General features: G+C 46.6%; 2 protein-coding genes across 5 annotated transcripts; one reads left to right on the forward strand and one right to left on the reverse strand.

The window, feature by feature from the left end:
• Nucleotides 1-1,173: 1,173 nt before the first annotated feature.
• LOC135921772 (dermonecrotic toxin SPH-like) lies at nucleotides 1,174-45,169 on the reverse strand. 4 transcript variants are annotated; one of them, XM_065456078.1, is made up of 8 exons: nucleotides 45,034-45,169; nucleotides 43,811-43,875; nucleotides 39,374-39,475; nucleotides 28,723-28,954; nucleotides 20,634-20,765; nucleotides 18,100-18,219; nucleotides 3,520-3,757; nucleotides 1,174-1,452 (listed from the first exon to the last, which is right to left on the reverse strand). In XM_065456078.1, exons 3-8 carry the CDS (start codon nucleotides 39,434-39,436, stop codon nucleotides 1,260-1,262), a joined length of 978 nt encoding a protein of 325 aa, XP_065312150.1. In that variant the 5' UTR covers nucleotides 39,437-39,475; nucleotides 43,811-43,875; nucleotides 45,034-45,169; the 3' UTR covers nucleotides 1,174-1,259. The 4 variants fall into 4 exon arrangements, with proteins under 4 accessions (XP_065312150.1, XP_065312159.1, XP_070379694.1 ...); XM_065456087.1 differs by lacking the exon at nucleotides 43,811-43,875; XM_070523593.1 differs by lacking the exons at nucleotides 39,374-39,475; nucleotides 43,811-43,875; nucleotides 45,034-45,169 and adding an exon at nucleotides 39,352-39,373.
• On the forward strand, nucleotides 29,479-34,275 carry LOC135921765 (uncharacterized). Its single transcript, XM_065456069.2, has one exon. The coding sequence runs from the start codon at nucleotides 29,494-29,496 to the stop codon at nucleotides 30,682-30,684; it is 1,191 nt and encodes a 396-aa protein (XP_065312141.1). The 5' UTR covers nucleotides 29,479-29,493; the 3' UTR covers nucleotides 30,685-34,275.
• Nucleotides 45,170-72,089: the final 26,920 nt, after the last annotated feature.

The raw sequence follows: 72,089 nt of genomic DNA on the forward strand, positions 1-72,089 counted from the left end.
TTTAAATATCAATTATAATATAAATGATATAATAATAATAATAATAATAATAATAATAATAAACGCTGACAAGTAAACACTTCCACCACCGACGAACCCCAGCGCTTTCTTACAAATAAAAAAAGAATTCCCGGCCGATTACGATACTCCCTAGTGCGAATTTTGGGCGCAACTGTTTAGGTGTTTTGAATTCCTGATATTTTTTGGCATAGAGCTCGATTCTGAACGACAGGATCCTCTCGGCGGTGGCGCTGAGCCTCTGCTCGGGGAGCTTTTTGAGCAGCGGCGGCGGCCGAAGCATTTCAACCGGTTGCATCGCTCATTGTTCAGAAAGGACGCGTGAAAATGGGAACGCGGGGTTCGCGCGGGGCGCGTTCCCTAGTGTCGGCGGCGCAGGTGAAGTATCGTACGCACAGTGGGTCAGAAGCTCACGCCACCACTTTGTTTCCATTACTCTAGTTTCCATGTAAGGTGTCGGTGGACGCGCTCGTCGCATGCCTGGCCACTGCCGTGAAACACGTCTCGTGCGGCACACTGCTTTCCTCCTCACCCTTTCGCCACACTTTCCGCCTGCGATTTTCTTCTCATGCTACCCCTGGTCCCTCCTCCTCCTGCGCTTTCCTTGCTCTCGCCGTCTTTCATCCCCAGCTGCTCTCCGCGTTCACTCTTTCATCCTTCGCTCATCTCGCTCACTCGGTTACACCGAAGACGACAACGCTCAACGCAGGAACGGGCACCCAGGAGCTGCGCGCCAAAAGTCTTCATTCTGTGGGGTCCCAACTTGGTTGCTTAATTTTACTGGTCGCTTCATCTTAGTGGTTGGTACGCGTGCTCTGGCTTGAAAACCTTGTGGGCTTACATGCGATGAACACTTGTCGAGGCACGGCAGGCACGCCTGGACAATATGGCTGCACGCTCAGTTGTTTTCTATGCAGACAATGCCACGCAGGCAATCCGCCGGCATCACTGCTTGGGACACCCATTCGCTCTGCAGTAATGAAAAATTACGGTCACTGACCAAGTCAGAAGCGAAAAGTTTGTCGTTTCAGCAGGTTCCTTGTTCTCAATGCATCATACGTAAGCTTCGAAACGTTAAACTTTTCATTTTCGACTTGGTCAGTGAGCGTAATTTTTCATTAATCTAACATGCTAACTGAGCAGACGAGCTTTCATCGGAATCATGACTAAACTTTTATTCTATTGGCATCCTGGCTGTTTAAGTTAAGCATGTATGGCAGCCCCATCGATTTAGTCGTGACTCAGAACGAATGAGAACGACTCAGAACGTCCATTGAAATGAAGGGCTTGCTTTCGCAGTTGTGGTGACATCCGAAAGTAGTCCACGGGTTGTCAGAGGCGTTGGCTAGTCGCATCGTGCTTCGAAATTCTGCCTCCTTGAGAATATATGCCAAGTGGTCCGGTCTGTTTGTGATTATACCGTCCACGTGGTTCCTGCGGCATTCATGAATGAAAGAAAAAGAAAATTATGCAGATCCCACGCGCTGTGGCAATGGATGTAAGCGAAGCTTTCTTTGCGGTTTGCTTAAATTGGCGATTACGTTTATGACGTACTTTGAAGTTATTAAGCGCATGGTGCAGTACGAGAGAGCTGGCGTGATGGTAAACGTTACCTTCCGCGCGCCACTTGTGCTTTTCCACGCAATACACCGAACAAGCAGCGAGACGTGTTTGCTAGAGGCATTGTTGTGCGCCACTGTACACAGTCTGAGGGAAGGTTAGCACTGTCTATGCCTTATTGACACCCATCATGCGCCTCTTCCTTTCCTCTTTTTTACGCTCTTCCCCTTCCCCCAGCGCAGAGTAGCTGGCTAGAGAGATTACCTTAGGCCGACCTTTCTCCATTTGGTATCTTTAAACCTTCACTCTCTCCTTCTCTCTCTCTCTCGCACCATGCATCGCTTCGAAGCAGCAATATTAAACAGTGATTGAATTAGTGGGCTTTGCGAGCCAAGAACGCAATTTGACTATGAGCCGTGCCGTATTGAGTGACTACAATTAAGACCACTTGTCGTTTTTAGCGTGCACATAAATGAAATTACAGGAGTCCTTTAAATTTGCATTTCGCCTTCATCGAAATGCGGCCACCGCGGTCGGTATCGACCTCGAGCAACGCCGAAGCCACTGAGCTATTGCGAAGTTTACAGAAGTGTTGATTTTGCTGACTGTCGTCGTGACGCTGCGGAGCTTTATTCTCGGTTTGAGACTACGTGCCGTGTATCAACTGTCCGCTGGTCTAAACTGCACAATGTTTTCTTTTCTTTTATTCTTCCAGAAACAGCAGAAACGTACTGTGCCATGCTTTGAATTGAAATTTATGCAGTTTGACCACAACAGTTATCTTCAACAACCACAAAGGAGGCATGGTCACTGACGTTGTTTTGCCGCTTTCCAGTGCTACCCGTGCCATGTAGACGAGCTGCCACTAGCGTGAGGGAGCGGTTCACTCGCTTCGTGACGGCGGTGGCGAATGAATGCGTATAAGGGTGCTGGTTCTACCAATTCTGCGACTCTCCTCGCTACCTCATCTCTGAACTTGCGCGTTAGTTGCTCGAACAAGCGGGACGTCTGTATAGTGAGCTCCTGAACGGCACTTAGCAATGAGGTGAAGGTGGTTTGCGTCATGGATCCGGGACCTCATTGAAAGAGGTTCGACGTTAAGCTAACGTATTTCTTTCGCATTTAGCGCTAAATCGCCGCAGAACTTTTTGATGCGAAGGCGGCGAATGCTTCATCGAGCGAACAAGCCAGCGAACGTAATCAGTAGCGCCGAACCGGTACCTAGAGTGCCACTGGCTGCGACGCCACGTCACTAGCGCGCCTGGACGGAGCCGAGCGGGCGAAAGGGGACACCTCCTGCGGCGATAGCGCACCACGTGTTGCGTGAGGGGAGAGGGCATCGCCTAGACGCCACGCCACCCCGTTCCATCGGCGCTGAGCCGTGCTCCCGCATGGGTTGCAGAAAATAGCGCTAGCCTTTTCTCCTTCCCCTCAAGAACCACTCCTCTCGCAAACCGGCGCGCGGTGTCCGAGCCAGCACCGCGGGCTGTGCTGCTTGCTGGCTCGGTCAGCACGTACCGCTCTGGCACATTCGCAGCGCGAAGCTTGAAGGACCGCTCAGCGGCGTTCGATGAGATATTAGTGCTTTGGCATTCACAACAAGTGCTTAGGAGTCCTAGGACTTTTGTTCAGTGTTGCCTCTCACTTTTTTATCACACACCAGCACAGACGAGTAGCCGGTAAATCTCACAGGTGCTGCATCTTCTTAGATTCATTTAATTAAAAATTACGCAAGGCGGTTGTCTTCTGTAAAAATTTAACGGTATGACGAGGGAACCTACTAATTTTCGCTTTACGCCGGCAGATTCAGTTCTCGCTGCTCTCAAGAGTTTTCGGCGCAGGCCGGACTCGCGCACCGACACACGATGATGATGATATGATGATGATGAGTTTAAGAGAACCCCTAAACTGCTCGATCAACACACAAAGAGTTATTCGCACCTGAGGGACAGTCGGAGCTGCTGCGGAATATCGATGGTCCACTGGTAAGCTTTCTCGACAAAGCCGTGTGGTTGTCCCTTGTTGCGGTTTGCGACGACGCTGTTCATCCTGCCGGCAGGTCGAAGGTAAGAGACACAGTTGCTGGCACCGTCTCCTTGCCACCGGTGACCTCGTATGCCGAGGTGCCGGTACATCGCCTCAATAGTATTGAGGTCCTCGTTGTTGCTGACGTCGAATCCTGCGTAGTTTTGGGCAACAGCATGGTTCTATCATTTTGGACAAAAGTTTCGCACGCGCTTAGCTCGAGTCGTGCTGGTGGAGAAAAAGAAACACGACATTCAGCTTCCTGCTCGCCGGATGTCTTTTCCAAAAGAGGCGGGTCTTTGCTGCTCAGTGCAGCGACGTCGTAATTTGAAGCCAAATGATGGCCAATGAGAAAGTGAGAGAATAATGGAAGGGTAGTAAATTAACGAGAGAAGAATACTGGTTTGGGCTAGTTGGTTAAGATTCATGGTCATGTTACATGATCGTTCATGTTGTACGTACGCCACATTTATATATGTATATAAACAGCTTGACTTCCTATCATTAAAACCAGTTGAAAGTTTTCACTTGTGTCTGTCATCCCCCATTCTACGTTCGCAGATAAGCGGTGCGCAGATAACATTGAGCCAGCGAAAATAAAGGTGAGCAGGGTAGTCATATTTAGCCCAAATAAAGAAGTTTGCAGTTGCGCCCGATAAGCGAAGCACAGATTGCGATAGCAAATTACTAGATAGCTCTACGAAGTAAGGATAGTAGCTTTATCAGCCGTATCAACTTGTAAACACTCGCTTACTAAATTAACCATGACAGAATGTGTAAGCGTGACTCAACGAAGACATATAGAAAGAAACAGACACACAGAGACAGCGCTGTCTTTGTGTGTCTGCTTCCTTCTATGTCTTCGTTGAGTCGCGTTTACACATACTATCATGGATTCGCACCAACTAGCCCGTCATTGTGTCCAGCTAAATTAACTATCACGGTAAACATGAACACATCTCGCTCGATGAGCGCGGAAAGTCGCTGTGAAAACTCTAGAGTAGGGAATCGTGGCAGCAGCCACGAGCCAACTGAGCCCCGAGCATCTGTCGCTTCAACGTGGACGAAATGCCGAAAGCACTGTGCATACGAAGCTACCGGCACACTACGCACACTCTGCAAACATCACAGTACGCTTTGAAGATGAGGACCGCGTGGCTGCGCACTTTGGTCGCGTCGCAGATCGCTTTCAAGGCACACGAACGCCGTCAATGCGTACCTACGGCGTCCGTCAAAGGCGTCTACTACGGCGTCCACGATTCGCGTGGCCAACGCCGTAGTAGACGCCGCGGTTGTCTCCACTCTGTATGGAGTGGCGGGCGCGGAGGACATCGAGGCACTCTAGCAGCCGCCGGAGAAGAACGCCCCTCCTCCCTCGCCTGACTTCCCTGCCTCGCGCGCCATAGGAGAGGGCACGCATCCGGGCCGCGCTCAATCGCTCGCGCACGCAAGATTGAACCGTGTTCGCCGGCTCGCGGTCACACACTTTCACTCATACGGAACCTCATGGCGACGGCATAAATGCGTTTGGAGTGTCCATATAATTGGTATCGCAATAAAAATTTTCACGGGCTAAAGAAATCAAAGACGCGGGCAGAGAAAAAAACAATCCGCCTTCCTTCTACCATGTGAAAGTGGATGTACATACAGCGAACCTATTGCCAGCAAGCATGACCAAAGTTGGACAAAGTTTAGACAAGCACCACCACCACCACAAGTAACGCACGCCACGCGAGCACGCACGTGTGCGGAAGTGCAGAATACAAGCTCGTTCCTCTAGAGAGGCCTTCCGCCAAGCGCAAGTTCCTCGTCGAACTAATTCACTTTTTCAAAGTTAATTGCATCAGAGAATTCGTAAAGTACGGCTAACACACATGCTGCAGACATGATAGCTCCAGATTGTAATTCCAATATATGGGTGAACATATTAGCGTGAAGTCCAGCGGTGGCGTAGAGGTAGAACACCTGCCTCGCGTGCAAGTAAATGGGATATAATAGGGCTCAGTGAAGTTAGGAGGCCAAAAGAAGCATATACAGTGCTAAAAAGCGGGCACGTCCTGTGTTACCGGGGTTTAGCGGAAAGAAGGGAACTAGGAGTCAGATTCCTGATTAAAGAGAATATAGCTGGTAACACACAGGAATTCTATAGCATTAACGAGAGGGTGGCAGGTCTTGTTGTGAACCTAATAAGAGGTACAAAATGAAGGTTGTACAGGTCTACGGCCCGACATCCAGTCATGATGACCAGGAAGTCGAAAGCTTCTATGAAGACGTGGAATCGGCGATAGGTATAGTAAAAACTAAATACACCATTCTAGTGGGCGACTTCAATGCCAAGGTAGGCAAGAAGCAGGCTGGAGACAAGGCAGTGGGGGAATATGGCATAGGCACTAGGAATAGCAGGGGAGAGTTATTAGTAGAGTTTGCGGGACAGAATAATATGCGGATAATGAATACCTTCTTCCGCAAGCGGGACAGCCGAACGGCGAGACTAGAAATGAAATAGACTTCATACTCTGCGCTAACCCTGGCATCATACAAGATGTGGACGTGGTCGGCAAGGTGCGTTGCAGTGAGCACAGGATGCTAAGAACTCGAACTAGCCAAGACCTGAGGAGGGAACGAAAGAAACTGGTACATAAGAAGCGAATGAATGAGTTAGCTGTAAGAGGGAAAACAGAGGAATTCCAGATCAAGCTACAGAACAGGTATTCCGCTTTAACTCAGGAAGAGGACCTTAGTGTTGAAGCAAGGAACGACAATCTTGTGGGCATCATTAAGGAGTGTGCAATGGAAGTCGGTGGTAACTCCGTTAGGCAGGATACCAGTAAACTATCGCAGGAGACGAAAGATCTGATCAAGAAACGCCAATGTATGAAAGCCTCTAACCCTACAGCTAGAATAGAAATGGCAGAACTTTAGAAGTTAATCAAGAAGCGTGAGACAGCTGACATATGGAAGTATAATATGCATAGAATTAAACATGCTCTCAAGAACGGAGGAAGCCTAAAAATAGTGAAGAAGAAACTAGGAATTGGCAAGAATCAGATGTATGCGTTAAGAAACAAAGCCGGCAATATCATTACTAATATGGGTGAGATAGTTCAAGTGGCTTAGGAGTTCTATAGAGATTTATACAGTACCAGTGGCGCCAACGACGATAATGGAAGAGAAAATAGTCTAGAGGAATTCGAAATCCCGCAGGTGACGCAGGAAGAAGAAAGGAAAGCCTTGGGAGATATGCAATGGGGGAAGGCAGCTGGGGAGGGTCAGGTAACAGCAAATTTGTTGAAGGATGGTGGGCAGATTGTTCTAGAGAAACTGGCCACCCTGTATACGCAATGCCTCATGACCTCGAGCGTACCGGAATCTTGGAAGAACGCTAACATAATCCTAATCCATAAGAAAGGGGACGCCAATGAATTGAAAAATTATAGATCGATCAGCTTACTGTCCGTTGCCTACAAACTATTTACTAAGGTAATCGCAAATAGAATGAGGAACACCTTAGACTTCTGTCAAGCAAAGGACCGGGCAGGATTCCGTAAAGGCTACTCAATTATAGACCATATTCACACTATCAATGAGGTGATAGAGAAATGTGCGGAATATAACCAACCCTTACATACAGCTTTCATTGATTACGAGAAAGCGTTTGAGTCTGTCGAAACCTCAGCAGTCATGGAGGGATTGCGGAATCAGGGTGTAGACGAGCCGCATGTAAATATACTGAAAGATATCTATAGCGGTTCCACAACCGCCGTAGTCCTCCTTAAAAAAAGCAACAAGATCCCAATAAAGAAAGGCGTCAGGCCCGGAGATACGATCTCTCGAATGCTATTCACAGCCTGTTTACAGGATGTATTCAGAGACCCGGATTGGGAAGAATTGGGGATAAAAGTTAATGGAGAATACCTTGGTAACTTGCGATCAACTGATGATATTGTCTTGCTTAGTAACTCACGAGACCGATTGCAATGCATGCTCACTGACCTGGAGAGGCAAAGCAGAAGAGTGGGTCTAAAAATTAATCTGCAGAAAACTAAAGTACTGTTTAACAGTCTCGGAAAAGAACAGCTATTTGCAATACGTAGCGAGGCACTGGAAGTCGTAAGGGAATACATCTACTTAGGGCAGTTAGTGATGGCGGATCCGGATCATGAGACGGAAATAATCAGAAGGATAATAATTGGCTGGGGTGCGTTTGGCAGGCATTCTCAGATCATGAACAGCAGGTTGCCATTATCCCTCAAGAGAAAAGTATATAATAGCTGTGTCTTACCAGTACTCACCTACAGGGCAGAAACCTGGAGGCTTACGAAAAGGGTTCTACTCAAATTGAGGACGACGCAACGAGCTATGGAAAGAAGAATGATAGGTGTAACATTAAGGGATAAGAAAAGAGCAGATTGGGTGAGGGAACAAACACGAGTTAATGACATCTTAGTTGAAATCAAGAAAAAGAAATGGGCATGGACAGGACATATAATGAGGAGGGAAGATAACCGATGGTCATTAAGGGTTACGGAGTGGATTCCAAGGGAAGGGAAGCGTAGCAGGCGGCGGCAGAAAGTTAGGTGGGCGGATGAGATTAAGTAAGTTTGCAGGGACGGCATGGCCACAATTAGTAGATGACCGGGGTTGTTGGAGAAGTATGGGAGAGGCCTTTGCCCTGCAGTGGGCGTAGCCAGGCTGATGATGATTAGCGTGGTAGCGTTATGGGCCCCGTGTCGCAAAAGACCTGGCATGTGCGTCCCGCGTCCAGCGTCGACCGTCGTTCCGGCTACAATAATTTCGGACCACGCATACCCAACCACGCAGGCCCTCCTACAGCGTAAGGTAGTTACTGAACTAATTGAATTTCTCACGGTAAAATGCGTGTCGCAAAACTTGTAAAGTACGAATTTACAGTCGGACGCTATCATGTCTGCAGGTTGTGTGCACCACCTACAGACATGATAGCGTCCGACTTTAATTTCAATGTACGAGAAAACATAATTCTGTTTCGCGGAAACTCAAAACATAAGCCCCCTTTTCCAACGTTTCTGCCATTCATAAAGCGGCCATGGCCTCCGCGCGCAGATCTCAAAGGCCACGAGGCGGCGCGCCCGGTTCCTGCAACACCTCCAGAAGCCACTCGCCTCCTCCGCATCACTGCCCACACAAGAGGCCGCGTTTCTACCAGAAAGCTCCCCTTCGTGCATAGCGTTTGCCACCAGCGTTTCACATGATTGCGATTTCAACAATGCTACTGGTGCGCCGTGCAGGGTGGGGGAACGCCGCCGTAGGCGTCTCACATCGGCCGCACCACGCATCAGCTCCGTCACCTTTTGACAGGACCCGTGGAACTTCGGATGTGACCCTCCTGAATTTGATACTACTGGATATTCAACATCACGAGGAACCTGTCGAGAACCGTCTCGTACAGGTGAGCCAATATTTGGGCATTTTATGACAATTTGTTACTTTCGCCACGCCACGGATAGCTAACCCTCAAGAGGGTTAGCTTTGACTTCGTCGGCGCCGGGGTTTGCCCGGGACTTACCGGCCGATGGCGACCACCATGACGGCTGGATACGACCCTACCACCATGGCCTGGGCAGAAATCGAGACTCATGGCCAAGACGAGGACCTGCCACCTACAGAAGATGAGTGTCTTTCCGTGACGGTGAATCTCCGCCGGGGACGCCAGGGGAGGAAGACGGCTACAAAGGGCAACGCCGCAGCTGCGTCGCCCCCGTAAAACACGGCTGCTAGGAATCCCAGCCACCCCGGCAAGCCCGGCAATGTTCGCGTTGCGCTGCCACTGAACAAGAAGACGGCAACCATGGGGAAGTGGGAGCGGCAGTGGCCCACTATGTGGGTGGGGCGGCAGGAGCTGCTCTCAACGTCTGGCCGGTCTGGGACCAAAATCTCATCGTCTGTGGAACACAAGTGGTGCAAGCAGCGGACAAGATTGCCAAGGATTTTGACTTGAAAGTGGGTGAGCGCTCCTTCCCCTTTCGGGGTCCTGTGAAACTAAATGGTGAAGTGTGCCGAGGTACGGTCAGTGTACGGGCTGACGAGACCTCCACATCCCTAAAGGCTAAGCTTGAATGGCGAGAGGGCGATATTGCCTTCATACGGAAACTTGGTGCATCCAATGTGGCGGTGGTGACCTTCGTGGACCGGCGGTTACCGCGTTACATACACTACAACTGCGAGTGTACCCCGGTCAGGGAGTACAAAAAGACGATCCCCGCCTGCTACATATGTGGCATGATGGAGCACCGCGTGGACAACTGTCCCCACCCAGTCGTAGGACGGTGTGGCTACTGCGGCCAACACGTTGGAACTTCGAACCAAGGCCTGGCTGAACACGAGTGCACCCCGACATGCATGATCTGCGGCAGGGCTCACCTCACTGGCTCCAGAGATTGTGTAGGCAAATATCGGAAGCTACAGCGACCGGGACAACCTACCCAGCAACAAAGGGGTCAACCACTGAAGACGGGCAAGCAGGGACACGTCACCCAGCAGGACCACGTAACCCCGACCAACAAGAAGACGGGCAAGTCCGGGCAAGCCAACAGAAACCAACCTTCTCAGAGCCAACATGTAAAGTCCAGGACCGGTGCCAAGCCGCCAGCCTTCAAGGCCAAGGATTTTCCACCGCTTGGCAACAACCCTACTGCAAACCAGGTGAGCAACTGGGCGGGGGTTGCCTGTACTTCCTCTCAACCCTCCTCCACCCCCATGGTACTGGAGCTGAGAAAAGAATAAGAAATTCTCAGAAGTCAGAACGTGCAGCTGGCTGCTAAACTCAATGCACTGGAAAAGGCTAGGGCAGAGCCGCTTGTTCCAGGAACAATGGATGAGTGGGACGACTCGGCATCTGTGTGCTCGAGCTTTGCTCCGATGTCATGCTCCCCTGTAATCGCTAACTTGGAAAGCCGCATAACGGCGCTTGAGCAAACCATGGCCGAACAAATGGCCCAGCTTCCCGGTCTGATTGCGGAGACCATTCAAGCGCGGTTGCAACAAATTGCACCCACTATAACTCAACAGGTGACGGTACAAGTAACGCAAAACATCAAGGCCTGGATCCGGGCCAGTCCAAAATTGTTTAGGCGCGCAGGCCCTGTCAAGGAGGTGAGCCGCCCATCAAAAATATTTCGCTCTATCGATGACGATGAAAATGATGATTCCCCCCTAGCAGCCTTGCAAAGTGCCGGAGCAGTTGCGGCAGTGGGCGGGTTAGACCAACCAACCTCGAGTCAGCAACATGGCTCAGGGGACTAATCGGTCACCTCGACAACCAAAACGGGAACCTCTATCGTTAATACAGTGGAATTGTAGAGGATTCCATGATCGGCATAAAAGAGCACACTTCAGCCTCTACCTCGAAACTCTTGAATTCTTAGCAGCCATTATAGGTTTGCAAGAACCTGGCGCATCTGTCAAAATGTCGGGCTACAACACATTCCAGAAAAACCCATCCACCTGTATTCTTGTACGCAAATCGTACACGGCACAGGAAGTGGATCTAGACATTAATCTGGCCTACTCGAACACAATGGCCACCGTGCTTCCCCTGCGGCGCTTTGACTCATCAGTGCATATTCTTAATATCTATTGTCCGCCCAAACTCAAACACGTTAATTTCTCTGACATATTTAGTCGGGCGCTGAAGATAGCGGGTCGCGACCCATTGTTGATTGTGGGCGATTTCAATGCTCCCAGTCAACTATGGGGTTACAGGAAGGAGGAAGCACGTGGGCGTAAGCTAGCGGAGCTTATCTCAACGCTAGGCATCCCTCTGAAAACCGACCCGGCACACCCTACGCGTATGGGGAATTCCGTCACCAGGGACACGTGCCCTGACCTGACGCTTTCCAAACACGTGCAAAACACTGAATGGCACAGCATGGAGGACACTCCCGGCAGTGACCATTGTATCATTAATACATTATTAGATGTACGACCTCTAAAGCGGCCACTTATTCACACCCGACTTCCAAACTGGCAGGCATTCCGTAAGTCCTTACCAGCCACCGATTTCTTTGAACATGGATATCAAGCATGGGCACTAACACTCACCTCAACCCTCAAACAACACAAGAAGCACATCCAGACAACGGAGGACTGCCCAGCTGTGGATAACCATCTACTCCACCTCTGGGAAGCCCGCCGCAGTCTTACCAAACGCTGGCATGGACAGAAACACAACCGTACCCCCAGAAGACGAATTGTAGAGCTCACCCAAAAGGCCACGGAATATGCTTCTCACCTGGCTGACACTTACTGGGTGGACCGGTGTGACACAGCAGCTTCACAAATGTCTGGTGAAAGCACATGGAGACTTTTCCGCTATCTGATTGACCCCTCACAATCAAGAGGAGAAACACAAAGACATTTACAACGTGCACTCCACAACTTCAAAGGCACCACAACACACCTGGCCGAGGCATTACGGGACAAGTATTTGTGCCGGGAACAGGACCCCAAAGGCACGGAATATGTTTATGCAGGCAAGGATAATCCGAAGTTGGACCAACCGTTCCAACTCTACGACCTCAAGGCGGCTCTGACCAAGATGCGCAGGGGCACGGTGCCAGGTAGGGACAAGGTCACAGTTACACTGCTGGCCAACTTCCCTGACCAGGCATATGAAGCCCTGCTCGAACATATTAACGCAATTTGGAAAGGGGAAAAACCAGTTCCCTTAGATTGGAAGACAGCGCTGGTTACATTCATTCCTAAATCAGGCAAGGCAATCAACACAGACAACTTAAGACCTATCTCGCTCGCATCGTGTGTGGGCAAACTGACGGAAACGATGGTGCGCGATAGACTCACAGAATATTTGGAACACCGTAACACCTTCTCGGACATGATGTCCGGCTTTCGCCCCCACAAGTCAGCGCAGGACATCCTGCTCCAACTTAACAGAGATGTAAAACAGCCTATCGAGCACCCTCATAATGACAAGGTTATCTTAGCCTTGGACTTGAAGGGTGCTTTCGATAACGTTAAACACAGCATCATACTGGGTCACCTCAGTGAGACACACTGCGGCCGCAACACTTTCAATTACATAAAGGATTTCTTGACAGATCGGGCTGCACTGATCCGTATTCAAGACACCGAACATGGACCCTATCAAATGGGCACGCGGGGCACGCCACAAGGCGCGGTGTTGTCGCCATTGCTCTGCAATTTAGCTATGCTATACCTTCCGGCACAGTTGAATAATATTGAAGGCATACGGTATGCGCTGTATGCTGATGATATCACGATCTGGGCCACCGAAGGCAACTGGAGGAGAGCCTGCAAGCAGCAGCACGGGTAGTGGATCGCTACATGGAGCACTGCGGCCTCCAATGTGCACCAGCAAAGTCCGAATTTGTTCACTTTAGGGCTTTCCCTAAGGATAATACAAACATCCACTTATCCCTCGGCAGTGGCCCCATCCACGAGCCTAAGGAGATTAGAATTCTGGGACTATTCGTACACCATCGGCGAAAGGTCGACACAAGACTTGAAAAGCTCCGGAAGATTGGAGACCAGGTGGGTCGAATCGTCCGCCGGGTCTCCAATAAGAGAAAAAGGTTACGAAGCAAGGACGTGGTGCCGCTCGCTCATGCTTTCGTAACTATCCGTATCCTGTATTCAGTCCCTACCTCCACTTGCGGAAGCGCGATGAAGACCGGGTAGAGGTTATCCTCCGCAAAATGAAGAAAATGGCGTTTGATCTCCCGGTATCCACTTCCAACGGACGACTTCTCGATCTTGGAATGGTCAACACCTTCCAGGAGCTCAAAGAAGCTCATCTAACAAATCAATACACAAGGTTAGCCCAAGCACAATCGGGCCGACTACCTCTGGCTCGACTACACATCCAACACGACTTCTACATAGAAGAAAGAGTCAGCGTGCCAGAACTATGGAGACGCGTCATCCGAGTTCGACCTCTTCCAACCAAGACGGATAGAGAAGACCGTACTGGACTCCGCCAAGCTAGGGCGGAAGCTTTGGAGCGTCACTATGGCAACAAACATGGAGTTTACTATGTAGATGCCGCTAGGCCAAGCCACTGGGGATGGTATACAGCAGCAGTCATACATCAGGGAACACAGGTGGATGGGCTCACTTTTCGTGCACCAGGTACAACAGAAGCAGAAGAGGTAGCCATCGCCCTAGCTGCCTCTGACTCTAATTCTAAATATATCATTACGGATTCGCGTGTGGCGTGCCGTAATTACGAGGCTGGTTGGGTCACCCTATTGGCCGAGCGAATAGTGAGAAACTGCAGCAAGGATGTCGATTAAACCCCCCGCTGTATAGTTTGGACTCCTGGCCATCAGGGCCTTCAAGGGAATAAAGCTGCTGATGCCGCAGCCCGAGCACTCACTTACCGGGCGTCCCCTTTGGCCCCTGAGATCGTGGAACAAGAAGGCGGAATTTTCTCGACTTTCAAAAACATTTCCACATTATAAGGATAGCCATCGCCGGTACCCAGCCCCAGCTAAAGGACTGCGGAAAGCGAACGAACGCGTTCTACTTCGCTTATATACCAACACAATGCTGTGCCCGGCAGTAATGAAACGTTTTGATCCTGCGATCACTGGCAAATGCCAACACTGTGGCGAGGTGGCTGACCCTTATCACATGATGTGGGCCTGCCAGCAAAATTCGGCTCTCACCCCCCTCCCCCTACCTTACCCGAGAGGACTGGGAGGCGGCCCTGCTTGGTTGCTCAGACCTTCAGGCCCAAAAGGCCTTGGTCAAGAGGGCCAGGCTGGCGGCTTCGACCAATGGGGTCCCGGACTAGGGACTCCACCTAGTATGTAGGGCTCCTGCGTGAGTCCACACCTCTCTTTCATAATAAATGCTTTCCACCACCATCGCGCAAGGTTGCTTTCTGCCAGGTTTTGTGGCACACGCTGCATAATTCTTTTATTGTAATGAATAAAACGTTTACATTGTAATATTATTGACTTTTCTTGACTAGGAGCAAATAATATGCACGTTTAGTAATTTGAAAACGTAATATTCGAAAACAAGTTAAGACCCTGTTTACTCAAGCCAGGGATTTAAAACTATCGTAGAAAATTCATTACCATAGACTAAGCTTTTGCTCTGTCAAATTTAATAAGTGAGGGAAAATAACCTTTCAAGATGCATAGGAAAATTCTCGCTTGAAAACCAACAAGAAACTGCAACTGAACGACACCGCTTTCAGCACAACGTTGAAACTTCGAGTACTTTGCTGTCTTGTCATTTGCTCTTGCCGAGGTTGAAATTCCTGAAGCTGCTCTGTACGCGCGATTTTTGTGGGCTATTCAACAAAAGAAAATTGTGGAGACCCCAAAAGGCCATGTCGTCTCGTGGCAACTCGCAAAAGGCGTACGAAGCAAACGTGAAAATTCACTTCATTTGCTGCGTAGCGTGGCACCGAACGCGTAGAAATGGGAGAATGGAACCTGCGGTACAAGCTTTTTATTCTCCCTTCGCCTACGTACCGAATTCGGTAATCCACGTCTCCGCGCATTGCACTTGTTGAGCGAGACGCCATTTCCCAAAACAAACCGGCGAATAGCTTTCCTCGCAATTTCGACGGAAAATTGCAGCGATCACTGCGACGGTGCGACTGTGCGACTAACCGGTTGGTCGCAGCCGAAAATTGGGGGGTTGGCACTGCGACTGCAATTTTCATCGAAAACGACGGAAATCGCACTTCCGTGCGACGAAAATCGCATCATGTGAAACAGGCGTAAGCGTCTTCCAACTTTATTCCGTTACGCGGAAACTCAAAGACAAAGCCCTTTACCAGCTGCCGTGAGGTCTGTCCGAGCGGCCGCTGCCCTTAGATAGAGGTATGGTTTTTGGAATATGTTTGCCATAATGTCCATTACGGTTGCAGCACACGCTTTGCGACAGATGCAGCGGGCAAAGCGCCCACGCATCGAGGAAATATACACTGTGTGCACACGTAACGAGCGTGCACACGCATGTGTGCTGAAGTGCAGCATACATCTTCATTCTTCTAGGCCCTCCGCCAAGCGCAAGTGCATTATTGGATTTAAGGACAGAACTAACTGAATTTCTCAAAGTATATCGTGTTAGAAAATTTGTAAAGTACGATTCAAAAGCGGCAGGCATGATAGCTTCGGATTATAATTCGAACGTATACGAGAATAATGGCATCGTCACGTGAGGGTGTCGTCTGGTGCCGTAATCCCATAACATCATCACGTCGAACTTTACGTCACGCGATGACGTCTTCGTCAAGAGATCAAGTCACCTGATGATGCCATGCGACGCCTCTCCGAGAAGCAGCACTAGCAGCACGCTATGCGCTGCCCGCTTCTATCACTGTCTCCGGGATCGGCCCACATGTTTGTGTGCGAGAACCGCGCACGCGGACACAAAAAATACCGACAAACTAGAGGCCAACAGCTTCGTTGTAGAAAATCTGAGCACATCTAAGCGTTTCTTATGAGTTATGAATACGAAAGCAATAATGTACAATTGAACGTCGCTGAGCGGTCTTCTAGTTATGAACCCCTTGCATGCAAGTGAGCGCGCTGATGCGTTTGGCGCGTTTTGATTTGACCTTACCGTGACGAATTTACACTACATTTCACAAGCTGGTTGCAGCACTGTGAAAGTTAATGTATTCTTAGCCAATAGGAAGACCGAATGTCCCTCGAGATGTGCTCCTCTGCACCGTCTCCTCTGCTCAGCGTCTGTTTGCCATCCTGATACACGCTCCAAAATTGGTGGCCTGACGCCAAAAATGTTCTGACGCCGTAACCGTGAGCTGCGTTTATGTGCATGCGACAGGTGGGCTTCGCTTTGCCTGTGCGCTTTCCCTGCAGCCTCTTGCCTTGCAGCCTCTTTAGCAAGTAGTATGGACGAATGCCCTAACTAATGTTACCCTGCGCCACAGCATCTGCTCGGCGTTTACTTGGCGTTTGCTATGTGTCATCATCACATACCTTGCTAAAGCGATATAGGAAAATAATGATGCAGTGAACAATTAGGCTTTTATAGCGTTCTGTATTGCCAACGTATCATCAATGCTAATGCTGTGGCGCCACCTGTTAACTAGAAATCAAACCAGTTATACAGCTTGGTGCCGTGTCTGTAGTCCTAGCAGAGTGAAAACAAAACAGCCGATCTCAATAATTATGACAAATCATACCTAATGATATGACCTCAACTTGAGATGAGGCTTAAGGATGATGTATTTTGCCACTTGTTTCTTGCTGACAGGGCGGAGAGCCAGTTAGAAGCGCGAATTCGGATCGAAGCCAGTGGTAGTCGCTATATTTGGTCACGGTTAGTATGGCTATTACGGTTACCGCCGTTAACTGCTACAGTAATTTTCGGTATACGAGGTGCATGCGTAAAGGTCCTAGCATGTCACGTACTGCTGTACCGTATCATGTAGCGAGCAAAAAAAACAGTGCCCTTCCACTCTGTCAAGAAGGATGACCAGTGAAGCTGTGTATGTGGGCCCTTTAATGGCGAACTCCACGTCCGCCGCGGGTCGGCCCGGCATTGCACTATATTCGGGATCGGCCTACGTATGGGGACATGCACCGATCAACTGCGAATGAACAACGGGAACTCCATACCGGAGCCAACGTTTCTACTAGGGAACTTCCCTTCGTCAGGCAGATGACGTCCTTTTGTCCAAAAGCTGACAAAGACAATTTTTCTTGAAAAAGACAAATGGTGATTAGCCCGAGCGCACTGCACAGGAAACCCACATCGGTTCTTATGGCTTTTTTTTTTGTAGCTTCGCCTTTCCTAGACGGATGACAATTTTACAATTCATAAAAATTTCTCCACATTGCGGATTTTCGCAGAACTGATTTGTGCTTTCAGTTCCTTCTGCGCTTCAAATGTTCGAGTAATTCAGCCTTGCTCTGTGACCTGCTAACCTCGCGGTTAGTTAAGATGGTAGAAGGACCGCCCCGAGAAGTTGTTCGTCCCGGGTTCCATCCCCGGACCAGGACAAATTTTTCTTCGGCTGCGAAGCTTTCCCTCTCAGAAAACCTTCCCTCTCCTTTGTAGCTTCGTGCTGCTATCACGGGAATGTCGATTTTTGCACTTTGTGAAACTTTATGCACCTGACGGATTGCCGAGGAACTGATTTGCCATATTAAGGCCAGTTCCAGCATCTTCAGCTACATTAAAACATGTCTTGAGGACCTGCCCTAGCCGAAACCAGATCCGACGACACCACCTACAAGATGTGGCCCTTAATCCCGTGAGACCACCGGGCTATGATTCCCGGCTCCGTGAGCCCAACCAGCGAGCCTTACTGATGTATATCGGCGAAACGTAATCGTTTATGCCATTGGGCAAACTTCTGCAAAAACATAACAAAGATCAGACTTGCCGAAACGTTGGCTCATGTCTGAAGTTTCCCTTGTTTAACATTGTGACACGAAATGACAAAGGCTTACTTGAAAAGGGAATGATGTTTTACGGGATGGTTACCTATCTTGTCGATCATTTCGGGCCTTTGGCGATGGATGGTCAGTACCGCTCCCCGGAGCACTTCTTCATCGTCGACGCTGGGTACTGCCAGCAGGACGTTCAACGCCTTCGTGACAGGGACTGCAGCAAAAGTATGACAAGATGATAGGCGAGAACATGTACCACATACCGAGCTCGCAGCACACCTCTTCTATACAAAGTGACACAAACAGGTAAAAGTGAAACTCCGTCGGAGTTTCACTTCTCACCTGTGCGTATACGCAGGTGACAAGTGAAGTTGTCATCCAGTTGTCACCTTGCCATAACTGGAAAGGCATGCAACGAGCACATCCTCTCGTCCTATGAGATAGATTGTCCTCCACCAAATCCCAAGCCTTAACACTCGTGGTCACTACCTTTTCAACACTAATCTGGCGTGGCCCGACTTCAAACCCAAAGCTCCACATATATGTCATTGCTCAGGTCATCTATGTGGGGCTGATGGCATAACGTTGTACAGAAATATGATCCATAGGTTCCTGGGTTTGCACGCAATGGAGAAAATATCAAGGGTGTTTTAAATGTTTTTTTATCGCTAACATAATAAAAAAACTCGCGGAATATACAGCAGAATTCTACTTCTTGAGCTAGAATACTCTCAGAGGCGGACGTGACTTGCACGAGAAATCAAGATGATTATTTGACTACTTACCAATGTATCACTAACATTTAAACTAATTACTTTACGATAATGTGATTTATGAATTGCAACTGGCGACTTCGAAAGTCACATGGAAGAAATTCAAAGTCACGGTCGCGAGATATGCGTTCCAAAAATTTACGACGAGGTTCATTGGTGTTCCAGCACTTTTTAATGATCGATGTATGAAAGAAGTTTTGGTAAAAAGAAAGGAAGCAAGTGCAACAGCAGTGCATTTTTACCGCAAGTTTGACAGGGATAATCTCAAAACTTGTGCCAATTTCGTAATTCGATCGGAATGGCTGTGCCCTGTGAAAGCGCTGCTTCAACTCATGTATTGCCCTTTGTGCGCTAAAGTAAGCAGTGTAATATCGTTAATTTATCAAATATGCGTTTTGATTTACAGCGCAAGTATTGTCCGCCCATTCGAATAATCCAGTTCAATGAGAAGATTTCTGCTGTGTCGCAGGGCTATTCTAAAAATTATGTTAGCTTTAAAGTAAAACACCCGGGTGTGAAACTCTCGGCTTGCTTCCCGTCCTCAATGCAGCGCCTGTGCCACTGCGAGTTTCTTTAGCGGTGCTTCATCCTCAGAGTTTCAGGCTCTAAACAATTAAGCCTTGCGCGAGTGATCGCGCGCGTCGCCTGGTGGCTAAGATCAGGGCAGAATTTTCTGAACCGCAGTGACCTGCATAGACTTAGTACAGAACATGTGGTTTCTTAAATGAGCTATACTAGCTAATCAGACTACCTTGGCGGCAACAGCCAGTATCTCGTTTCAAAGGTGTTGCTATACTCATATCCATCAATCCATGATGTCGAGCCATTAACGGGACAGTAGAGAGAAACACTAAACCAGTTTATACCGCTAGAGTACCCTTTGCAAACTCAATTTCAGTTAATGCGCGATAGGGGGTTGAAAACTGCAACACAATAAGGAGGCCATTCCTTCGCGTCAGGTGGGCGGCTTGGGAGTAGCCCCACTGGCGTGAAGTTACAATGTTTCGGACTTTTCTCCGTGAGTTTTTATGCGAAGCATATTACGAGAGCTCAACCCAGCTCCTCAGGCGCGGCGGTGTCGCCTTCAATACCACGTGACACCGTGACGTCACGACGGAGGAGAAACGGGGCTCCAACTCGCGCCGTCGCTCGCGGCGTCGCGGCGGTATATAAGCAGCTGCACTTGCCTCTGCTAGACACTCACGAGGTGAGATGCCTCCTGGAGACAGCTGCTCGTTGGAATGAGAAGCGAAGGTTGCGGCGTGCTACAGAGACTGATTTTCTAGGTGGCTTTGGCTCAACTCTTGCAAGACGGGCTGGGTGGGAATCGAACCAGGGTCTCCGGAGTGTGAGACGGAGACGCTAGCTACCACTGAGCCACGAGTACGATGCTTCAAAGCGGTACAAAAGCGCCTCTAGTGAATGTGGTGTTGCCTTAGAAACGAGCTGTTAAGGCTCAGGAGTGCGTCGCTTGCTCAGGCGCACATTTCGTAGCCGCGCCGAACGCTGCGTTGCTCGACGCTCACCGCGTCCAATGCTGGGCGCGTAGTCGCTGCGCCGTAGCCCATTGTCTTCCACCCCTTGGCGGGTCGACGGGAACGCTGTCGCGTTCCACTCTTGAAGGCGAAGCAGAGTAACGCATGAGTTGTTTCTTCGTCTAGCCGAACCAAATATAACCAAGCAACAGCAGTTCACCAGGCTAAACAGTGGTTCAACAACTAAAATAAAGGCTAGTATGCTTCGCATCCTGGGCTTAACCTTAGCTAAGCCACAGCCATTTTTTTGCTTACGTCTTCACTCGATAACGGTAGTTACCGGTCGTTAGCAGCACTCTTTTCGAATACTGCTTTCCTACCTCCATGCCACAGATGAGACAGGAGATTTCTCGCAATGTCGACGCCTGCCGCGTACTTCTTGTCCGGATAAAGACTGCCAGCGTTGAGGTTCAAAAATAGCAGGGTGAGGCGCTTTTCATATATGCCCCCGTCTGGAAGGAAAAATTGATGCTTTATTAAAACGACACAAAGTGAAAACGCCAACTGCGCGTGGGCTCGTAAGTTGCACCTCCTTGCTATCCAAACACCGTCTCTGAGCTCAATGAATCCAGGGTGTCTACCAACCGGGAAAACCGGGAAAACCGGGAAAACCGGGAATTCTCAGGGAATTTGAACAGTCTGGAAAAACTCAGGGAAAATTCAGGGAATTTGTGCTTCTATCAGGGAAAATTAGCTGTAATTTTATTAAAGGGAACGAAAGTCGTGTTAATGCTGGCTGCAGTGACAGAGGAATCGCAACGAATCGTCATTGACGCCGTGTCATCGGCACGATGCATTGCCAGAGTAGTAAACGACCGGTTTTCTAGACGCCTGATTTTTCGGACATGCCCGATAATTTGCACGGTTTTGCGGCACCACCACGTACTTTATATAGTCAGTGTATATTGACCTGACTGCAGGTCTGAAATGGCATTAATCAAAGCCGCTACCGCCGCTATTTTGATTATCTCGCCGCCCCGAACCGGCACTCTCGCAGGCAGATCCGCTGGCAGCCGTAACCACCACCGCGGCAACGTTAGGCCTAGCTGCTTCTATGTTCGCTATTAAACTTCTTGCCTTGCGGTGCCGTGTTTTTCATTGAAAGAATTCGCCGCTATCGCCAATGGCACCGACTCCGCCTTTGTAATACTCGCGATTGGCTTTGAAGCTCGCAGAGCACAACGCGTTGCGTAATGCCAGTCTCCGAAAGTTAGCTTCGCCTCAGTACACTAGTGTTAGGCGGTGAAGCATAACAAGCGTGGGAAGGGGGCAATTGTCACGGGACACAGTATGTATTCCTTAATTACACATGCGTGCACCCCGTCTCCTGTCACAGTATAAGCCCTAATATGCCTAATAAGCGTACTGGCAGGCCTTCAGAGCTTTTTCAGACGTGCCTGTGGTAATTTGAGCCCTTAAAGGCAGGTAAAGACATGCTATAATTTTTTTCAGACTGCCCGTTTTTTTTTTCAATTTTTTTTGTGGCCCCTCGGAAGTCCGAAAAATCAAATGTTGACTGTACAACTGACCAAGAGGATGCTTCAGATGATCCATGTGGTGAAAGCGTGGTAGAAGGAGGATGAGAACAGAAAGGACCGACGCACTGAGGAATTAACGGGAAAGGAAGAGTGCTGCCGCCTTTTTGAAAGAGCTTGAGCTAAATAAACTAAGTGATGGCTGACGCTGAGACACAGGTGTCCCTCATCCAAACCAAAATAAATTGTTTAAGCAGTGAAACCCAACACTGAGATGTTGTGTACGGGCTGAGAGTATGTCAGGAGAGTTGAGGTTGACTTCCCAGCTGCTGAGAGAGAACCTTCATCATCATCATCATCATCAGCCTAGTTACGCCTACTGAAGGGCAAAGGCCTCTCCCATACTTCTCCAACTACCCCGGTCATGTACTAATTGTGGCCATGTTGTCCCTGCAAACGTCTTAATGTCATCGCGCCCACCTAACTTTCTGCCGCCCCCTGCTACGCTTCCCTTCCCTTGGAATCCAGTTCGTCACCCTTAGTGACCATCGGTTATCTTCCCTCTCATTACATGTCCGGCCCATGCCCATTTCTTTTTCTTGATTTCAAGTAAGATGTCGTTTACCCGCGTTTGTTGCCTCACCCAATCTGCTCTTTTCTTATCCCTTAACGTTACACCCATCATTCTTCTTTCCATGGCTCGTTCTGTCGTCCTCAATTTCAGCAGAACCCTTTTCGTAAGCCTCCAGGTTTCTGCCGCATATGTGAGTACTGGTAACACACAGCTGTTATACACTTTCCTTTTGAGGGATAGTGGCAACCTGCTGTTCATGATTTGAGAATGCCTGCCAAACGCACCCCAACCCATTCTTATTCTTCTGGCTATTTCAGTCTCATGATCCGGATCAGTGGTCACTACCTGCCCTAAGTAGATGTATTCCCTTACCACTTCCAGTGCTTCACTACCTATCGTAAACTGCTGTTCTCTTCCGAGACTGTTAAACAATACTTTAGTTTTCTGCAGATTAATTTTCAGACCCACCCTTCTGCTTTGCCACTCCAGGTCAGTGAGCATGCATTGCAATTGGTCTCCTGAGTTACTAAGCAAGGCAATATCATCAGCGAATCGCAAGTTGCTAAGGTATTCTCCATCAACTTTTATGCCCAATTCTTCCCACTCCAGGCCTCTGAATACCTCCTGTAAATATGCTGTGAATAGCATTGGAGATATCGTATCTCCCTGTCTGACGCCTTTCTTTATAGGGATTTTGTTGCTTTCTTTGTGGAGGACTACGGTGGATGTGGAGCCGCTATAGATATCTTTCAGTAGTTTTACATACGGCTCATCTACACCCTGATTCCGTAATGCCTCCATGACTGCTGAGGTCTCGACGGTATCAAACGCTTTCTCGTAATCAATGAAGGCTATATATAATGGTTGGTTATATTCCGCACATTTCTCTATCACCTGATTGATAGTGTGAATATGATCTATTGTTGAGTAGCCTTTACGGAATCCTGCCTGGTCCTTTGCTTGACAGAAGTCTAAGGTGCTCCTGATTCTATTTGCGATTACCTTAGTAAATAGTTTGTACGCAACGGACAGTAAGCTGATCGGTCTATAATTTTTCAAGTCTTTGGGGTCCCCTTTCTTATGGATTAGGATTATGTTAGCGTTCTTCCAAGATTCCGGTACGCTCGAGGTCATGAGGCATTGCGTATACAGGGTGGCCAGTTTCTCTAGAACAATCTGTCCACCATCCTTTAACAAATCTGCTGTTACCTGATCCTCCCCAGCTGCCTTGCCCCTTTGCATATCTCCCAAGGAATATCATATTAGTAATGATATTCCCGGCTTTGTCTCTTAACGCATACATCTGATTCTTGCCAATTCCTATTTTCTTCTTCACTGCTTTTAGGCTTCCTCCGTTCCAGAGAGCATGTTCAATACTATCCATATTATACTCCCTTGTGTCAGCTGTCTTAGGCTTGTTGATTAACTTGGAAAGTTTTGCCAGTTCTGTTCTAGCTGTAGGGTATGAGGCCTTCATACATTGGCGTTTCTTGATCAGATCTTTCGTCTCCTGCGATAGCTTACGGGTATCATACCTAACCGAGTTACCACAGACTTCTATTGCACATTCCTTAATGGTGCTCACAAGATTGTCGTTCTTTGCTTCAACACTAAGGTCTTTTTCCCGAGTTAAAGCCGAATACCTATTCTGTAGCTTGATCTGGAATTCCTATATTTTCCCTCTTACCGCTAACTCATTTATCGGCTTCTTATGTACCAGCTTCTTCCGTTCCCCCCTCAAGTCTAGGCTAATTCGAGTTCTTACCATCCTATGGTCACTGCAGCGTACCTTGCCGAGCACGTCTACATCTTGTATGATGCCAGGGTTCGCGCAGAGTATGAAGTCGATTTCATTTCTAGTCTCACCATTCGGGCTCCTCCACGTCCACTTTCGACTAACCCGCTTGCGGAAAAAGGTATTCATTATCCGCATATTATTCTGTTCTGCAAACTCTACTAATAATTCTCCTCTGCTATTCCTAGTGCCTATGCCATATTCCCCCACTGCCTTGTCTCCAGCCTGCTTCTTGCCTACCTTGGCATTGAAGTCGCCCACTAGAATGGTGTATTTAGTTTTTACTATACCTATCGCCGATTCCACGTCTTCATAGAAGCTTTCGACTTCCTGGTCATCATGACTGGATGTCGGGCCGTAGACCTGTACAACCTTCATTTTGTACCTCTTATTAGGTCCACAACAAGACCTGCCACCCTCTCGTTAATGCTATAGAATTCCTGTGTGTTACCAGCTATATTCTCTTTAATCAGGAATCTGACTCCTAGTTCCCTTCTTTCCGCTAAACCCCGGTAACACAGGACGTGCCCGCTTTTTAGCACTGTATATGCTTCTTTTGTCCTCCTAACCTCACTGAGCCCTATTATATCCCATTTACTACCCTCTAACTCCTCCAATAACACTGGTAGACTCGCCTCACTAGATAGCGTTCTAACGTTAAACATTGCCAGGTTCAGATTCCAATGGCGGCCTGTCCGGAGCCAGGTATTCTTAGCACCCTCTGCAGCGTCACAGATCTGACCGCCGCCGTGGTCAGTTGCTTCGCGGCTGCTGGGGACTGAGGGCCGGGGTTTGATTGTTGTATTCATATAGGAGGTTGTGGCCAAGTACTGCACCAGAGTGGCCAATCCTGCTCTGGTGAGAGAGTGCGTTACCGGTTGTGGTCACCGGGATCAGGCCGCACTCCAGGCCTGTTTGTGCAATTTTCTCAACACACGGTTTTTTTTGTATTTTCCGGTGGAGAATTGCGCGGCACCGGGATTTGAATCGCGGCCCTCTTGCACTGGAGACGGATACTCTACCGTCCCCGCAGGAGTTATAATAAAAATTAAATTATGGGGTTTTACGTGACAAAAATTCTGATTATGCACGCCGTAGTGGAGGACTCCGAAAATTTCGACCACCTGGGGTTCTTTAACGTGCTCCTAATTCTAAGTACACGGGTGTTTTCGCATTTCGCCCCCATCGAAATGCGGCCGCCGTGGCCGGGGTCCGATCGCGCGACCTCGTGCTCAGCAGTCTAACACCATAACCACTGAGCAACCATGGCGGGTCTCGCAGGAGTTGTACGCCTCATTTAACCTACAGTGGTGCCCTGTTTGATCAGTCAAGGTGGACGAATCTGAGCTCGGTTATACCGCATGGATGGCACTCGGCTAGAGAACCTGGTATTTATGACCTGCACATGTGTGGCCACACATAATTGAGGATATATAATTTTTTTTAGGAGGGTTTCCGTACAGTGATAAAATGAAGGAAAAGACATTAAAATAAAAAAAGAAAAAAAAGGAAGAAAAGGGGGGAAAAGGAACATATGTGATTTGAACTCGTGACCCTTCAATGTTGCCCGGAAAGGTAGCTCAGTCGGTTGGTTCGTCAAGCCACCGGTTACTTTCAAGCGCCATAGCTCCTGCTCCGAGCCTCATACTTATGTGGAAAGGGACTGATGTTGTCCGCGACAGTCGTAGAGGCATACTTTCAAGGAAAAATGGCCGCCCGAGGAGAAGAGCGAACTCGAAGGGCTTTAGAGACTAGGAAAACTGCCTTAAAATATTTAGACTTGAGGGGAAGCTGCGTTAACAAACTATAACACGGCAATCAGCACTCGAATATAATTATAACCCTAATAATAATTGTAAATATTCATCTCATCTATAGGATGTAATGCGCGCGCTGTTGCTTTGTCTCTGCGTGTAGTAGTTAAGAGAGCCAGTTTAAGGGCGGAGAAGTGGGAAGGAAAAGAAAGTCTCTGAAGCAAACTTGCAGCGCCGTGGTTTTAAAGCGCAACCGTGGTAGGCAAAGTTCAGGACCTCATACAGATGAGCTTGCTATCAGTTGATAGAAATAGCTGATATTAAAAAATATTTACTTATGTATGAATCTCCTTTTCATTCGTATTTGAAAATGTTCGACTCGATTTGGAATGGGCTTTACCATTTCTTTCGCTGTGCATTTTACTAACACCTTCCTTCTGTTTTCTTTTTAAATAATATTGATATTACTCCTTACTATTCAAACTGGATTAAGTCATTTTTTTGTTTTAGCATGCTTACTAGAGAGTGACAGCATCGGGCAACGTGGTGTCAGCCTGTCTTGACATAAAACAAAGTTCTGGCTCATTCAGGGAATTTCGCAAAGGTGCTCAGGGAAAACCTGGAAAACTCAGGGAATTTGGAAATGTCAACTTGGTAGACACCCTGTGAATCATAAAGCATCGCACGCGTAATGCGGAACGTCTGGGTTCAGTTCCCACCTGCGGCATGTTGTTTTTTCGTGCACTTTCGTTTGCCTTTCCCCCATTATTTCTGTACGGAAGTTAAACAAAAATAAACGGTACGTTCCCGCTTTCGCTTGTTTTTCTAGCGATATTTATTTCCGTCGAGCGGGAAGGAGTATACGGGAAGATTAGCGCGCAGAGTGGGTGGCGACAGTGTTGACTAGGGCGTCGTAAAAAGTGCCACCAACCAAGCAATACTTCGGAAGGTCAGGCAACCATGCAGGGCCTGTTTCTCAAGAGTCAACGTCCAGGCGGGCCTCGAAGCGGAGTGTACTATACTCGAAGGAAAGGAGGGGTCACGTCGACGGAGGTCGGCTTACCGAGGATATAGCTGCCTAAAGTCCTGCTCCGTTCTAGTATTTTTTGTTCCTGCATATACCCTGCTCTCATGGAGAGGCAAGCTCGCCAGTGGTGAAGAAACATACGAGTGGACTAGAACATGTCTAATCTTCATAGCGGACTCCTGCGAAAGCTCTTGAAACATATTTTCGTCTCGTTTGATGAACTTTTTTCACTAGCTCGCTTAACAATGTTTCAACATGGAACCAGCAATGTTATCTTTTCTGTATAGATAGTTCTATGGACAATACAGATGAAATATGCTGGAGAAATATGCTTCACAAGGTATGCCTAAAACAAAACACATGCACATATGTTTCAATAATGTGCTCGTATCGCTGTCCGCTAGCGAGAGTATACATGTTCTTGACAGCTTACGTACACTCTGTGTCTATTGGAATACGCCTTATGCTTTGGAATTTTTTCTGACTGCACTTTCAACTATAGCTGCAACAACTCTTCTCAAAATGACCAATAAGTTGCTCAAGGATTGTTGTCTTTGTAGCATAGTAACCACATTAAACCCATAATTAGAGGTGAGCTTTTGATATAGCAAGTCCTAGTCATCATCGGTCGAATTGATCTTCACTGAAGGATGAAGACCTGTCCCATCTAACTTCAGTTACACCTGTCTTGCATCCGCCGATTCTATTCTGTGCCTTCAAATTTCCTAATTTCGTCGCAATATATAGTTCTCTGCTTCTTCGTTTGTGGTTCCCCTACCTTGGCAGTCATTTTTGTTTCCCTTTTAGACTACCGGCAATCTACCTGTTCTACGCATTACGTGAACCTGGTCGACTACCAGTGCTTCCTCTGAATCTCAGCTAGAATTTCGGCTACACTAATTTGTTGGATACTGCATTCCTGTGTCTTAACGGTATGCATGCGATATGTAGTTTCATTGCTTGTAGCGCTGTCGTCCGTAAAGGTATTGCCCTTTGCGGAATACTGGTTTAATGAAGACGCGAACATGAGGGGGCCGGGTTGGTGGCGCCACCTGGTGGCGCAGAATTAAGCTAAATAGGACCGAGAGATAGAGAGCGAAATTCAGTATTTGATGAAAGCTGAGAGCTTGGCCTGAACTACTACGCTCTAGCCTGCTACTGAGCATTGGGAAAGGTGAACAAAAGGAAAAGGAGAAAGCAAAGACGATGATAATGTGAAAACAAATGGCAGAAATAAAAAGTAACAGTTAACCGGAAACACTTACTGCAGTCTTGTATCCAGTTCGGCGTCTCTCAAAAAACTTGCAGTGGCATTGATGGCCCTGCAAGAATTATTTTGGCTATGGGCCTAAATGCGGGCTTTCAGAAAGTGGCCGATTATTGATCCATTGCGAATATTCCTCTATCGATGGTCTTTCTCGCAAGGTACTACTACTACTGCAGTAACCAAGTGTATTCTACATAGTTGTAGGAGCAAATAATCCGTAGCTACGTATTTGATTACACGTTGTTTTTTTCTATTTTTTGTTCGGCAAGAGCACCCCTGTAAAATGAAAGCCTGTCTAACGCTTTCTGGTTGGATGAAGCGTCACAAAATGTCGCTATTGGCGTTATTCTTGTAATCTTGCTATAATTCACGTCTTCAGTAACCTGGTATTCCGTGAAGGTTCATGTGCACGTTTACGGACAAGCTAAAACTCTTTATTATTGTGCTTGATAAGAATGACAACTAAAAAAAAGTGAAGTGAATATAATTTTTTTCTTTTCTCTTTACAGCACGTTACCTGTTGTTCGCCGGAGGTACCGCAGGAGAGCAGGCACTTGCTCGTAACGGTTACACAACCTGAAGCAGTCGCACGGCACTCCGTGGTAAAACCAGGACGCGGTGCCGTCACTGTCGAAGGTGACGTCCGATTCGATGGCGTTGGCTCCCAGCTGCATGCCCTCGTCCACTTGCCAGATCGTGTTCACCATGTGGTAGATGTTGTACACGGGCCTCTTGTCGGAGGCGCCCACCTGAATGGCAGGAGAAACAGTTACCGTTATTGTTAGTCTTAGAAGGCATTCACTGCTCGAGAGGGGGTGGGTTGCTACAGCGATACGAAGTCATGAATTAGGGGCACCAAAGAAAAAAATCGCTGCATTGGGACGGCAATCAAAAACAGGCGCGGTTTTCATGAAAAAAGCATCGTTTGTAGCGAATAAAAACCACAAAAGCCACCATCAGAAAAAAAAAATTGGAGGACGCTTAAGCTTCGCCTTCAAGAGTGGAACGCGACAGCGTATCTGTCGACCCGCCAAGGGGTGTAAGACAATAGGCTATGGCGCAACGACTACGCGCCCCGCATCGGACGCGGTGAGCGTCGAGCAACGCAGCGTTCGGCGCGGCAACGAAATGTGCGCCTGAGCAAGCGACGCACGCCTGAGCCTTAGAAACAGCTCATTTCTAAGGCAACACCGCATTCACTAGAGGCGCTTTTGTACCGCTTTGAAGCATCGAACTCGTGGCTCAGTGGAGACGCGTCTTGGCTACCGAAGTGGAAGGACGTGCTGTAATGTGCTCCCTTGCAGGGGCGGTTTCAGCGGCCCGTGTGGGCCGTGGTATCAGGTGTACTGAAAAGCCGGCTGAAGACTACCAGGTTGTTCTGCCTCATCTGCCCACAGGTGCTTCTGTTTTAAACACCGTTTTTTTGCATGCCGATGTGAAAGCCAGGCCATATCGAGTGGAGCATGTCCGAGATAGCCTTGCACGTCTTTCGTTGCTGCCGGAAGTGGTGGCCCTCGGGGCATACCAAATGAATCACCTGTGGGCAGTGACGTTTAAGGACGAGGAAGGCAAGAGGAAGATATTAGAAGCTGAAGCGTTCGACGTTAAAGACCACCGCTGCATGGTCATCGACCCGCGCGACCGAGGTGTCCGACTGAAGCTATACTGGCTGCTTCATGGCGTACCGGACGAAGACGTGCGAGTGGCTTTGGCGCCGTTTGGAAAAGTGACGGAAATTAGCAGAGACAAGTGGAAGGTCAAGGGCTGCATTGACAAAGGATCAACCACCCGCTCGGTGACGCTGAAATTAAATGTGGGCCTCACTGTGGACGACCTACCACACCAACTGCGTGTTGCTGAGGATATGGCGCTCGTCTTCGTTCCTGGCAGAGCGCCGCTCTGCCTCCGATGCCGTGGCATCGGACACATCCGGCGAGAGTGCCGCGTTCCACGATGTGGGGTCTGTCGTCGCTTCGGCCACGATGATTCCCAATGTGTGCGCTCTTATGCCAGCGTTACAGGCCCACTCCAAAGGGACGTAGTATCCGAACACATGATGGACGCCGCAGATGCCGAAGAAGCTAGCAGGGAGGACAACGACGTGGCGAAGACTCCTGCAAAGCCCCTTGAACCCTCCCCAGGAGCTGTCCAGGAAGCGACCCTGGGGGGTGAGCCCTTGGCTGCAGCCCCGGAAACGAAGCCAGAGACCGCGACATGCGACGCAGGCGTGAACGCAGCAAGCGCGTCATCGTCACTGCCGCAAGAAGTCGGCCAGGAAGCAACGGACGTCGAGATGATTACGACCGGAAGCATCGCTGCAAAGCGTGCTCACGAAGACACTGGCAATGCAGGAATAACTACTGAGTCAGGCACCGGCGAACCTCCAACGAAGGCATCGACTACGCGGCGGTCTATGCGCAAACCGCAGCCGAACGTGCCGCCTGGCAGTAGGGTGGCCCCTAAAACGCCTCCGCCCTAGCGGAGGACCCGTTCCAGTAGCCTTCAACGATGACTACAAGAACCCCACAGCTTCGATGTGAGTAGGACGCTTGGCCAAGCAACCCCATGAGATGGCGTCTAACTTTAAATCTAGCCTTCGCGTTGCGACATTGAATGTGCGAGGAATGTGTTCGCGCAGGCGGCAGTGCCAGATTAGTCGCATGCTTTTAGAGAATGACGTTGACCTTCTGGCTGTGCAAGAAACAAAAATTGAGAGTGAGGAGCAAACAGAACAGATGGTTCAAGTTTTTCGATCTAGATACAGTGTATGTGTGTGCCATGCTGTTGGACGGTCAGGAGGCTGCGTCATTTTTATTCGCAATAGCATATCGGTTGTAGAAAAAGTGTCCACCTGCGAAAGTGGGAGACTTGTAGCATGTGATTTTATTTTTGCTGGTCTACTGTGGCGCGCTGTCTGCATCTACGCACCGAACAAAATTCATGAACGCGAAATTTTTTTTAAGTATGCTGAAGGATTTTTGAAAACAGAACGACATGTTGTGCTTCTTGGGGATTTCAACTGCGTCTGTACAGCTGAAGATAAAACGACGAGCCTCAAAGTACGCGATAGAAGCGCTGAGCTGTTGAACGCGATAGTAAATGAGAGAGAGCTTGAGGACATTGGTTATGCAATGACGCGAGATGGCCAAGCACGGTATACGCACTTTCAAGGTGATTCCCATGCGAGGCTTGATAGAATATACGTACCGGCGAAGTTTGTACCACTGTGTTCCTCTTATGAAACACAATATCTCAGTTTTAGCGATCATAGTTTGGTCTCGATTACGATTGGCGAAAAACGAAAGAGTGTCAAGTTTAATTGGTTCCTGTGGAAGTTCAATGAAAAACTGCTGCAAGATGAATTGTTTGTCACGAGAGCCAAGGAGTATCTTTCAAATGCCCTGCATACGGAAACCAACTGTTTCATATCAGTGTGGGAGCAGTTTAAATGCGACTTTAAAATTGCTGCCATCGATAGAGCATGCGTATTGCGTCACAAGGAAAGGCAACAAGAGGAACAGTTACACAGTGAACTGGTGTACATGTTAGGGGTAGAACATGAAGTGCCTGGAGCGTTTAAAAAAGAAATACGAGAGGTGAAAGCGAAACTCGAGTTGATCGACGAAGATAAGTACCGCGGCGCAATGATAAGGGCGCGCACTGAAAAGTTGTGGCTGGGCGAAACGCCCAATAAGCGTGTGCTAAGTGAAGAAAAGAAGCATGCTGCAAATAAGGAGATAAATGAAATTCGCTATTGCAACAAAATTACACGAGAAAGCGAAGAAATAAAACGTGCATTTGTTGATTTTTATACCGAACTTCTTGGAGGAAGAATTTATGACCCCGAGTACTTCAAAGCCCACTTTCTAACTCTTATGCCAAGATTAGAGGACACGGTTAGAGAATCACTGGAATCTGAAATTACCGTGGCCGAAATTGAAGCGGCAATCGATGACTTGGGTAATGGCAGGTCACCTGGGCCAGATGGACTGGGCGCAGCCGTATACAAATTTTTTAAGGCAGAAATGGCAGTGGCTTTACACCGAGTGATCGCTGAATGCTATGAAAAAAAGCAAGCGCCTCTCTCGTTCAGGACAGCGCACGTAGTAATGATCCCCAAAACTGACGATCCTGCAAAATTACTTTCAGTTGAGTCCTACCGTCCCATTAGTTTGACCAATACAGATTATAAAATATACATGAAAGTGTTAGCTAGAAGGCTCCAAAACGTTATTAAGTCCCTCGTTGGCCCGCATCAAACCTGTGGCATTAAAGGTAGAACAATTTTTACAAACATACACATAGCAAGAACTATTCTGGAATGTTGTGACGCAATGCATGACCGCGTAGCTATGATTCAGCTAGATTTACATAAAGCGTTCGACAAAGTTGTACATGAAGTTCTGTTTTTATTGCTGGAGCACGTAAATGTTGGATCTGTAATTACTGAAGGCGTTAAAATGGTGTATCATGATTGCACAGCCAAATTAGTGATCAACAAAGAATTAAGTATGTCAATTCCTGTGCGGTCGAGTGTGAAACAAGGATGTGCTTTGTCCCCTCTACTTTTTGCGATATACTTGGAGCCGTTTTGTTTACGTTTGCTTGCAACACCATGTATTCGAGGCTTCACTTTTTTCAGCAGTGAAGTTAAGGTCTTAGCGTACGCGGACGACATAGCCGTGTTTTGCACTGATGCTAGAAGCGTGCAGGAAGTTGTCAGTGTTGCTAAGGCGTTCTGCACAGCAACTGGTAGCGTGATCAGTTGGTCGAAATGCCTTGGATTTTGGCATGGCAACTGGCAGAGCACCCCCGAGGTGTACTGTAATATGAATTGGACCGTCTCCCCCGGAAATTACCTCGGTGTCCCGCTAAATAACTACCTCAATGCTGATGAATATTGGTCTGAGGAAAATAAACGCGTCAAAAATGCTACCGATAAATGGGGTGGCCATAACTTCTCAATGTTCGCAAGAGCTTCCGTTTGTAATATGTTTTTAATTGCAAAAGTGTTCTACGTGTTGCAAGTGATGGCCATGACAAGAACTTCGGTTCAAAAAATCCACCGAGTGTTTGCGACCTTTATTTGGGGATCGCAATGGGAGCGCACAAGCCGGTGCAATTTGTTTCACAAGGTGAAAAATGGTGGGCTAGGGCTCTCACACCTGTTTTTCAAGCAGCTAGTAAGCAGATTCTTCTTTGTGCGGGACCAAACTGATGTGTTTTTGAGAACTGTGATCCAAGCACGATTGCAGGATTATCTATGTGACTTTGTCGTGTCATCTGTTTCTTTTGGAGCTGGACCGCTCAGTCCTTATTTGCGTGAAGTGGTTACTTCTGTACGCCTGCTCAAGGCAAGGTTCTCATATGAATACTTGTGTGATGTCACGAAAAAGCGTTTGTATTCTGATATTCTCGATGTATTTTTACCATTACCGGTTTACCGAGCTGCCTACAGGCTAGGTCCTGAGCGCGATGTGCTAAAGCGCGTTAAAAAAATGCCAGTGAGACCCTCTGCTAAAACGTTCTTTTTTCAATTACATACTGACACTCTCCCTGTAAAGCCATGGTTACAAAGCAAAGGTCTTTCTGTACCTTGGTCGGTAAACTGCTTAATCTGTAATAAGCCAGAATCAATTGAGCATATTTTTATTGACTGCCATGACGCCGTATTTCTGTGGGACGTCCTACAAAGAACACTTAAAAAAGAATTGCCGATAAGCCCTTTTGGAATCCGGTTTCTTCCACGTTCAGAAACAGGGGAAGCGCCGAGTGATATGCTAATGCTGCTTTGCATGCACAGCGTATGGAAGACGAGAATGGACATCAGACATTGTCATATACAGGCTCACTCAGCAAGACACTATTTTGTTGAGAGCATTATATACACACGCGACTTGTTCAGAGCACTATGTGAACCCCCGGAATGGCTTCCTGTACTAGACCAATTGGCTTCTGTGAAGCCCTTCTAAACACCTTACACTGGCCGAGCTGTGGCTGGTGTTTTTAGAATATGTACATGTCGTGTAATTGATCTTTTTGTTTGCGTTTGTGAAAAGGCAATAAAGAAAAAAAAAAAAACTCGTGGCTCAGTGGTAGCGTCTCCGTCTCACACTCCGGAGACCCTGGTTCGATTCCCACCCAGCCCATCTTGCAAGTTGTTTTTATTCATGAAATGCCTGCTGGGATTTTGCTGGCTTTTCTGCGACACGAGCTCCTTAACGCTGTCGCGTTAAAAGACAGAAAAAAAATGGAGGATGATTAAGCTTCACCTTCAAGAGTGGAACACGATAGCATTATCGTACCCCTTCGCACCGCCCACTCAAAACGATCTACGCGAGCCAAACGTCGTAATCGACACGGACAACCGGGCCGCGACGCGCCATGAAGGCGGACGCGATCATGGGGCTGACGCCTCGATGGGATCGTCCTCTATTTCGCTTGGGAGCACCACGCAGACGCATGACGACTCGCCAGCAGCACGGCACACATCGCAGGGGACGCTGTCTCACCAGACGCGCTACGGCGCAGCGATCACGTCAGAGGCGTCCCGCATCGGACGCTGCACCTGTGAGCGGAAAGAGGAGCCGCGTCGCGCGGGCGAGTGGCGCGACACGTGTCGGGGCAGCGCCGTACATTGCGAGCAGGCGGTTTTCTGTGTTTGCCGTAAGACGGCTCTGCGTGTGCGCAGAAGAAATGTAGCGGAAACGTACTTCGCTACTCGTGTAACTGTGACTTGTGTAATTCACATGCCCATAATTACTGATATACACCGCAGCATAACTTCCTACGGCGCGTTTCTAAGGCAACACCGCATTCACTAGAGGTGCTTTCGTCACGCTTTGAGCCATCGAAGTCGTAGCTGAATGTCTCCCGAATAAATGAATCAAACCCAGTCCTCCGGACTGCACTGGAAGGAACAAATTTGTGCGGCTCAACCTTTCCCATGATGAGTTCCATAAGAAACAGCCAACACTTTGTGCAGCCTTTGAATACCTAAGCGCGACATGTGCAACGCTTGCAAAACAAAGCATACTCGAGCAATAATAAAAACGTTACGCACTGTGGCGCGGGAAAAAAATTTATAGGTCTCATCCTCCCCATTTCTGTGTTTTCTCTCGAGCCTTGTCTGTCTCTTTTTTCCACTATTCTTGTCTCTTGGTTCGTATATTGTCGCAATCAAACAAATCCTTTTTAAGAAGTGTTATGCAAGTGGGATTGGCGAGCGCACTGCCAGGTGTCATTGTATCATCATGCGGCCCAAATGCAACGCAATGTCCGCTGACACATGAATGAAATTGTTCCGGATGTCTAGTTTCTAAAAGTTAGATTTTCTATGGCGTGTTTCTTACCGAACGCCAAGACTAAATATCTCAACGAAAAAAAAAAGAAGAGAACATTCGACGCGAACGTAGCTCTTAAGAACTTATATGTTCTAGATATGGCATTCGCAACGGTAAATAAAATGTTTATCACCTGTCATTAAACAATCGGGACTTTCGCGGGGTTTATGTAAGTATGCAATAGGTGACAATGTGTAGGTTTAAAACTTGCCCTCGTTCCAGACACGACTTAGCAACATCGTCTGCTACGCGTAGCAGACTTGTACGTCTAAGAGAACGTTCTGTGCTGCCGGCACGTGACTTCGCGTGGGAGCTATGGGTAGCCTCTGAAATTTTGGGTATCACTGTGGTGGAGCGTTGGGGTGGGACAGCCCCTCTTCTTCCCCTCCGCCCTCTCCCTCTGTGGTGCATGAGATGGAGATGTACTGGTTAGCGCCGCTGTTCTCCATGGAATTGCGCAATGAAATGAGAACGGCTACCTAAATGTGCTCACCGCAACAAGTGTACAACACCATTCAAACACATCATTTCTTAAATAAAGTGGAGTAGCTTTTGTCAAAAATGTTTCGTCTATTCACTTACATTTACAAGCATCGTCGATGGTTTCTGCGCAGTTTTTATCACCCGTAACTCGGACGTATACTTAGTGGTCGCACGTGCACTTTAATTAAGTAATTACTTGCGCAATCGCACAAATTTCTATTATCAAAGCTGACAGCATGCCAAATCAGAGGGCTCTTCATTAATATAAGTAGCGCAGTGGCGTATTAACCATTTCTCAAGGAGGGGGGGGGGGAGCAAGCCCCGCACATTCTTTGACATAGAAAGAGAGAATGATACGAATTTAGGCGGAGCAGGTCCCGGAGGTGATGCTGAAACTGAAACGAAGGCTCAGGAAAGTTTTGACATCCGTCGTAATCTGCGCCAGCATGGGTCGCCGACGGCAGCACTTCACCTGTCATCGGAATGTGCGAAGCACGTGTGACCAGTGGTGGCCACTGTACTTTAGTTCACTTATTGTCCTCGAGTAGTGCCCGCATGAACTCCTTTTCGGCCTTGACTTTCTTTCGAAACACTCCGACCAAGTTGACTGTTCCGCTGGTATTGCGCACTTGGACCTGCCGTTTCCTACTGACGTCACTTCTAGTATACCACGCTACTTATGCTCTGCCGAGTTCGCCCGTCTGTCTGCACAGGCCGCTACAAACGTCCTCTTGACGCCTTGTCCTCCCGTTCTTTATATAGTGCATATGCCTTACCCCCCTCCCCTCACTGACATGGTTCGGTCGCGCACAATAGCGCTTAAATATCATAATCGGAATCCTTGACAATTGTACTTGCATCCCCATCCTCGATCTCGGATTTTCAACGCACGTCTTTTCTCTGGCCCCACGGCTTTTCTCTGGCGCATATCACACCTTTAGGAGAAGTACAGATTTCTTCCTTGGCCCTTGAAGCCCTTTCCAAGCACCAACGGGATCCTTCTTTCCATTAATTCGTCTTCTTCGCCTGCTGATCACATTTCAAAAATGATTGCTCCTGACCTCCCTTCTGAGCAAACAGAAGCTCTTCGTCGCCGTCTCTCTTCTTATAGGGATATTTTTGATCTGGGTGACCGCCTTCTCGGACAGACATCTGTAGTCACCCATAGCATAAACACCCGTGGTGCCAGCCCCATTCCACTGATGATGGCCTGCTATGCTGCGTCTCCGCTGTGGAGCAGGCCATCATAAAGAAAGTGGTCGACAAGGTGATGGACAAGGACCAGGCACATACCCAGGATATTTTTCGTGGAGGCGGCAACCTAAGGGAAATTTTTTATGCAAATGAGGGGGGGGTGGTACTTTTACTAGTAATGGTGTGTATAGCGCCCCCTATTCACCGTAAAGACGCGTAAACTCGCAAGAGAGAAATGAAATGAGGCGTATCTCACAGGTACGCCTGTGAGGTACACCATTCCTTCACTTGGCAAAGCAGGAACCCCGTCAAATGGACTCGTGCAGGAAAGAAGCGGAAGAAGAACACTGCCAAGGTCAGGTAAACAAGCGAATGTGTAAAATAAACGTTTCTAGAAGCGTTTCTTGATTTAGCTCTGGAGGCGTAATAGAGAAGCATATATTTGCGGAACAATCACAGTTCTTTCGGATCCCTAGTTTACTGCTATACCAAGTGCCAAAACCGACTCGTATTGTTATTTGGGAAGGTGCGTAATGATGCGTGCCCACCAGTCCCGCACAGCCGCGCAGAGCGAAGGACGCTGCGGTTCTAGACGTACTGCGCCCACCACAGAAGGTTAAAAAAACACCCACATAAGCGCACCAGACAAGTGACTACGTCAGTCGGCTCACCTGATAAGTGTAGAAGCGTCATTCAAAACACACGGAATCATTCTCCCCTTCCGGTGGCATTTTCTCTACTTCTTTTTTAAATAAAAACATGTTGACCCAATAATGTTCTCACAAACACGGGTAAATTTGTTACTTTTCTTTTTTTGTTTGGCTGTTGCTGCGGCTCGCTCCCTTAGTAAAGCGCTTAATTTCTGAACTTTTTGCGACTCTTGTTTGCATTTGCCAATTTTTGCATGAAAAGTGCTGTACAATTAGGAAAAAACTAGACCAGGTAAAGCGTTACAGTCACATTGCTTATGGGTTTAACGGTTATTGCAGGGTTTGATGATGGACGCTGTATCGCATTATTTTATTGTCCACCTTATTTAACCTATATTCCAAGGTATATTACTCCGAGGGTCTGCTAGCGTTGCGGCGAGCCGTTACTCGAGGAAATAATGAAGTAAAAGGAAAAGTTAAATGCAACTCGCATTACTTCCGGCCGTAACTCGTTCCACGAGTATACAGACCAGCTGACTACAAACCGAATCCTTTTCCTGGTCCCTCGATCAGTCGAGCAAAGAAAGTTGAACCAACGAAGCAACAGTGATGCGCGTGACCGTTGCAATAGATGGTGACAACTGAACGCATCTCGAGCTGGTTGCACGGACACCGAATTGATGAGAGAACTGGCCTTCACAGCCCTGGATATGCCGATAAATTCCGCCATCCAAAAGGAGTGAAAAAGCAGAAAAATGTTGACCGCCGAATAGCTGTCAAGCCTCAAGATTGATTTGGCGGCGCTTTACTAATGTGTGCCAGGAGTGGTGGCGGGGGGACTGGGAGGGGGAGGGGTATGCCATTTGATTTCGACCCCTCCCCCCGCCCTCGTTACGTGCCTGACAAGGCCATTATTGAGCCCTCCAGCAGTCCGTGGGCGAGGCCGGTTGTCTTGGTAAAGAAAAACGTCACGTATTGGTGCTTCTGCGTTGACGTTAGCTACCGTCACTTTAACAAGACGACGATGACGACGACTACAACAACAGCAACAACAACAAAAAAAAAAATGTGTACCCACTTCCTCGTACAGATGGCGCTCTTGACTGTCATTACGGATCTAACTAAATATTTCTCGTCAACTGACTTCCGTTCGGGCTATTTCCAAATAGGCGTAGATGAGATGCGCCGTGAGAAGACCGCCTTCGTCATACCAGACGGTTTTTACCAATTCGCTGTCAAAATCTCTGGCGTCACGACAAGCCAGGTGCTGGAACTTAAATATAGCGGCGCCACCCGTCTACTCTCGAGCTTTTTTTCTGGCTTGCTAAGCCTCGGCTATATACAGTGACTGGACGCGTTGCTATAGCAGAAGCGTATATTTATTGATAGTAATGTTACTATTTAGTATCTTCTCATTAAATAAATATATTCACTTGGGCACGTGACAACTACTCTTACGATAAAGAATGCACTCACTCTTACGCCATGTATGACTTACGAGGTGTGGAGCCGCCAGCAGAGCAACGAGGATGGCACGCAGCCACGAAGTCTCGGCCAGCATGATCCGCTGTTTCGCTTGCGTCTCCCTGGTCCAGTCAGTCTGCGAAGTTGTGACGTCACCGGCGTTGATAGTGTCAGTCGTAGAATTTCTGGTGGTCAGCCCGTCGGAAAGCGTATTTGCGTGCTCCCTATCGCCCTACTCATAGCGGAGAAGCGATGACCTATCGCCTTTCAAAACTTCGCGCGCGCCCGAAGAAGCGTATAAACTAAACGCTTTGGCTACGGCGCTCATAGCCGCATTTGAGCAGGAATGCTGCTAGGCGAAGCGCATACTTGTGCAAAAAAAAAAAACATGATAGGCCGCGCCCTTCTTCTTACATAGCCGATAACAGCCGATTACTCAACGCGGATGATTACTCGCTTGGGTCGGCCTCCTCTCTTTATCAAAGTTTAGCGGTTGCTCTGAGCACGCCTCATAAATCATGCGAGTTGACCAAAAGAAGAGCGCGGCGCACAACTATATGGAGGGCTCAACGAGGTTTGAGCATTGTAAACAAGCTTGCATGTGGTGCAACACTCCGTTGTTCATTCACGACGTTAGAAATATGCTACGAAAACTCTCTGCAAGGAGGTAGCTTACGGCACGGTCTGATGAAGAGGCCAGAAGAGGCCTCTGAAGAACCCACTTCTGGCCTGACTGTAATTACGTGCATATGGGAAGTTACGGCGAAGTGTGGAAATATTCTTTCGCCACTTTCGGTTTGGTATGGCGCATATATAGAGGGCGTCTCAGCGACAACTTCCAAAAATATTTAACGATTGCCATGGCAGATAACACAATTGTATTCCATGAGCTGGTCTACTTGAAGAAGCACGCCCATTACTTACAGAAAGAAATATTGAAATTCGTAATCAACTAATCACCAATATTCTGTGATTAAGTTCCTAACTGATTGTCTTATGGCACGTCTTGCAACTTACAAATTCTAGCGAGTGAGACTGCAGGGCCCATCCACTTGAAAATAATTGTGTGGATGACACCATTTGCGGGATAAGCGTCGTCAAACTTGCGGGTAAAATGCACTGTCGTTCCACTTACTTTCTTAATGAAACGTCGCTTTATGCATTGAAGCATAAAAGTAACTGGAACAGCAATGCATTTGTCCGTAATGTTCACGAATTAATATCTCTGAACTGGTGTAATCCTGAGCATTCGTCCTAACTGGATCTGCCTTGTGAAGTCACAAGTTAGAATTTTTAAATTGCAATGTGTGGCATAGGGTAATTAGTTATAAGCCTAATTAGCAAATTTTTGTTAATTATTCCATCGTGCATTTCAATTTCTTTTGCATTTAATGTCCTCTTATTCGAGTAGACCAGCTCGTGGACTGGATTTGCGGTATCTGCCACAGGCAATTAAAAAATAGGTCTGAATATGTTCGCGGAAACACGCGGCTTATTATTATTATTATTATTATTATTATTATTATTATGATTATTATTATCTTTCAAAACATATATGCACTTGAGAGGAAAGAGAAAGTGAGGAGCAGAGTGGTAACTGCTACGGGAAGGGGCACAACACCTGACTATCCTTCAGAAAGGAGGGGACAGAAACATAGAAATGGAAGACAGGAAGAAGGGGACTAAAGAAAATAAAATTATGGGGTTTTACCTGCCAAAACCACGATCTGATTATGAGGCACGCCGTAGTGGAGGACTCCGGAACAATTTGGACCACCTTGGGTTCTTTAACGTTTACCTGAATCTGGATAGAAGCTCTGGAAAGCGCCCAGCTCTCATAGGGATAGTGGCTCATCTATCGAACTTCGATTTGATCATGTATTTATTGACTGGGAACTATACGATTGAGATAGCACATCCAATACTCTCGTGAGGTCATCTGCTGGCTCAACTAAGCCCGCCTAAGCACTTGCTAGGACCAAATTCCTTTAACTTTACGGTACCGGCAATAAACTTTCCATTTTAAACCTTAATGCTAGAAGCCTTATCAGCAATTTCTCTAAATTTATTTCCTTGGTCGCGTCTTACTCGCCAGATACCTGTATTATCGGCATTACTGAGACCTGCTTAGGTGATGCTGTGCATGATTGTGAGGTAACCACCTTCCTCTGGCTTCAAAGTGGTTCGGGGAGACAGAAAATTCGGGAGAGGAGGCGGTGTTCCTCTATTTCTTCAATCTCACCTTCATTTTTCTGTACTCCTTGCCCCACCTGGTACTGAGTCTTTGTGGTGTATCGTTCAACTTGAATATATGCCTTTGATTATAGAGGTCGTTTACCGTCCGCCTGGTTGTAATATTGATCATTTACGCAATCTGTGTGAATTTTTGCAAATTTATAATACTTCATCCAACGTTTTCTGCGTGTTTCTGGTGTTGATTGGTCTTCTATGAAAGTAAATAGACACGAAGTAGCTATCGGGCGGAAATTGGTCCACATTTCATTGTCCTGTAACCTGCACCAGATCGTTCAGGATTTCACTCGGGAAACTTCAGTCCTTGATCTTGTCTTTCTTAGTACATCTCTTTTTAATGCCGATTACGAATGCAATGTTATTGGCGGAATATCTGACCACAATGCTGCGGTAATTTCAGTTCCAGGCATAGTCCCTAAATCGCACTATATCTACCGCACATTTCCTGGCTTTAACCATGCTGATGATTTGGCAATAGCATACGCCCTGTGCAATTACCTAATACCTTGGCTAATACCTAATACTAATACCTTGACAAGATTTTTCGAAAATCTTGTCAGGAAGTGCATAAACCTTTTTATTCCTTTAAAAAATAAAGAAAACAAACGGTGAAGTTCTTTGGATGACTAGGGACGTTTTGCATTTATCACTTCGTGTGGCCAGATTACATCGATCGAAAGGCTCTGGTGACTCAACAGAACTCATGCGATTCCATAGCACTAAAAAGGAACTCTGTTCTAAAATGGTTGCTGCAAAAGAATTTTATTACAAGGTAAACTCCGCTGAAATTAATGGTGGCTAATCTCCGTAAATTTCGGCAAGCTATCCTACCACCTGGGTCATCCTCGGACACGTTAATAATCAACAATGTTGCAGTTTCTGATTCGCAGACGATAGTTTCTTCTTTTAACACCTACTTCCACTCTCTCTCTACAACCGATAGCTCTGTAAACCCCATTTTTTAATTTCGAAGCATACCCTCCAATTGACGATATATCACTGTCTTTTGAGGGTGTACTTAACTTAATCCTATATTTTGACAGCAAGAAGTCGTGTGGTCCTGATGGTATGCCGACCATTTTTCTCGTTCGATACTCTCTTTGGTGCAGTAGATATCTAACAATTATGTTTAGAAAATCTCTCTCAACCGTCACCATTCCTCCGTCGTGGAAATTTGCTTAAATACTGCCCTTATTCAGTGGGGTAATGTTCAATTGTTATCTTACTATAGACCAATCTCCTTAGCAGCACACTAATGTAAACTACTCGAACACATTATCTTTAAACATATTATAGAATTTCTTGAAGCTAACAAATATTTTTGTGCACTTTCAAGCATATTTTTAGACATAGCCTTAGCACTATAACACAACTGACAGAATTCGTTCATGACATCAGCAGCTCTTCACATAAACCCATACGGGTTCCTCTAAAGAAAAGCTTTTGTTTCGAAGAACCCGTATGGATTTCCTTTGTAGCAGTTGCCACCAACGGGTGGATGCATGATTTTCCACTTATTAATTACTTCTCTCCACCTTGCGGGCTTCCGCTGGGCTATTACGTCAAGCTCCTGCCTTTTCTTCGTGTTGTCGATAAATTCGGCTTCGCCCTGCCATCTGCTAGCTGCCTGGTTAACTGAGATGGTAGATCAGCTGCCCCGGAAAGGCGGTTGTCCCGGCTTCGAGTCCCGGACCAGGACGAACTTTTTTTCAACTTTGAGGCTTTCCTTTCGAGGAACCCGTATGGGTTTACATTGTACTAATTGCTGCGAACGGGTGGATTTCTGATTTTCCCGTTACTAGTATTTATTCAACGGAATCCAAAGCAAGGTGGAGGTGTCCTAATTGCTGTTGAGTTTCCTTAAATCTGTAAGACACCTAGAAAGCCGTACAGGAATCGCTATGCGTAGAAATAAGTCTGGTACGTCGTCAAAAACTATTAAATGGTGTTTTTATATACCACCGAACTTCAATCATGCCATGCTTGATGATGTCATCGCATTTATTGAACATGTTGTGACCACACATTTAGAGCACCAACTACTTATTGTTATTGTTATTGACTTTAACACACCTGAAATTCAACGGAGCAGCCACAGTTGCCTACAACGGAGTAGCGCACCGCTAAATAGGTCAATTAAAACTACATTCTGGTGTATAAGGTGCTAAAAAAACGATACAATTTTCCGTCGTGCCGACGTGTACCAGACGACGCTCACCTTCACCCTATGGCTACTCGCCGTCACCACTTCGCCGTGCCCCACAGCTGTCCGCGACCGTCGTCCTTCCAAAAAAAAAAATAAAAAAAATAAGCGATGCAGTTTCCGGAGGAAAAGCTGCGTTCGACGACAGGACACAAATTCCTCCCACGGGCCCATTTTTTATGCAGTACGTGATAGTCAAAAGTGTAGTTGAAGGTGTGCACGTGGAAGCTTTGATAGACACTGGTTCTAGTTTTTTCAATTATTCGCAGTTATTTTTTTTTCGTGTCCCCGGACAGTTACCATCCGTTACGACGGACCCACACGTACCAGTCGCAGGTCACGGGAACGCTATTCGACCTTAAGTGCTCTGCAATGCATTCTTAGGTCGCCTCTTGTAAAAACACTCGTGTACCGTACATTCGGTACACGTTAAAGACTCAGGTTGTTACTCCGGAGTCCCCCCACTACGGCGCGCCTCGTAATTAGACCGTTGTTTGGTTCGTAAAACTTCATAATTAAATTATTTTAGCGTGATGGAAGATTAACCAAAACACAGAAAGCACCGCGAGTGTTGCCGCTAAGATGAAATAATATGCGCGTTGATGAAGGTTACCATCGCAAGAGCGTGCATACACCTGAACCGGCTAGACGACACCGAGAGATGATGTGTGTCCCGTTTTGTTTCTTTTTTGCTTAGTTGCGAATCTGTGATCATGGTTTCGTAGCGCACCGCTAAATAGTCCAATTAGCATTAAATTATGGAATTTAATTTGCGTACAGAAAACACGATCTGAGCCCGAGGCATGGCGTAGTGGCGACTCCCGATTAATCCTGAACTGATGGGGTTATTTAACGCACACCAAAATCTAAGTACACTAGCGTTTTTGCGTTTCTCCTGCAACAAAGTGCGGCCGCCGCCACTGGGATCGAACCCTCAACCTCAGGATCAGCAGCACAACGCCACAGTAACTGAGCTGTACCAAGGCGGGCATGCAGCTAAATAACTGTAGGGTTGCCTGCTATACCATCCTTCATCAACGCATCAATTTAGCTAGCTGCGTGGAGAAGCAGACGACATGCTATATTTGTTCCCGCCATTTTTAATACTGTTTCAAATGAATTTAACATCGGTCATGTCACTAGCAACTATGAGCTACGAGCAACTACGAGCACACAACTACGAGCTACGGTTAACGCGAGTGATGGCTTCTAATGGCGACAGGCTTCTAAATACTCACCCTCGAAGCAGACGTAGGCGACTGCGTTGTGCTTTGTCGGGTGACTTCCGTCTTACGTTGTAGCACTGGCGCAGAGAATGAGTAGAGACGTACAGCACTGGAAACAGCGAGAGCCCTGACTCACGACTAACATTAGTGCCCAGGAATCTACAGGCTATATACAGGCCCAGCATATCACTTTGTGCTCAATCTGGGAATGCGGTAACCTTCTCTCGACACCCGCATCAGAAAAAAAGAAAGGAATACGTAAAAAAGTAAAAAAAAGCTGTATCAGGAGCACTGACGGTGCAAAGAACGAAGCATAGAAATTGTGTGTCGATTAGATAAAAATTCCTTCACTGGAATGCTTACGGAATGGTTGCTGATAGATAGATAGAATAAAATTTCATGTCCAACAGAAAGGCGATCTACCCACCCCCCGACACGCAGGTCAGGGGGCGAGTGCCGCCGCCTCAGATGCAGGCTGGGAGGTCTTGGGTCCCAGCAGCCTCTTCAGCTAGTTGGACGAGCCGGAGCTGGAGCTCAGAGTCCGAGCTGCGCAGCAGGGTCTCCCAGGTGTTTCTACTATCTATTTTGTGCGTTCCCCCGGGAGAGTACGGACATTCCCATATTATGTGATCGAGGGTCCCTCTCGCCCCACAAAGATTACATTTATCGCTCCTGGCCTCGGGGAACATGTGGTTCGCCATAACCGGGTGCGGATATGTATAAGTTTGTAGTCGTCTCCACGCGACTGCTTGTCTGTTGTTTAATTTTGGGTCTGGCGGGGATATCAGTCTACGAGCCAATCTATAATGCTGCGTGATCTCCCCATATTTTAGCATGCGCTCTCCGCTCCCTCGGTCATCGAGGGGCCCCGTAGCGGCTCGGCGGTAGAGATCTCGAGCCAGCTCGTGGGCCGCCTCGTTGCCGGGGACGGCTTCGTGCGCCGGAGTCCAAATTATGTGAATTTTTCTATCTAGCTTTCTCTGGCCTAGGATTCTGGCCGCTAAGGACGAGATGCTTCCCTTGCTAAAATTTTGTAGGGCAGTTTTGCTGTCACTGATCACAAATTTCGCGTCCGTTCCAGCGCAAGCTAATGCGATCGCAATTTCCTCGGCAACTTCTATGTTGCGCCCGCGCAGAGTGACAGCGGTCACGGGAATACCCCGGCCGCTGACGGCCGTTGCCACCGTAAAACTTCCGCTACCTCCCGCCGCGTCTACATAGGCCACCTCATGTTCCGGGATATTACCGAATCTAATTTTTAATGCTTCAGCTCGTTTATGCCTCCTGTCTTTTCTATGTTCCGGGTGCATGTTTTTTGGCAGGGGGGGGGGGGATAATCAGATTTTTTCTAACTTCCCTATCTACTTCCACCTTTTGGGTGGGGCCTCTGTCCGGATTTATTCCAACTTTGGCCAATATGGCTCTTCCTGTCCTCGTGGTGCTAAGTCTCTCAATTTGAGAGGTTCGCACCGCTTCCGCCAGTTCTGCCCATGTGTTGTGCACTCCTAGAGCCATCAGTCTCTCTGTTGATGTACACATGGGCAGTTGCTGATAGAATTATGTTTCCGTTTCGCAGTGTAGAAAGCTTTAACCTGTTAATGCGTCACCTGCATCGGCGCGCAAACAAGTGTTGTGGAGAACATGGCCAAGATTTGTTCCGAAACACGTGTCTGCCGCTTGGAATAATTTCGGGTTGCCACATTGCGTTCGATGGTGTGTGCATGTTGGTAAACGTAACTATTTGAGTATGAGGGAGGGTTGCGAGATAAGAGCGATAACTGTACGCCTTTCTCGATGACGTTCTTCGCCCTGCCGGAAGATTTGAACATTTTTTTGGAACGCGTACTCTGGCCGGCAAGCCCCACGACCACGGCATGGTACGGCGTAGCCACGTCCACTCCTGCCTAATTACCCGCACCCCTCCAAAGAGCATAGGTGACGCTGTGAATTGAAAACGCGCGCAGTTTTCACACTGATGCGGAAGGATTGCAAGTGTTCTGTATATGATAACAGCATGTTTTATACTTCTAGACCGCCGGTGCGCGAGCGCTGCGAATCTATCAGTGATCACAGTAAAATTCGGCACTCAAATTTCGCATGGCTGCGTAATGGTAACGACAACATATATATCTCCGAGAAAGCACGCGTGATCCAGTTTGTCAGGTGGCCAGGATTGGTCGGGATTCAAGCGCAGAATGTGGCAACGCGAGCTGACTGTATTGCTATACAGTGCTCCCTCACGGGCCTCACTTCGCGACAGTTCCGTGACTATTAAAACAATAATAAGTTTCCCGCCTGCAGTATAATTTTGCCGATGGCGAAGCCCTTTAGCCACTGTCGTTACATAAATGAAGCCCAGTGTTACCTATCTACAGAAACGCGCGGAAAGAGCGGACACCACGGCAGTGCTATGGGGCTATCACCCTTATTCTTAAACGTTCCTCCAGTCGAAGCTCTTCCTCCACTCAATGATGACGATGATGATGAAGGTGGCGATTTACTGGCATCCCCTTTGAAACGGGGCAGTGAAAAAAAGGCACCAAGCCGGCTTGATTTATTCGGGTATGCTATACATGCTTTTCATTCTAGCATACTTGTATACAGCCCTTGCTACCTGTGCCTGTAAGGAATCCGATCGTATCAATTTCTTCAGTGCTTTTAGTCTCAACAATTTTGTAAACGTCTTTTGCGTTTGGTTGGCTTTTGAGCGGTTGATGCTTCCATCCATACAGGTTCAGGAGTAGGCAAGGAGGCACGGCCAGGAGCAGTATGCTTCAATTTCCACGCTTCTGCCTTTTGCAGGCTCACCTGGCTTCTTTTCTGGTGCTGCAAGCGTCGTCGGTGCAAGCCTCGCCATGTTCCACACGTGCATGGCTGTTCCCGTCCCGAAACTGCAGTTACCGACTGCCTCACTTTCAGCCGCAAAAGAAATCAAGGCCAGATGTGAGCGCTATCGTCCCATCCTTCCGCGCATGGTCTTCTTGCACGATGACGTCACAGCCAGGAGCGTACATAAATGGACGGCGGTGCAACGGTCTCTACAGTGGGCACAGAGGCACGGCCAGGAGCAGTGTGCTTCAATTTCCACGATTCTGCCTTTTACAGGTCTCTAAGCCGTATTCTTTGTACTCTAAGAAAAATGATAATCGTTGTTTGGTCCTGCTTCCGTGTCTGCAAGTGCTTGCTAACATTGCCTGTGATTGTTTTTCGATGTTTTTTTTTACTTTGTTCTGGTGATGTGGAAGCAAATCCGGGCCCTTACAGGTGAACTAAAGCCCTGCTCCACGTGAATCCATTGCCTGATGACCCTTCCGAAAAGATGAAAGTCGTATTTACCCTCAATAAAGACGTTCATACGTGCTCAACTCATTCTGCTAAAGCCCAGAACGAGTTGGCAACTGATGTTAAAGATATAAGGACGAGCCAAAAGAAAACCGAAGCTCAAGTTACATAAATCCAGAAGAGGTTTGATGAGCTTGAAACAAAAACTAAATCGATTGAGCTCCTAGAGCGCGCTGTTGATCACGTAGAGGACTCAGCCAAGTTGGTTGACGCCAATCTTGGCCATATAGAGTCCCGCATGAACGAGGAAGAGGACCTGCTGTGGTTGCTCAGTGGATATGGTGTTGGGCTGCTGAGCACGAGGTCGCGAGATCGAGTCCCGGCTATGGCGGCCGCATTTCGATGGGGGCGAAATGCGAAAACACCCGTGTACTTAGATTTAGGTGCACGTTAAAGAATCCCAGGTCGTCGAAATTTCCCGAGTCCTCCACTACGGCGTGCCTCATAATCAGAAAGTGGTTTTGGCACGTAAAACCCCATAATTTTATTTTTTTTAACCTCGCCGCTACTCGGAGGAGCCCTCGACGACCGTCCTGTTCGCCGTCACCAGGCGGCTACCTGTGGCCGCAGCCCCCCCTCATACACTGGCCCAGCCAGTGATATTGACACAAGTCGATGTGTCAATATCTAACTTCTACCGGACGCGTATTTATTGTTATGGGTGGCATAAATATTAACTTATTGTCGAACGATTTAAGTGCGACGTCATTTAATAGTACTGCAGCATCCTTTGCCTGCTGGAATTGAATATATTTACCTACAAGGGTAACAGTGAAAGAAGTACTACTAGGCGTAAGTACACGAAATCTACTATCTACTACCATTCTCTTTGGTGTACTCTCCTATGACGTCAGCGATAACTTGCCTATTTTTCTTCGCTTCCTGCCTGTCATGCATGACATAGATATGAAGATCGCATGGTTAAACAGAGTAATTAATGCTAACACGATGTGTGCGTTTAAAACATGAGTTGGAGCTACACATCGGGATCATGTGTACGATACAACTGAAGTAAACAAAGCATATTCTGCATTTATTGAACAGTTTCTTAGGTGCTACAATAATGCCTTTCCACTAAGAGACATTAAAACTTCTAGAAAGTTGGAAAAGCGTTGGAAGACTCTGGAACTATACAAAGGAATCAAGATGAAAAACCATTTCTAGAACAAGTTTATCAAGAGCCGTGATGTGAACATTCTCATTGAATTAAAAAAATAATATACAGAAATAAACTCAACCTGGATACAAAAGTGGCTAAATCTACTTACTACATTCACTGGCTTTCAAATATACAGTCTCATAGTAAAAAAAGTATGGCGTGAAATTAGCTCGTTATTTAATAAATGTGATGCAGACTCGCGCAGACAATGGTGAACTTACAAGCTCTGAGCTCGCAACCAATTTCTATGACTTTTTTTCATTACTGTCGAAGATTCTATATGTACGTCGGTGACCACATCAGTGCGGGACACACTTTCGAATCTAATCACTCCTTCACAAAATTATATTGCGCTTATGCCAACTATTACTCATGCAATAGCTTCATTAATTCATAAGGTAAAAATCATTCTTCATCTCGGTATTATGGCATACTACCTCTACTTTTGAAGCACGTTTTTGTTTTATTACGTGACGTATTGTGTGACATCAAAAATCGTATGCTAGAAATCGGAATATACTAAGATCAGCTGAAGATAGCACCTGCACGTCCAGTTCATAAAAGTGGGGGAAAGAATGGCATATCTAATTATAGACCCATTTCTGTACAACCCGATTTTGCAAAAGTCTCTGAAGTGGTCATTATTACTCGTATTGGAAAATTTTTTCACTAAGTACAATGTTATTACTTTCTCGCTGTACGGATTTCTTAAAAACAAATCAACTGAGCAGGCACTGCTAAAAGTAAAGCACAAAATTATTAACAACATCCAAATGAAAAAGTACACTCTTGACCTTTTCTTAGGTTTCCGAAAGGCATTTGATTGCGTTCGTCAAAACACCCTGCAACGTAAGCTTAACACTCATGACATAAATGGTATTGCACCTGACTTGCTCAAGGGCTAATTAAATAACTGATTGCAGTGTGTTCAGGCTAATGGCGTACCCTCAGAGAAATTAGTAATTCATCATTGTGTTCCTCAAGGATCAGCACCGTTATTGTTTTTAGTATACATAAATAATATCGCTAACATACCGGAATCCCCTAATCTGGTAATTGTACGCTGAAAATACAAATATTCTGTTTCCTTCCCGCTCCGCATTGCAAGCGGAGGCTATTGTAAATGGATAATTAAGAAAGCTGCATAACTGGTTATTCACTAACAGTCTAAGCCTTATTTATGGAGGACAGACTAAGTTATTTTTCATCCTATCAAGGTTCTCTACGAGTTTACCGAATTAATGCGAGTTTCAAACCAGAAATTTCTTGGTGCTTGGTTCAATCAGAGTGTTTCTCGGAATTTCAACACCGCAAAATTAGTGTTTCGTATAAGTAAAATAGTCAGTTGTCTGTATATAATCTCTTATTTCATGCTTCCCTGCTTAAATGTCCCCACGCATTAAGCACTTCTTTATTCGAGCTCATCATACAGCATTCTTGTTTGAGGAAATAATACGTCCAGTAATTGTATTAAACAAATTTCAACCCAGAAACGTACTTTGCGTGCTATAGACGGGTCTTCAGATTTACCTACGTAGACCTTCGTATTTACCAATGTCACCGCCATTTCAGAAACATAGCATCCTTAAAGCAAAACACGTATATAATTTCTACCTACTTAAATACGTTCATCTTCGTCAATTGTACTTTTCTGCTCCCGGTAATTCCAGTTCCCATATGCTTTCCGCAGAAAACGTAAACTTGTTCCAACCACGCGCACCAATTACGGCAAGCGAACACAAAGTTACCAATTTCCCACACCAGTAAATCAATTACCTTTTGAAAATGAATATTGCCTTCCACAAAAGCGCCCTAAAATGTACCATAAAAGAAGGCCTATAGGAATAATCGGAATGAGAGACTTCTTTAATCGATATACTCTATATTTATCTTTCTACCTTTAAGATGATTTTCTCCTATATACGCACATATTGCCAGCTTTGTAACATTGTTCAGCGTTTTATACCTGACATTTTTTATATATTTGCAAAAAATTATTCGGTATCTTTGTTTGTATCACTGGTGTAATAAGTTGTGCATGCTTTGCAGTAACTGTTTTTCTTGTACAAATTTCATACATATTGACTTACTGCGTCATGCTTTCTGCAATGCTTGTAAAATAATTTTGAAATCCTTGTGAAGTGCTTGTGCAAAATGCCAGCTGTTAAATATACAGGTGACAAGCACCTTGTCAGGCTCTTGCCTTATGTCTTGGCGCCCTCTGTTCGTCGAAAAGAAATGCCACCGCGGTGAATAGCGTCTACAATATTGCGCTACTAAGCACGAGGTTGCAGGATCCAATCCTGACCGCGGTGGCCGCATTTAGATGGCGGCGAAATGCAAAAAAAAAACGCTCATGTTCCGTGCATCAGGGCACGTTAATCTGCAAACTGAACGTTAATTTAGACTGCAATTAATATGCAATCCTATCAAAATTGTGCAGTCCACTGAAAACACTTTGGGAGGCTTGAACAATCGCGGCATTATCGCTGCTTGAACAATATGTCACGAGGGCGTAATGGCATGCGTGCATGATGGGAGTCCGAAAGGCGTCGTTCATGAACTCGGAAATTATGGGCTTATCGTATGATCTCGTGTGCTCCACACAAAGAATACTGCTGTGCCAGGCGGAGTAAAGGGCGTATGCAGATGATGGCCTTCGAAATAGCTTGTTCTGCGAAATACAGCCCTTTTATCGTGGCCCTTGCAGAAGATGGGCGACGCCCGATAAAGAAAACTTGAAAAGCATTTTGATAACGTAAGCTTAGCTGAAACCGCGGGATACGAAAGCATTTCGCATCAGCAGTGAGGTGAATTTAGGCATAACTCTTTCCTCGGGCCTATATAGAAATAAATAGTTTCGATCGACATTATTTCTTCACGTGGTTTACCATTTCTGCTGAAATTTGTTGACTAGCAACGCCACGCACAGTCTCAAATGACGACTGAACTTTATCTATTGTAAAGCTTTTTCAATATCGGACAGATTTAGGAGCCTATAAAAATAAAACTTCGACTCGAGGTATCGTCGAAACTAGCCTCCAGTGCCCCCCACTCTTCCTCAATAAAACGACGCAAAATTTCCACTTCGGTTGACATGGCAACATAACGTTTAAGTGACAGCAGCAGTGAAGACACAGAAGGTTCTCTCTGGTATAATTTTCCGATCCGTCATCCAGGCTGTTTTAACGATATCTCAAACAACGGTAGACGCTCATGAGTACGTGTTATTTTCTTAATATTGTTAGCATAATATGAAGCGCAACTTTATTTCTCCCACCGTGGGTTGATTTTATTTATGAGCGTTTCGACAACGCATGTAAAAATTATTACGCGCAATCACTCACGTCGTTTGGTTTTTGTACTCTAAAACCGGCCTTCGACCGAAGATTGACTAGGAGTCTAATCTCTTACAAATAAACCACCGCCTCTGCGAATCCCCTTTTTCATTACTGTACAATATTGTGCAGCTCTCCACATTACGGTACAGTACTGTACAGGAACTGAACAAAGCAGGGGGAGGCTCCACTGCCAGTTGAGCGCGCACTAGACCAGCTTGCTTGAACAGAAAAGCTGATCGAACGCAATAAACTGTATGAGGAGGCTTCTGTGGGCTCCCTGATCTGTCTAAAATTGGTTCGCGAGGCTATAAAATGCAGGAAAAGAGGAATTACGTGCCTGCTGCAATGTGTAAAAATAAACGCTCCCTGCACAATAGGAACTTACACGTTTTCGCATTTGCGATGCTACTGCTTTCTCGCATAGCACGTATCTCAATACGGCTAGTGTTGACGCCATCCAATTAGCATTTGCGGCACGTCACCTACAACATAGGAAAGGGCCGAGCTCAGCGCAGAGAGTGAGACAATTTTATTTATGAAAAGCAGTGATTTCAGCCTAAGCTCGTGTTTTCCAACTTGCTAATCTGCACTGAACGAAATATGATTGGAGGACGATGACTAAAATGACACAGCGGTGGAATGAAGGTCCTGAATGAAACGAGATTATCGAAATATTGAGTCCAGCGCTGGCTTGTGCATACATTGTATCGTAAACTGCATTGCTATAGAACACTACATATGGGATGCAACCAAGCAGCAAAAATAAGGTTCACCTGGAGGAGTCTTGCATTGATGGTTGTCAGAGAAGAGTTTGGCGACGAAGAGCTGTCTGTCCCGAAGCCCTGCCTGGGGTGAGCTGACTCGTAAAGCTGGACAGGATGAAAGTTTTGGCACAAGGAAGACGCAGGTTTGACTTGATGAGGGTCATACGAACGACAATTGTACTCATAATATAGTATGCGGAGCAGTGGGATGTACAATGGAAATTTAATATTCAGGCACTCCGTCCGACATCGCCATCGCTAAGCAGCCGGTAGCTTCAAATCACGTAACGTTCGAGCACTATAGGTTCTACTGAAACAGAATATTAGATACTAATTTCACTTGAATTGTTTGAAGAATTTATTTAGTAAACCAAGTTTTGTGTTTCGGACAATTATTATGAGGAAGTTCCTTTAGGGTATCTCGTTCTTGGGCATCAGTGACTATCGCGAACTTTTTGTTTGATAAAACAGTCAACCTTAAGAAGGCACTGTAACGGTAATGAGATGTGCTTCGTAGTTATCAATTATTTGTCTTTCTATTGAAGCGGCTGCCCTAAATTTTTTCATTGAGGCATGTCTTCCGCGATATCTTACACATGTTTTTTGATTCCTACTGATTTTTAATGTCTTTATATTTTCTCATTAAGTATCGTTCTTCACCTTTATTCTTCTCAACATTGTTAGTTATAGGTAGTTATTTCATTTGTCGCATGGCCGATAGCCTTTGTGGGTACGTATGCTATGCTTGAAGGAGTCAACGTCAACAACAAAAGGAGTGCACTCGGTGATTTGGCCAAATTTCTGGCGGTAGTAGTATCCCTGCGCAAATTGAGTTCCCGTAGCGCACCTTCCTATGCTTTCAAAACCAAAAAAAGAAGAAAGAAGAAGAAGCAGTGAGAAAAGGAAGAAAAAAAGAAAGAAAAGAAAGGCAGATTTCGTGATAACGTTCTTTCCGTGGTTATGTTATTTTCTTGTTTTAGTTTCTCACGTGTCGTGCATTGATACTGATATATGCGGGGATAGTATGATGGTAGATGAGTTGCATTTTGCCCTCTTGTCCTTGCGTGCATATTTCGTCACTACAAGAACGCTTCATTTCAGACTTCGAAATTGCACCCGCTTATTCGTCGGCATACTCGATCTCCAACGAGTGCACTCATATATCTAATCCCGGACAGGTAAGACTCAACGAGTTTCAGTGAATTCACAAGCGCGAGCAAATGTCTGCTAAATTTTCGGTGCTATCTGACCATCATTTCTTTCTGGGAACCATGCGTTTGATAAAAATAAGCGCAAGATTGTTTTGACGAAGCACAACCTTGGTTTTGATTAGACGACGGTTCGTCATTTAATACTAGGGCTGTAGCACAAAGAAACACGGACGATGGAATCCTGGTAGGGCAGTAGCTACAGCAAGGCAGACTTAACCGAAAGGCCAATAACGAGTCGTACAGCTCTTTTCGACGCTTCTGAATTGCGGGAATAAAACACTGCGAGCTGATCAGCTTTTTAATGCAAAAACCCATGAGCTAATGCCACAATTATTAATCCACTAACTAGGTAGCAGCGTTACTCACGTGTGTTCCCGTACAGCATATTTAGCAGACTTTCTTTTTCTGTTGGGTTTAGCATTGTAAAACTACACAGTGACCTCTAAGAGACTTAGTAGTGCTGGGGCTGCGGATTTACTTAGACCATCTGATGTTCCTTAACATGACCCTAAAGCTAAGTGCATTAGTGACTTTTCATTCCACCCCTACTGGCACGCACCCGCCGCGACCTGGAATCGATCCTCCACCGAGGTGAGGCTGCGGGTCTTGTGGCAACAAATGGCTAAGCGTGGCGCAAGCGCCATCGATTTTGAGTGAGCAAATTCTAACTAGCCGGTGAAAAAGTTCTATAGCCTAAAGGTGGACGTGTTGTCGGTCTACTTGGCACGGCTTTATTGTGGAATAAATGACACTAAAAAGGGCGCCACATAAGGCGCAACGACAGGTTTTGTGGGCAAATTTGGCATGACAAGTGCACTTCTCATGTCGCCCTATATATATATACATATATATATATATATATATATATATATATATATATATAGATATATATATATATATATTCTGTGCAATTTCCTCCAAAATATAGCCTGCAGATTTAAAAGGGCCCTGAACCACCCCTCGGGCTTGATGAAATAACAGAGTCCGCGGGTAGTATACGCTGTTCTGAACATCTCAGCCAAGTTCTGCTGTCGTACGCGGTCGGTGGAGCTCGCAAGCGGAGCGCGAAGTCATCTTTTTCTCAAGCGCTCTCGTTTCAAAAACCCCATGATCCTCGCTCTCTTCTGTGTGCTTTATTTCGTCATAAAGCACACTCCAATACGCGGCTGCTATTGGTCGCTGCGCTCGGCTACACCTCGGCAGCCGCGAGGCGCCGCCACGAGTCCAGTGGCTAAGCGCACTGCGGCTCTCTGAGGACAGCCGCGTTTGGCTTACGTTTAGCGCGGCATAGGCACCAAATCGGAAATTGGAACTGCGCGCCACGGTGACGTCTCCGCCGAAGCCTTCGCAGTGCAAGGCATTGGAGGAGGAAAGGGAGCACAGCTGAGGCCTTGTTTTATTGCCGATAACTCCGCTTCTGCTGAACGCATTGAAGTACTTTTCGCAGCAAAGTGGTTCTGAAATAGCCTGTCTTCACTTCAAATGTCTTTCTCCACTTCGATAAAAAGTGGTTCAGGGGCCATTTAAGGTATTTTCCAAGGGACAGTACAAGAGAGAGAGAAAGAGAAAACATTTTATTGTAAAAAATGCACCGACGAAACATGACACTCCTTAACGCAAAATTTGAGCGCAGCTCCTTACGTGCTTTCTTTTCGTAATATATTCGCTGGCGCGAATAATCTGCCTCGTCTGGCACGTTGCCAACGCAACGAAGTGTGGCGCGCCTGCCTCGCTAATGGAGACCTCACTAGAGGCAGTGCGTGGATGACGCCTGTTTAGCGGAATACCGGACATGCTAAATCTAATATTTCAGCCAATATTAGGTGGCGCGCTGTTTAAGCAAGAACATGCATTATTTAAATGGAACAAAATGCCAATGTAATAGATTGGGGATTTTAAAGCGAAGCCTTCTTTGCCTCTTTTTCCCTTTCTGCGGATGGTGGCTGCTGGTGCCTTGCCGAGTATACAACGTCACCCACTGGGTATATGTGCCACAAGGTATATGCCCGAATAGGCAACTGAAGTGGGTATACGCAACTGGGCATGCAACAGTGGGTTTGCAAACATTCTTTGTAAATATAACAGAATGGTTATGCTCGACTGGGTAAGTGCACAAATAGACAAGCACAACAAGAGGTAAGAAGCGAAGAAACCGGCAGCAGAATATCAAAATCGTCTAAACAAAAATTAAATTACAACAGAAACCATCCCGGGATTACTGTTGACGTTAGTGTGAACTGCGTGATTGACTTTGTAGCAATGTAGCCACACACCTTAGTGCTACCGCCGAAAAGCATCATGTACGAGGCGTGCATTGCAGCAGTGCTCCTCTCTCGGTATTAGCCCCGAGAATTAGGAGTGGCGCCCTCTCGCGAGTGACGTCACGGCCAGGACGCCGCTCGCTCCGGCTCGCTCGGCTGCCGCGCGCGCTCGTTCCCTTCGTGTATGCTTGGGGTATGGGTGGCTCGAGCCGTACGTATTGAAGAATACGTCGGCTTCTTTCAGCTGCCATACCTTAACCACAGTTTCTTCTTCAAAAGCGTGTGAGTCGAGAAACTTTGGGGCTTGGATATCGCAAGCTAAGTAGCGTTAAAGGGGTCCACTAGGTTTTGCAATGCATATATGCGCCGTGTCTGTCGGTAAATTTTGACTAAAAAAAGAATATCTGCAAATTCAACGCGCGAAGTTGTGTATGATGCTTCGCTAAACATTTAACATTCCTTTAGTATTTAGCTATGAGAGGCATTGCATTTTACGTGGAAGAAAAATTTGGTAATTGGCGTCAACATGTTATCTGATTTTAGAAAGACACTGTCCAGCGAAGCTCTCATCATGATTCCTGTTACTCTGGTGTGTTGTTCTATTCAAATATGGCCATTCATTAATGCGGGAAAAAGTAGGCGCGCATTTCTTATGAAAAAGTTTGCTGCTACTTTCACCTCCTCTGAAACAGGCCTCCTAAAAACGAATTGCTCATGGCTGCTAACACGACGGCGCGTCATGTAGGGTATTTACATAGTTAATTCACAAACACCATGGTAGCAATCACCTGAGAGAAAAGTTTCGTTGTTAAGATCGAGAGCAAATCAATTGAAAGTGACGAAATGTTTCATAGTGGCCCTCAGTAGCCTTTATCGACAATATGGCACACCCCTGATCACGTAACGGTAGCAATCGACTGTCCGTATGGCGAGGCACGCTATGTTCGCGAAACCCATCAGTTCACTACAACTTCGAATTAAAACCATAAAGCATGTTTTTTACAGCACCAACTGGAATGGCTAAAGTATTCTCGAGCTACTACACCACAGCTTAGATTTCCTGTATACAAAAGGAAAATTCAAGCACCTTCTGTCTCACCATGTCTCGATCCAGCGTTATTCAATTATACAAACGGATAACTATTCGCTTCGTTGGTACATAAAAGAGAACCTTGCAGGCAAATTAAGTTTGCTCCAATCCAATCGCAAACATTCATAAAGAAAGCACCACAAGCCTTGCATATACTTTCACTTGATTTCTGACCCTCCACCGGGGGAATTTCGATATCTTCAATATGTCCCATACTACTAATCATTGACGCTTCGACTTCTTTCTGGCTGCAGCGATGCGGTCCAGCAGGCATACTTCACTAAAAAAATTGGGCCGAGCAGCCTGTGTCAGTTAGCCAAACAGATTCGTCATGTATATTCCTCAAGCAGCAAGCACCAGTATATTTCTCAAGTGAGTTTGATTTGATTTAATAATTTCCATTTACACGCACACATGTTCAGAGGAGTAGTAAGTGGAGGTGGATGAGGGAAAAAAGTCGCACAGACGCGGCTTGAGGTAACCTCACCCCCTTAGGTACAATATGGCTGAACACATCAAGCGCCATATAAATTACATTTATATAGTGGCCATAAAACATTGCAGTTATACAATATATGAAAGAACAGTAAAATATTTCCACAATAACAATGCAAAACACACTGCGGCATTGAAATAAATAAATGATATACACTAGGTAACATAGACAAAAAAAGAGGAACATAACATACATTATTAATCATTAACAAACGCGCTCTAAAGAGGTGAGTTGAACGTGTAGCACGGAAAAGGGAATATATATTGGTACATTCCTATTTGTACTCTGTAAATAGCTGTAAGCCTTCATTAACATTACTTCAAGTTTCCGCGGCTTAAAAAAAATGAACACATGAATAACCGCCTAATGTTGACAAGCAGTTAAAGAAGCAAGTGAGGCGTGTAGAATCTAAGCTCCAGTATTAGTTAAGTCCCCGTGCTACTGCCGAGCGTTTCTGTGAGGAAATGCAAAATTTCGATATTATACCATGAACTACTCGTCGTGAGCAAACCTGTTTTAGCGGAATAAAATCAACGTAACTGCTGTAGAAGTCATATATAGCCAGCTTTGTGACATACTTGTTGCACCGCGGCAGGTATGGTATCATAACTGGATTACTATAGGCTATGCTCTTGCGATTGTCTATCCGCTTATGAAAAACCCGCAATGGGCTGGTCTGTGTCGCTTCGGCTGCCACTGTAGCGTTGCCTTCGAGAGCTGCATTGTTGTCTAAGAAATTAGCTCTTTGAATAAATGTTCGCAAAGGAAGACGTCGTAAAAATATATTTGAGACGACCACCATAAGTATACAAGCAGAGAGAACCAGGGCGAACAAACGAAAACACCGCAGAAAGCGCCCGGACAACGCCCGAACTGTAGCAGACGACAGGCGCGAGTCCGTGCCCTGACGTCACGCGAGCGGCGCTCGCAGCGCCGCTCGTGTTCGTTCTCGGGGCTAATAGTACACTACCCTAAATTGATTCCTTCTGGACACGCTGCGCCATCTAGGGGCGGCGCCACGAAGTCCGCATGTAACGCATGTCTGAATACAGAGGTTGTTTCACCTATCCTAAACCAGGGTATAAAAAAAAAGTGTTAACCGCAGCTTAATGAAACCAATTACATATATACGGTTTGCCATCATGTGGCGCTCTTGGGAATATTTTTTACATTCCGCTTAATTATTTAACTAAGATCTATTGTGCGAAATTTCTAATATTTGCTGTAAGGCCATGTGCGTTTCGTTGCGTTGTAAAGAGGATCCAGAAACGACCGGTCCCATTTTTTTTTTGTGGCAATGTGCACGCTGCGTGGCGATTTATTTCGGCGTTTAGAGAACGCCCGCCAAATATGAAAGAAAACCTCGTGACGGCGCTCGCGCACTATCCCATTGCAGCGCTCTCAACCATGCGTAGAGTTTATCGCTTATCAAAGACGGCGACCTGTCTTTTCCGTGTGCCACCACCAAAGATGCTGACGCACTGTGAAGCCGATGCCTATAGGGCCGCGGCCGTTCACTTCGCCATGGTCCACGCGTACGGTCTTTCGCACGAAGCGAGGTTGAGAGCGCTTGAGTACGCCAGCCCAAGAGTGCAGTCACGTGGTTTTATTTCATATTTCGCATGTTTTCTTTAAACGCCGAAAAAAAGAAATCCCCGCGCAGCATGTACGTTGTCAGACACACACAAAAAAAGAAAGGATCCGCTATTTCTGAGTCTAGTCTACAACGCAACGAAACGCACTTGGCTCTAAAGTGAAAGTGAAAACTTTGCATATTTCATCTTACTTAATTACCTAATTAAGCGGTATATAAAATATACTTCAAGGAACACCACATGATGACATAGCATATGCCGTTGGTTGCATTTAGCTGAGACTAAGCATTTTTTAAAAATCCTTGGTTCAAGTTGCGTGAAGAACCCTTTACACGATGCCGGTTCGATTATGCCCGACACAGGAGAAAATATAAAAGATTTTTGTCATTGAAGAGTGGTAAATATCCAGTGACCCAAGTTTGCATCAGTGGTTCATTACAGAATGGCACACGTGCACCCACTGCAGACAAGAAGTTTTGAGCAGTTTTGGAGTAGACAAAATGGGTTAAAACGTCTACAAATAGTGAAGTCGGCTACAAAACGACTTTTTACGCACGCCTAGATGTTTCGCTAAAGATTGCTAAAAGATATTTTATTAGGCTGTTTGTCTTTGCATTTTCCTGGGATGTTTTCAAACCGTCGTCTGAAGACAGCTAGAAAACGATTTGCAAGGACGTCTAGGAGATATCTGTGCAGATCTTTATGTGGGTATAAGTACAATCGAGCTTCGTTGTAACGAAGTTTAAGGGAAAGTCGAAATTATTTCCTTATATCTATTACTTTGTTATAGCGAATATTTCAATGTAGCGCACTGCAACGTGTCACAAGGATCCGATCACAAAAGACGACGAGGACATGCCTAGCACGTTGACGGTGCGCGACCAGTGGATTCGGCGGAATCAGTCTTCCACCTGATTGAGCGGGCTCGGCTAAAGATATAATTTGTGTGCATCAGGCACCAGCGTCTGTCTGGTTTTTCTGCGCGCACATCTATTTACTGCAATTTGCGTCGTTGATAAAGGTCACAGGCAGCGGCATAAGGGCATACGTTAGGGTATAAACCAGGCCAAAAGAAGCGATGATGAACGCGGTCGTAAGTCCGTGACACGCCAAGGTGACCGGCAGTCGGTACATCATGAAGCTGGGTAAGAACAGTCTGACGCAGATGTTCAGGCACAACGAAGAGTCGGTTAGGGCCGTCCGGGTGCATGTTAGAGCGGTACAATGTACCATCTTGAAGTTCAAACATGCGAAGGGAAGGATTGGGCTCCGTTGAAGTGAGCCGTTGAATAAGGTGTTGCAAGGAGGAGTCGCGACGTTGTTCGGCTCCAATATCGCGAAAAGCAGCCAAAGAGAGAACCGTGACAGGTATGCTGGCCGCAGAAACGCCAGGAGGGTCGATAGGATGGCGCGAAAAGCAGTCTGCACCTTGATGTAATCGGCCGGTCTTGTATACAACTGAATAATTGTATTCTTCAAGGCGCAGAGCCCAGCGGCCAAGGCGCCCTGGAGGATCTTTGAGGGACGAAAGCCTAAACAGAACGTGGTGATCAGTGATGATTGTGAATTGGCGGCCGTACAAATAGGGGCGAAATTTACCAACTGCCCAAACGAAAGACAGACACTCACGTTCGATGATAGAATAATTGCGCTCAGCAGAGGAAAAAAGGCGGCAGGCGAAGGCAATAACACGTTCATGCCCTTGTTGTTTCTGTGCCATGATAGCTACAATACCGTGGCCACTGGCATCGGTACAGACTTCTGTTGGAGCTGAAGAATCAAAGTGAGCGAGAATGGGTGAGGACGTAAGCAGCCCAATCAGCTCGGTGAAAACACCAGCTTGCTCAGGGCCCTAAATGAATGCAGCGTCTTTCTCGAGGACCTGATTGAGAGGGCGCGCAACGTTCGCAAAATTTCGGACAAACCGACGGAAGCAGGAGCGAAGGCCCAAGAAGCTGTTAACATCCTTGGCACATGTTGGCGCGGGAAAGCCGTTCACTGCCCGTATTTTATCGTGATCAGGGCGTACACCAGAAGAATCGACAAGATGTCCGAGCACAGAAATTTCACGATGACCGAAGTGGCACTTGGACGAATTTAGTTGTAGCCCCGCCTGACGGAAAACAGATAGGGTCGCCGATAGACGTTCGAGGTGTGTCGCAAAAGTCGGAAAAAAAAAAACGATCACGTCGTTTTGGTAACAGAGGCAGATGGATCACTATAAACCGTGTAGGAGGCCGTCTATCATTCGTTCAAATGTGGCCGGGGTAATACATAAACAGAAAGGCATCACTTTGAACTGATACAGGCCATCGGGAGTAATATAATATGTCTTCTCGCGGTCCATGTCATTGACGGCGATTTGCCAGTAGCCGGAGCGAAGGTCGATGGACGAAAAATATTGTGCTCCATGCAGGCAATCCAGGGCATCGTCAATGTATAGTAGCGCACAGACGTTTTTCTTTGTTACCTTGTTTAGGTGTCGATAATCGACGCAAAATCGCCAACTGTTGTCCTTCGTTTTAACTAGTACAACAGGGGATCTCCATGGGCTGCAAGAAGGTTCGATGACGTCTCGAGAAAGCATCTTGTCAACTTCATGTTGAATGATATGTCGCTCAGTAGGCGAGACCCGGTAGGGTCGCCGATGGATCGGGCTCGCATCAACGGTGTTCATTCGATGTTTTACGACAGATGTTTGTCCTAGAGGGCGCTCTCCAAGGTCGAATATGTCCCAGTATGAGGCAAGGAGGAAACGTCGTTCTTGAGCACGCTAGGCCGGAAGGTCCGGAGCAATCATTTTTGTTAGGGCATTCAAGTCTGAAGGGACAGGGGGCGAAGCAAGAGTTGAACACGACGAGCTGTCACAATATTATGCACAACTTTACACATGCAAAGAAGAATACGGCTCCGCGGCACACCTAGCCGCTGCTCAGCCCGTATGCGGTGCAAATTCAATGAAAAAAGAGTGGAACACTCTCCACGGTGTGTAACATGCGACTTTTTAGCACCTGACGCGACAGCCGTTACGATAGCGTCCTTATGTTACAATGGGATGCTGCCTCGCTTCCGCTTTTCACTTGGCTCGCTCAAATTATTGTCGTGAAATCTGTCGAAGTATACGGCCGACAGATCTTGCCACAGCGCCAGAAACGAGCACGGATGTATTCGCGGACGCGTTCGGCTGTTGAAAGCGAAACTACCTGATCCGCAGCTTTCTAGCGGCCCATCGGCTCCGCTGTGTGAACGCGCGGGCTTAGCTTGGCCGGTTGGTGCCGGTTTTAGGGAATCTCGGAGGTTACGCCTGCGTCAGCACAAAGCGGCGCGCCGCACTGAGAGAGACAACTGGAGGCACTGGTTTTCAGTACGTCGCGCGCAAGCATCGTCATCGATACGTGGCGCGGCGTAGCTAGGCATGGTCTCCTAGATTGGGATCTCGGAGGGTGCGCCTAGCTTCACTGCTGAAAAAGAGAGATGCGATAAAATAAGGAAAAAGTGCTGCTGGTGCGCGGCTTCCGTGCGGAAGTGAGAAAGACCAGTGTTGCTCGACGGCGCATTCGACGCACGAGTCTTGACTGCCGCGCCGAATGAATGCGGGACCCGGCGGAAAGCGATGTGCTCGATGCGCAACGGCCGGCATTGTTGGTTTTGGAGACGAATCTAGTTCGTCATATGCATTGGCAAAACAATTTCACTTCGTTAAAACGAGGTTTACGATAATCGATGTTTAGATTTCAAGGGGATTGCATGTACTTCGGTAAATCTATTATTTCGTTATACATAATTTACTTATGACAAAGTTTATAGACAATTCAGCTCAGCAGCGCGACGATAGAGTCACTAAGCTACCGCGGCGGATATCAGAATATGTGTGCCTACGCAGAGCAGCTACGCAATAGTGTGAGCGCTAGTTTAATACATATATGGATATGTGACTGTCGCAGAAAATCGCTCGCACGGACGTGCGTTTTTACCTGGCCGGCTTTCAACAGGCTATCACTGACGTTTTTCTCACAGTTCCAGTTCAACAATAACGTCGCAGCACTAGGTGCGTAGTCACGCGGCACTTTTTTAAATATCGCGCTCTTTATTTGCAGAGTGGAAAAATTAAAGCCACAGCCGCTATCGTCAAGGAAAAAAACTTATTTGGATATATCTCAATAGACTATGCAACTCAGATATTGAGTTTAAATCCATGCTTTAAGATAAGGTTAATAAATTGTTGTTAATTAATTACTGAGGTTAATAGGTAAATGCTATTTGTGTTGCTCAAGAGGGCAGTTGATTGCATTTTTGTGAGAATATTTTTAAAAGTTTGACCTGGCTTATCTGAAACACCCTCTATGGTAAATGCTTCTTCAATCAATGTTCCGGTGGGATCGTGTGAGATATCTGAATAATTAAATAAATTGAGGTGTGCGTGTGTCCACTTGCACCTAGCGGCAAGTGTTGAGCAAAATCAGAGGCTTGTAGTGTTACATCGGCAAGTCAAGCACTGGTAAGCTGTACGACGCATGTGACAGCTGCTCTCATGTGCTCCACGTATGTATAGGCCATTGTTATAGCAAAACAAATTATTTGCAAAGCAGAAACAGTCATTTCATAAGGCCACATTTGTTTTATTTGGACGCGAGGCCACATTTGTTGTTCCGTAGTGGACTATGTGTTGCCATATAGAACAATACACATGGGAAACAGCTCAATAACGCAGTGGTTTGAAGCAGTGATGTGGGCACTGCATATGGCCCACGCATTTAGTCCCAATTTAGTTGAGTGTGCTGTTGCCGCATAGTAGATTGAGCTTGCCATTGAGGAGAGGATGACAGGAGAAGGTGAATGTGTCATTGCGGCCTCAATAACAACAGAAGAAGTTACCCTTCACAGGAACACCCGGATGTATATAGTGTGCATGAATAACGGGTCTCAATGTGCGTACATACGTTGCCTTGTGCCTTTAAATAATTTCTAAATGCGTCCGCCCTTGCGGCACATGTATTTATTGCACTTGATTAACTGCAAGCTTTGTACCGATCGAGTGTTGTAACTGTATGCAGAACTGTGTGTTATCTCAGATATTTTTCTTGCTGCGGCACACGATTTCTGAGAAACCTACCTGCCCTACTAATTTAAACCGCAAGGGTCATTAACACATACATTTTTCGTCCTCTTCAGATTGTCACTCACATCAACTTGCCTACTTTGAAATATAATATTAAAATTAAAATGGAACGCTACATCCTGCTTATGCTTTCTCTTGGTTCTGGAATCCATGTTACAAAAAAGACGAAGAAAACAGACGCCGTTCAAAAGGTGTTAAGAATGAGATGTTTAGGCTTCTGTGCGGAAGCCTTGTTCACAACACGAACTGCTAGAAATGGCGAGCTTACGCACGCTTTAGCATCTGTAATTGGGCATTCTGCGTATGCAGGTTGACGATTGCTATCGTTGAGATTCAGCGTTGCTTTTTCCGTGCTCCGGATGCCAAGAGACTAGAGATGCTGGCTTGAATTCTAGTTTCCTTGGCAATAATGGAAGCACTGGCCCGGTCAGTGGCATAAACAGACCGCCACCTGGTCCGCGCAAGTGCATTGCAAACGACTTACCTTTTCCTTTCACTTCTAATTATTCTATTTCACATCATACATATGCCGCTTCAAGCGCTCTCAAAATTACTGCATTCGCCAATGCGGAGTTGGTCGCAGCTGGCGCTGCAGGGTATTCTGTATGCAACGCCTGGCAACATTCCCTTTTTCTGCAACTTCATCACATCTACCAGTTCATGCTGCAACTATCAAATCAAAACATGGGCGACAATGACTTAACAGGTTTCCAGAACATGTGCTAAGGGCTCGTTTACTCAAGGGACCATTTCTTCACGCCAGCGTTTTGACAGCGAGTGGCCGCAGTCATCAACTGTGATGTGTTCATGTTTGCTGTGAGCTCTGACAACATGCTTATTTAGTAAGCAAGCGAGTTCTTACAAGTTGGTACGACCGATAAAAGTACTATTCTTACTACTTATGGCTGCCTGTTAATTTGCTATCGCACTCGATTGTTCTCCTTTCGGGCGAAACTGAGCCTTTTTTTAACCTATGTGAAGGGGGAGCCCAAATTACTTCATTATATTCATTTCTGACCTTTACTGCAATATATGCCCAATGGTACGCATAAATTTTGCATGCTAGAATAAAATGGCTTTGCGGCCTGCAGAACCGATACAGAGCCACGTAAGCTCAAAGTTTAACAAAACAGCAAAAGAAACGTCGGCGTTCGCAACCCACGACTTTTTAGCGTCTGACACGATTGCCTTTACGATAGCTGCCTTCTGTTTCAATGTGATGATCTTCCGTTTCGGCACCCTGTTTGACTCGCCTGTAGCACCGTAAAACCAGCGAAACGGCGTCGCGGTTGAAGAAATTACCTTTCCACGCTGCGACGCGAACAATTTTCGTCGTGTTCGTGCAGCTCGTGGCCTCCACAGGGAGGCGTGGCCTCTGAGATTGCACCGGTACAATCTCCGAGGTCACACCTTGCTGCACCAGCCTACGCGGCGCTGCAGTGAGAGAAAGTGTGAGAGTGGTAATGAGCTGCTGCTTATGCGCATGAACACGCAATCGTGCGAAGGACCAGTGTTCCACGGCGCATTCAATGCAAAGACCCACGACTTTTGAACTTTGGTACCGAATGTGTGCTGAACCTCGCGGAAAGCGATATGTTCGGCCTGCAAAGGTTAGATCTTTTCTATTTCGAAGACAAATCTAGTTTGGTATATCTGTGGACAAAATAATTTTACGTCGTTGAAATGAGGTTTTAATTACGTGGATATCTATCGGGATTTCAAGGGGAAGTTTAGTTCATTACATCCCAAATTCATTATAACAAGGATTGATTGTAGCATATATATGTTATCTTTTGTCTTGCCTTCTGATATCAGGTGCCAAATCAATGTGAAGCCAAATTAGGAACAAGCTGAATTTTCTCCGAGTGCATCAGACTGTGTAGCTGCGAAAGCAAGCTCTTTGAATTGCGTAGTAGCAATGCGTGATAAATTGAGAAACAGTTAGAAAGCAAAACTCTAGAAGGTGCAGTATAAACAATATATATATATATATATATATATATATATATATATATATATATATATATATATATATATATATATATATATATATATATATATATATATATATTCTAATGCGAATACGGTACAAGAGAGAGCACCAAGCAGCGTGCCTCAGCCAGAGCAGCCCAGGCAATTTCGAGCTCGCGCCTCCCGGACTGGCGATGCGTCTGCAGCGCCGGAAATTCCTCTTCACTATATATATATATATATATCGATTTGCCGGATTACAATTTCTTTCAGCCCTTTGGCAACTTTAGCGCTTCATTTGTATGATTAATTACGCTTTATGTTAAGCGTGTCACTAACACCTGTTGTCACTTTTCTGGGCTGGGCAATATTTCATTGGTGTGGTGGTGGGTTATAAGAATTGCACCGTAGGCATTAGTGGTGTCGGTGCAGCTAAGCATTTCTTCAATATTGCAAGAATGAGGAACATTGTCTTTCATTTGTCCATTTAACAGGTAGCAGGAGACACTCATTTCCTTTATATGAGGGCGAAGCAGAAAGTTTTTGTCCTTAATTTTTATTAGCCGAAATAAGCTACATATAGGTAATTACAGATATACTTATTATTCTATGTTCCTTACACTATCATTTACATTGCCCCACACTAGTTCAGACATTTGTCCCATCCCTGAACTAAATTTTAGAGGCCCCTGTGGCAGAATTCGTCCGACTGACTGTGGAATCAGTGTCCCACTGCTGGCTTGGCTTCATCGTTGCACGTGAATCTCCTCAAAGCGAGACGCCTTCCCTATACGTTGGATGCATCTTGCTGTGGATTTTGATGGGCGTTCGTCTCTTGCTCCTTAGTAAACGAATCATTGCTCGTACATCGTGGACGTGTGAAGCACAACCGCCATCTTCAACAACTGACATCAGCGCCGTGCCATGGAGCTAATGGCAGATAAGGGCAGGAAGGTCCAAGAAAGGTCCAATGGGAATGGATATGTTGACTTCGCATTTACAGCCATAATTTGGCTAAAAAATAAAAGCAACGACTTTTTGATTCACCCTCGTATTTAATGTGATACAGGAAGGCTGTTTTGTGTTTTTTCAGTCATTGTATGTGTGCCAAAAATCCACGTAAGAAAAAAGACACTTCCGTGATAGTGGGCTGGAGTACTGTGTGATATTCCACCTGCAAATCACGATCAGTGTTCACAAATGAAGTAAAATAATCTTGGGTATTCGCAGACCATCGCATATGTGCAGCGTTGGCCGATTCGAGCCACATCACTGAAGCTACGCAGCATTTCGTAGGACAGTTGACATCGGGCAGAGACGTACCGTCTGGATTGCAATAATGTGACAGAAGTTTTTGCGTCCACAGACTATTTAAAATGCCCCCATCCTTGTGCTAGTACTTCCTGTTACAATCTTGCTCCCGCTGTGAGTTGACATGTTTGGCAGATGTTGCGGTCATCTGTGCAACTACTCCCTCGCCCAATTAGCAAAAGTGGTACTTTCCAATTCAGCTTTAAGGTGCTGACGGTTGTAGGAATGTTAAAAGTCCTGACAAGATACTGTGACGAAACTTCTTTAAAGAGTTTTGAAATGGCTTGTATATGTCACTTTGAGGTACTAAAGAATCAGTCGCTCAAAAAATTGTAGGGCTACATTACGTAATTACTGAATAAGATGTGTTATACTTTGGTCTTCGGGAACCTGTTTAAACTGTTAAAGTGTGTTTTTAAGAAACGTCTCAATAAATTTTTTAGTTGTTCTTTGAAGCGGTCTGCGCTGGACGCATGAAAGAAGACGAAGGAAGGTGCTAGGGGAGAAGTGAGAAGGAAGAAGTTGGAATAAAATGGCGGACGACACCCGTCTCACTTAGATTATGTCATTTCTGTTGCCGTTCTAGTTAGGAACGCTACATTTTGGCGCAGCCGACAGTTTTCGAAGACCAGCGATGCGGGTGACGTTTTTCGTCGACCAGGCGTCATCAGAGTCTGTTGTGTTCACCCGATACCAAGTGCACGGTGAGCCAGCGACGGACCTTCCTCTTGAAGTTAGTTCTACCGCGCTGATCAACGTGGTACTGCAACAAGCTGCAATCAGCCGCCAAGCCCTCGTGCAAACAGGATCGGTGACAGTGAATCTACAACTGCAGACACTGAGCGAACTCGTTCTGGAACCCATACGATGTGGCACCCTCAAAGAGGAAACGCCTGCCGGGAAGGTGAGCCTAGACTTGAGTGTTATGGAACTGCAAAGGAACATTATACAACAGATCGAAATAATGAGAACTTTCGTCCAAGCGCTTAGTCGAGAGCAGTCAGCACGAAGTATTGTTGAACCAGATGTTTTTGAAGGAAAATCGCAAAATGCACACTACTGGCTGTGTTTTTTCGAGTACGCCTGTGACAAGAATCTGTGGCACTCCGACGACACAAAGATTTTGCATATGCGCCGCTATTTGGGCGGTATAGCCAGAAAATGGTATGACGTGCAACTCATGGATAATGGAACAACATGTTGGGAACTGTGGAAAAGCAACTTTTTAGGGGCTTTCGAAGGCAACGCAGTAGAAAGATGGGATGCGGCACTGCGGTTCAGTTATACAGGTGGCTCTCTGCTTGAGTACTGTCTTGAGAAGCGTCGCCTGTTGTATTCTGCAGAACCGAAGCTGTCGTCTTCTGCTGTTGTAGCTTTGATAACGCAAGGGTTGTGTATCGAGATCCGTTGTCATGTCCAGCTCAAAGGTCCAAGAACGTTTGATGACCTTCTGAACTTTCTACAGACCTCAGTGCCAAGAATTACATCGAGAAGACAGCCAGATGGTAGAACAGAGCAACTTGATTCCAATCTAGAGTCGTTGCCGTCAACTGAATGTGAACACAGCTTCATAAACAAATCTCTGGGAAGCGTAAATCATGACTGTGAGGATGGTGAAGAACCAATTACCGCAGTTCACGGCAACCTACTTCCACATAATCTGTCTACCGTGCATCACAAGCCCCAGAAAAAGAGCTTCAGTGAGACAGTATATTTGGTGTCGTCAAGCTTATTGTACGCCCCCATTAAGGTAGATGGCATTGAAGTGAAGGCTCTCGTTGACAGTGGAGCTTCGGTATCTATTATCAACAAGACTCGAGTGGATGCCAGTCGTCTGCACGCTTGTAGAACATTGCGTGTCCAAGCCTACGATGGGTCAGTGACCATGCATAGCGAATGGGTAACCCTGGCTATTGAATTTCAAGGAAATGCTATTACCAGTGACGTATTGGCCATTCCCAATGTCACCTACGATTTTCTTTTGTCCCGTCCAGACATGAAAAAACTTAAGATGAACCTCTATTGGGATGACAAGGTAATGGCCGAAGACACGATAAGAACAGAAGACCCTGGTGAAGAACCTAGTGTATCAAGGCTAATTTTTCACCACGAAGACATCAAGACTAAGTACCCAGAGCTTATATGCATAGGAAGCTACCCTCCAGCAATGAAATCCCATGTCGTTCCTTTCGAGCTCGCAGATAAAACAGTGGTTCGTAGAACCCCCTATAATATGTCCAGAGATAAAAAGGTGTGGCTGAAAAAGGAGTTGCAAGAAATGTTAGACGCAGGTATCATCCGGCCTTCTGTATCCCCATTTGCTTCTCCTATCACTATTGCACCTAAAGAAGACGGGACATTCCGCCTCTGCACAGACTACCGGGCTCTCAATCGTCAAACTGAATTGATACCTTATCCAATGCCGAGAATCGACGACATCATTGACGAAACCGGTGGTTGCCATTGGTTTTCACGAATAGATCTCTGCAAGGGCTTTTGGCAGATTCCACTAAGTGAAGAAACGAAGAAGTACACCGCGTTCATAACCCCATTTGACTTGTTTGAGTACAACCGCCTACCATTTGGTTGGAAAAACTCCCCTGCGTGGTTTCAGAAGATTATGACGGACATTCTGAAACCTTACCTGGGCACATTTTGCAATGTGTACATCGACGACATCATCATCTACTCAAAGACAAAGGACGAACACCGTAGTCATCTTTCAAAAGTTCTTCATGCCCTCAGTCTCGCCCAACTCAAAGTCAACTTCAAGAAAAGTGCGTTCTTTCAAGATACCGTAGTATTTCTTGGCAGGGTGTTTGATGGACAGACTAAAAGCACCAAGCAAGAATCGGTAGAGAGAATCTCCAAGCTGGTAAAGCCTTATGATGTGCACTCCCCGCGCGTTTTTCTTGGCCTTGCAGGACACTTCCGGGCGTTTATCAAAGACTACGCACTGAGAACAAGGTGCCTCACACGTTTAACTCAGAAAGACGTGCCTTTTCATTGGGACGAGAAGTGCGAAGCTGTCTATCGTGAGCTTGTAAAACTAATATCGTCGGACCCCATCTTGCGAATACCGGATTTTTCCTTGCCTTTCGTGCTGAACACGGACGCATCACATTATGCTACCGGTGCAGTTCTATACCAGAAGCCATCCAAACAAGCTGATCAAACCAAACACTACGTCGTGGGGTACTACAGCTATACCCTGAAACCCGCCGAAATCAATTACTGTACCACAGAAAAGGAAGCTCTGGCCGTCTTAAAAGCTGTGCAGTACTTTCGTACTTACCTGGAAGGTGCCAAATTCATACTTTTCACGGACCATCAAGCATTGACTCAACTTCTGAGCATGGCCCAGCCAAGAGGCCGCATTGCTAGATGGGTGAACTATCTGCAACAATT

This window comes from Dermacentor albipictus, chromosome 8 (assembly GCF_038994185.2).
Source record: "Dermacentor albipictus isolate Rhodes 1998 colony chromosome 8, USDA_Dalb.pri_finalv2, whole genome shotgun sequence".
NCBI classification, from domain to species: domain Eukaryota; kingdom Metazoa; phylum Arthropoda; class Arachnida; order Ixodida; family Ixodidae; genus Dermacentor; species Dermacentor albipictus.

Coding starts and splice junctions, on each gene's coding strand:
- LOC135921765 (XM_065456069.2), top strand. CDS start 29,494: ATGTGCTCCCTTGCAGGGGCGGTTTCAGCGGCCCGTGTGGGCCGTGGT.
- LOC135921772 (XM_065456087.1), bottom strand. CDS start 39,436: ATGCTGGCCGAGACTTCGTGGCTGCGTGCCATCCTCGTTGCTCTGCTG. Junction 3,758..18,099: donor CGAAATGATCGACAAGATAG/GTAACCATCCCG, acceptor AAAACTACGCAG/GATTCGACGTCAGCAACAAC. Junction 1,453..3,519: donor CAGCTCCGACTGTCCCTCAG/GTGCGAATAACT, acceptor TGAATGCCGCAG/GAACCACGTGGACGGTATAA.